Here is a 72,089-nt window from a genome sequence, read left to right as displayed (position 1 = left end):
CATATATATATACATATATATACATATACACGTGTATATATATATATATATATATATATATATATATATATATATATATATATATATATATATATATATATATATAATAACCTACAGAGATCTGACAGCATCTGACAGATGCCTCTAGACCTTCAGATGATTCATCTATTGAAGCCTCATCAGCAATGGTTTCCATGGAAGGTTGACTGTCAGGAAGCGTTTCTTATGGAAGAGAAAACAGGGAAGAATAAAAACTGAGGTTTGCCAAATCAAACAGAACCTGGGCTGAAAATCAGTGGCAACAGGTCTTATTGAGTAAAGAATCCTCCCTGGAGCCTGAAACTCATCATTACTGAAGCAATGTGGGATTCTCTTGACAGAAATTAACAAAAAAAAAACCAAACAAAAAAAAAAAAACATCCTAAGTAGAGATTTGAAGGTTTCTTTAAGGAGCCTGGAAACAAATCCTGAAGACTAAAAGGGACAACAAGAGGAAATTTGTTTATTTTCTGGATTGAAGGGCTTAAAAATTCACTTTATAATGAACCAGAAGTTTAATTTTATCTGGGTTATGGCATGACATCACATGTTTCTCTGTGTTGATCTCTCATCAGCCTAATTTTTAACAGCCGGTCCAGTTTATATACGTTCATCCCCGCCTCGTCTCTCCTCTCGCAGCCAGCAGCTCTCCCTTTCTGTAAAAGGCTTCAGCACACAGGCAATGGAACGCAGTATTTTCAAAGGGGCAGAAAATGGAACAAAACATTCGGTAACACTTTACAACAATGGTACAAATGATATACGTAAATAATGCATAACTCATGATGAACTAATGCATTAATTTATGAAGACTTTATTATGAATTCCTCCTGCTGGCTATTAACTAATCATCTTAATGTTGATTCATGTGACCCCTAATTGATCATCAATTGATGAACGTCAGTTCACTGTTAATTTATCAATATGTCAACAAATTTGCTAGTTTAGATACAAATATATCATTCAATTCCCTGCTACTTTTTTCATTCTTAAATGAAAGTGCAAGACACTCAGAGAAGTTTACTTGGGTGAACATTGATATGTAAAAGTACTTGGAGTGATTATTAGGGTTTTTAAATGACTGTATTAATGCAGTACATTTAACAAAGAATGACACTGGCGTGTATGGAAATGCTTTATATCAAATACATAGCTGCTTTAGAAAAAAATCAGCCCTTATTAATAGTCACTAAAAGCACTTTTATACTTGTTTACACAAATGAACTTCTTTGAGTGTGTCTTGCATAAATAAAAATGAAAAGAAAATCAGTAGCAGGGAATTAAATTATATGTTTCTATTTAAACTGGCAAATGTGTCAACATATTGATGAATTAACAGTAAACTAATGTTCATTAATTGATGATCAATTAAGGATCAACTATTCACATGAATCAACATTGAGATCATCATTAGTTCATGATGAGCAACAGGAATTCATGATAAAGTCTTTATTATTAAATGCATTAGTTCATCATGAGTACTGGCTTGTACCATTTTTTTGAACAACTTTTTATTTATTTTATATTATACACATTAACAAAAACACATATAGACAAAAACACCATAAACAAAAATAAAATAAACATACATACACAGGTCCAGGACACATAATAAAGTGTTAGATCTGCATACTAATGAAACACGATTCAAGTTTTTTAACCTCCTCAAAACTAGCCTCATATTGTTAGACTCCTGAGATCAGCCACTGCTTGATTCCAGACATTTATAGTTTCTTCTTTAGCATTATGTACTTGTGCAGTAGACAACTCTAAGTATGCTACATCTATAAAAGATAACACCCACTGGCGGTAAGATAGAGAATGTGGAGGTTTCCACCTCACAGCAATCATCTTTTTGGCAGCAGTTAAACCGGCCAGGAAGACCCTTTCTTGTGCTTTGCGTAATTTAAGTTGGGACATATCATTCAGCAGTAAAACTATAGGTGAGAAAGGAATATTTGTGTTTAAAAGAGTGGACAGGCAATTCCTAGCTACCTCCCAAAAATAAAAGACAGCTGGGCCCTCCCAGACTAAATGAAAAAATGTCCCAACAGAGTTTGTATGACTAAAGCTTTCATCTTCATGTTGTAGAGTTTACGAGGGGTCATATATGTCCTGTGGATAAAGTTCAGGTGAATTTGCTGATGATATGATATGGCTTGTACCATTATTGTAAAGTGTTACCAAACCTTAAGACAACCAGGATTGAACATTTACCTTTAAAGCGACCGCGATCACTGGTTGAAGAAGTTGGCAGATAAAGTGGCGAGCACTGCGAGAGCCAAATGAGTTACAGTTTCACGTGCTCTTCTTCTCTTCATAACCTTCAAAGTTTATTTCGACCTGTTCCACAAAGCTGTGATATTGTTTCTGCATGTTCGGTTGCAGGCAAGGCATCTGTAATGATTTATCTTTTTGCTCCTTTAAAGAAATAATGAGAAATCTTCTCTGAAAAGGTTCAGCCTTTGTTGAATGAATATGATCACATCAAATTTTGTTACAACTTATAAACTGTTTGCTTTATGTACTGTACTTTCATTTACATTTTCACTTTTCACAAGTTGGCCCTGATTATTTCCTGTTTTCAGTCCATTTCTTCTCTTCGTACAGGTCAGAGTCACATATTTTAAGTCAGATAGTGTTTGATAGGGAGACATATTGTCCACCAGCACAGGGTCTAATATTCTGTTTCCTGCTTGTTGGCGCCCTTGTTAGCCAACTCAAACTCTGCCCTCCTGACCTTCCCAGTGCAAATGTCAAATGTGAAAGTCCCTCAGAGGTGGCAAGCTGTCCACCATCAAAGCTGTGGGCCTAATATGAGGAGACATAAAGAGATGCTTTCTTTAAATGTTGTTTTATTAACCCTTTAAAGACGCATTGTGTAAATTTCTTTAAAACCCGTTGTTCTGGACTTGTTCGATGACACAGTGACATCTATCATGTGTATTTCTGGAGCTGCTTCTACCGAGCAGCGTCCCAAGGTTGAGAAACCGACACTGTACAGCTTTTCCACCCGGGACGCTGCGTGACGACGCAGCAGAGTTTCACTTCACGCTAAAAAACACATTGGCTGTTTTAAACAATGTTGTTGATTTAGCAAAGAAATGCAAGAAGATTAAGGGCTCTTTCACAACAGCCTTTTTTATTTAAGTCCGAGCCCGTTCGCTTGGAAAGTCTGCTTCGTTTGGGGAAATGTGAATCTGCCAAACAAATTCTGATTCGGATCAAAGAAGTGGACTTGATTCGCCTAAAAAAACATGTCTTGGTCCGTTCCAAGTAGACCAAATACAGGAAGCAGACGATAAAAATGAGTCACTTCCTGCATTTGGTGTAGCATTGCATTGTGGGTAGCGATAGCGTTAAGAGTCTTCTGTCTCGTCTGTTGTTGTATTTCTGCAGTTTCTGATAGTTTCATCTCCATGTTTAACTCACAAGTGGATGAAACAGAGTGTTCTTCTTCATGTGGGTCTTGTTCTCTCTTTTGCTAAATACTATGTAGTGGGAATGGGGATATATTATTCTAATGGTTTGGCTGGTTTGACCAAAGTGCAGCGTGAACACGATCTCAGTCCACATTGATACACCCCCCTACAACTGAGCCCTCAATCGGACCAAGTCTAGCGGACTATCCTGATGTAAACACACCCTAAAAGAGAGAAAGTGTCATTGTAAGATCATCTTTTGCAGACTAGAGAGACCTAAGAGGTTGGGTATGATGCCAATTTAGCTGTTGATAGGGGGTGCATGACGTAGAAAATGGCAAAAATTCTGTAGTGTCTTAAAAAGCCAAACATATATTTGATTCACACAGTTTCTAAAACATTTTGCATTTTTACTTTATGGTAAAAACTCAGCTTAAAATCCTGTTGAACACAATCTGATACTTGTTTTCTGCTCCCTAATAGATACCAGGATGCAGAAAGGTAACACTATAATCGTTTGGAAATATCGCATGGTAATGAATCTTTTTTTTTTTTCCTTTTGTTTAAGCGCCCAAAAAAGACCTCAAATTAAAAAACTTTTCTTACCATTTTTTTCATGGATCAGACCTGAAAGGGTTAAAGATTTTCCCTTAGTGAATGAATCCTTTCGTGTTTTTTTTTTTAGTTTAGGATCCATTAATGCGAGAGTTCAGCCGTGATACCGGGCACGATTACAAGAGCAGCGCATAGATTAACATCATGTTTGCAGTCGGTACGGTTGCCTGTGTGAGTGGACTCTGTACTGTTTTGTAAATTCCTCTTAATGATTCATATGAAACCACAGACATGGAGGACATGCCAGTTACACAGGCTGCACTCCCTCCTGACTCGGTGATCTTATGATTATTCTTTTTTCTTTCCAACTCCCATTTCCACAGAGTGTTTCATGTTGCACTGTGGAAGGACCTTTGGTGGAAAGCCCCATGTAAGGAGAAGGACTCGTCATGAATGTTTGAAATACTAAATCTCTTTTTTCCTTCAGTGTCTTTTTTTTACTTCTGCTGATAAATGGGACTTTGCTCATCTCCCCCACATGCATTTCTTGGTCTCCCAGCAACAGATCTATAAGCCAGGGACCTTCATTCATCACTGTTAACAACAAAGCCTCATCTGGACCTCCTTAATGTGCATCTAAAGGGATCCATCTTTCCTCTCACAGACGCACAACTCGTAAAAATGATGTTTGAGTCCCATCTACCTTCACCACCATGCATGCTTCTTATCTGTCCCTGCAGATGTCCAGCAACAATTCACAGTTATCTCATAGCTAAGTTAAGGACACTTGAAAAGGAGCATCTCCTGGACTCTGACGAGCTGCTGTGATGAAGTTGAGGCAGAAAATGAAAGGAAATGGAGGATTTAGAACATCAGGGTTTGGATAGTTCTTCTACCAAGCATCTGGGTGATCTTTCTCCGAGTGTGTGGAGTTCAGCAGCTTTTGTCTGTGTGAGGTAAATCACTCTGTGGGTAGAAATCCTGCTGGGCCGCACCTACAAACCACAGTGGCTGGCTAACGCGCTCAACGTGCCACAGGCTCCTCTTGAGTCCATGTATCTTGGCTTCCTGTGTTTTCTCTCAAACTAAACTTCATTGTTTCTCTCCAACATGAACTTTGGCAAGACCTCCCCTTCCAAAAAAAATGTGAACGCCCAGTCCTGAGAAACGGAGCGAAGGAAGGAAGGAGAGAGCAAGAGGACTAACATGGAGGAAAATCTGAGATGGTGAGAAAACCAGTTGGCCTTCATTTCTGCGACGCCTTGCAATCTCAAACCAAAAACCCACAAAGAATGAGAGCAGAGGAGTACGGGAGGAAGGGATAAAGAGGAAGGGGAAGGGGGGCTTGTGAAAGCAACTGTGGATGAAGGCAGTCTGTAATAAGCAGAGATCTCTGGGTTTCTGCGGTGGCTCGTAATGGCTCCAGTTGTCTAGAAAGAAGACAACAGTTTGTTTACTCACAGCGTGCAGCATCTCTGTTGACAGTAAAAGCTCGCTGGTCAGTTGACTCTTTGCTTTCAGCAGTGATGATCTGAACTGCCTGCAAGACGGTATGGAGGACACAACCGGTTGAAAGAAGCTTGGTGACGACGACTGAACAGTTCACCAAACCTGTAGAAGTGTGTGAGAACGCACATTGAATGTGGACATTTGTTGGGATTTGCACAAAATGTTGCACAGTGTCGTGGAGGTTCGTGCTGTTGCTGCACTGCAAGAAGGGTCTTAGTTTGCACTCAGCTGGGACCTTTCAGTGTAATGTTTGCATTTTATCTGTGGTTACCCACAGCATCATCTACAAACATGCACATAAAGTTAATTTCTACATGCACCCCCGGTTGGCAGCAACAGCTCTAGAAATGTTCATGATAGATATCACTGTTATTGAACAGGTCAGAAAGTTACATACTGCGTCTTTAACCCTTTGGGGGCGCCGGCATTGTCTGCGATGCCAGGGACCATGTTGTTTAATCGAGCATACCTTTCGACCCAGAAAAGATAGAAACTTACTTTTTTCCCTCTTAATCGGGAGACTCTGGGCTTTCAGACAGTAGTTCCGGCATCACTGTAGCCCATTCATAAGTGATACAATGTTGTGTCAAAATAGGTGTTCCAATCAGAGCCTTTGTCTTTTGCGCATAACACGTGTTTTTGTCCAATCAGAGCCGATGACGCCTCAGGAAACGCCTCCAAACAGTATCAATCACCATGCATTGGTGTCATTAGCAGTCGGATAGCTGCCTTCTGTATTTACAGTGCCGATGAATTATGAAAACAACAGCTTTTACGCACGCATACCATGCGTAATTGCTCAAACAAACATTTGCATTACTCAAGTAGTTTATTATAACATAAACGACACGACGGAACAGATGTATAACTTGGTAACAGATACAGTGTGTGCACCTGACAACATTTTCAGAAAGCTGCGGTGCTTCAGTCCTCTTCAGTACCTTTCATCATGGTTCAAAATTATAATACTTTTTAATTATAATCAGCAAAGGAGCTTCATTTACGTAGCAGTTTCTGATATTTCAATTCAAAATAATAAAAAAATAAAAATAAAAAAAATAAAAAAACAATGTATAGGACATCATGGGGCATTGAAAGGTGGTGTTTATTAGCATCTAAACTAAAAAAAAAAAAAGTCATGCAAGGTTTATTTCTCTATATTACCCTTGGTCCCCAGAGGGTTAACATCCCCACTTCTTATTAAATTTGCTCATAACCTATTGTTTTTTTATTGATTTTTAAAAAAAAACAAAAACAAATGATTGAGCCACCTGTGGCTGCAGCCTATAGATAGATAGATAGATAGATAGATAGATAGATAGATAGATCTAGGGGGGAAATTTAGGGTGTTCCAACAGCTCCTGAAAAAAAAAATTGTCACAGACAGGGCCAGATTAAAAGTGCACAGGCCTCTGGGACCAAGAGTGCTACAGGGGCCCCGATCCACACCATAACATTGTAAAAATTGTGAATAATACAGTGTGAAACTACATTTCTAACATCTCTCAGCCAGTGGTACCAGTAGTAATACACTATACACTGTGGTGTAACTATCTGGCTTTTATATACATTTTGTTTCATGTCCAAACTGCTGGTGTTTGGCCTACGTGGGCCCCACATGGGCCCCCAATGGACGTGGGCCCCTGGGCCTGTGCCCAAACAGCCCATTGGATAATCCAGCCTTGGTCACAGAGCATATGAACACAACTTTTCAAAGCCTAGTTCATAGATGTTCCCATGCTTTAAAGGTGGAGTATATAAGATTTTCAATATTTTCCAAATAAATTAACTAATAAAATAACTACAATCATAATTAGAAAGTTTTTTGAACATGTATGTTCCAGTCTGTCCATATTTGATGCGTTATTAAATTACAAGTTTAATTAATGACAAATGACAAAAAGCACATGTTTTTTTTTACTGGTAGGCAAACATTTAAGGGTCTTTGTCATTAATTAAACTTGTAATTTAATAACACATCAAATATGGACAGACTGGAACCTACATGTTTAAAAGAAACTATGTAATTATGATTGTAGTTTTTTTTAGTAATTTTTTTTTTAAATATTGAAAATCTTACATACTCTTTAAGTCACTACAGTGGCAATTTATGTTGCGATTTGTGGAGATGTGTGGAGACCCAATTGCAGGAACCGAGAAGCAAGAGGCAGACCAGATGCAGGACCAAAATTCAGTCCTAAACTAAACTGAATAGAAGACAGGGATGGAGATATCACAGAGGAATCAAACTACAAATTAAAACAGAAAAGAACAAAAGACACGAAAAGTCCAAACCATGACAATTTAACCCTACAAACTTCACAACAATGTTGTCACAGGGCACTTTACAGACACATCATTTCAAGCTAATTCATACAAATCCTATAAGAGAAACCAACTGATCCCCCATCCTGAGCTGCACGAGGCAACAGTGGGAAAAATGTGGCATCACCTTCAGACTGTGCAGTCACTTGTCTGTCAGCTGGCAGGTTATTTATCTGACAGTGATGCTGTGTAGATTTGCATACTAAGACCACTCTGTTCTGGGGACATCGCTACAGTTTCATTCCCTTGTTTGAGGTCAAAGTCGGAGCTCATTAATGGCCAGCATCACTCCCCACACATTCCTCGTCCTCTAAATGTGCTTACATTTGCAGGTGGAGGGAGGAAACAATGTGGGGGAGTAAAAGCTGTGAATGAGGCTTGTTATCACAGCAATCTAGCTTCAGTGTTGCAGTTTACATAAAGCTTTTCTGGGCAGCCAGAGCCTTTGGTTACACTGTGTGTGAGATGTTTAGGTTTTACTTGTGTGAGGAGATAAAAGGTGTTGCGGGACTTTGAGATGGAGGGATGAAAAACCAGAAGATCACAGCGAGTACAGGTTTTTAGGATCCATTTCTTGTTGACATAAACAACACTGAATTGATTTCTTCATGAGTCTGGAAGTCTGTTTTGTTTTTGTTTTTTTTGTTTTACCCTGAGCAAGCAGATGTGAACCACATCAGCATCATTAAGCACATGAGCCACCCCGATGAATGCGTCATTTAAAAATTCCCCAGACGCCAATTACCTTCTGCTCGGGCTATGATGTGGCGAAACACTTATCAGCATTCGAGTTCAGCTCGACAACAATTTAAGGTTTGTTGTCGAGCTGACTGCTTAGGGAGCCGTTAGCTGCAGAGACCAGAACCAGACAAACCAATACCACTGCGAGCACAACAAGAGTTAATGAAACCCAGATGACAAAACTAAGCTTGTCAAACTCAAACTGCTGGAGACAGAAGATTCATTCACACTCACACAATCCCAGAGCCAGTAAATCATAAAAATCATGTTCTCTGTCTTGTGATGACACTCAAGGAGTTACAAAGATGTTAACACTGATTTTTATGTCTTTTATTCCAAGAATTAAAGTAAACCTTTCTAATTTGAAAGTGATTTATTTAGCCAATATTAAAAAACCATTTTAACCCTCACACGCAGTATAGGAGAAATTAGAACACTGGAAGTTAAATTAAATTAAATTAAATTAAATTAAATTAAATTAAAGGAGTCATAACCTGGTCTTTCCATGTGCCCACTGTCCTCTAACAGTTTTTAAATAACTGTTTAAAAACTTATTAAACAAAAAAAAAAAAAATTTAAAGTGCTTTTTCTGACACTTTATTCATAATAAAACTTTTCTCGTGAGAATTCACGCGAGATTTTCACCAACCTGGATATGGATTAAAATAATGTTAATGAGCTGCTCGCTGATTGATTGTTGGAAGTCCGGAGTCGGAAGGGGGGCGAGGCCAGTAGCCTCGATGCTAAAAACATTAGCGGCTAGTGATAGCAGCTAACCCTACAGCAACAGCTTTCTGAATTCAGCATTGATGTCTGAACCGGACTCTGAGCCTGAGAGAGACGATACCGAGATGGTGGAAGGAGCATGTTTACAACAAACTGTCTCTGAATGGTAAAGTCCTCATTTTAATGTCTGCTCGCCTTGCCTGTTCAGATAGCATGTTGACAACGAGGCATGTCGTTCATGTTAATACGTCTCAGTTTTATTCCGTGTTGGACTGTTTTTTAAACAATAAATGTACTTTTTAACACAATCCGAGGTTACAGTTGTAAAAAATGAAACGGATGTTGACTGAACCGGTCGGTACGGTCAGTGTTCAGCTGCAGGTGTTACAGCCGGTCTGCACCCAGATAAGCACACACACATTTTAACCACACGGAGTTTCACGGAGCAGCGCTTTTTAATGAGGTTTTATTTCCCGTTACGTGTTTTTCTAAATTAATTAGCTTATTTAGATTTCCCGTTTTAGTCAGGAATGTGAAAAATGTCGTTATGTCAACGTGACAGATCTCTGGTTGATGCAACCACTGATGTGAGCTGCTGTGTTACTGTACAGATAAATAACATGAAGTCAGATATGTTGTATCATTGATCAGGCTTCCACCTGACTAATGTAGACTCATGTTTTATATATTCTAGCATCACTTATCATCTGTTATGTTGGTCTAATTGTTTCTGTTAAGCTGCACATGCAAACAGAAATAGACAGCAAGATATTATTACTGTGCTTAGAAAATAAAATTTCTCTTTTCATTTCCTTAGGTGGTGAGAAGGATAAAGCAGGTTGAACTCCTCCGTCTGACCCAACACCCTGGCGTGGAACCAGTCTGCTTCAATGCTTTTTCATTACAAAATGCATGAAACATTTATAAGCAGGATTATGTACATTTACCTGTCGGAGGGAATGAGAGGCAAGTTTCTCTTCAATTCTGAAAAATTCAGAAATAAAGCCAATCAAATGGCAAATAACTGTAAAATAACTGCTCATTTGTACGCCGCAGGACGTCAAACCTTCCGGCTCGTCCCGTTAGCATTAGCGTTAGCATGAGCCTTATCTGCGTTAGATTAAGTCATGTCTCATTCACAACAAAGCAGAACTTTACAGCAGTAGTGACACTTACCGGCTGCATGGTGAGCCACTTAAAGCTGCAATTGTCCCTCTTTCCAACCGGGTTAATGCCGTCTTCTCCTAGTATTTTCCCAAATGTTAGCAAAATGTTTGGCACACACAGAGGCCGCAGCCGGCAGAGATGCAGGTGCATTATCAGCAAAAAAATAATGTAATCCATCTATCCCTGGTAGTTTTTCCGCTGATGAAGGGAGAGGAAGAAAAACCTTCTGATGTTGGCTTTGGTAACAGACAACTGAGCAGTGGACATGGTCACTGCTCGCACATCTTCACACAGCTTGTTGCTAATAGCAACTGAGGCAGGTCCAGCAGGTGTATTTAGGCTGGAAAAGGGGCTGGTTAATGCAAATAGCTCCCCGGGTTGTCGACATCCCAGGGAGAAAATAAAAAAAATGCGTTGCGAGACTTCAGCGTTGCAAACAGTTTTGCAGCGAATAAAGCATCCAGACAGAAAAACCCGGCCGTCTTCAACAGAAAGGCTTCCGGGGATGTTACCACTTCCGCCCAACACTAATACGCACGTTTTAACTCGAAAAAGTGCAATTTCCGGGTGATGACTCCTTTAAATACAAGAAAATGGAATGTAAAAAAACTGTGTAAAGGATTGGTTACACATAAAACAAGTTAAACAGCTCAATTAATTTAAATGTGTTAATTTATTAATTATCAATAAATTAGTAAAATACAGAAAATTTGTTGTAGAAAATAACAAGTAAATAATAAAAGAAAATAAATAAATAATAACTGTGACTGTTAAATCAAAAGCTTCTCTTAACAAGTTGATCTTAAGCTTTCCTATAATAATATCAACACACCCAGTTGCCTTCAGGTCCTCTTTTGGTTGTATAGTTTGGTCAGCAAGGGTGAGGGTGAAGCAGTGGCCTCAAAAACTTGGCTGGTCCTCCAGCTGCCATCCAAAGAACAAATGATCAAATTCTAGCAAATTGTATAAATAGACCTTCATTTGAATAATCCAAATGCCCAAATTCACATCATGTATTTCTACATGTGGGTCTACATCAACCATGTTCTAGATCAGCCTTTCTCTAACTGGGCGTCCTTCCCGCCACACAGGTCCCAAAATATTTTAAGAGGGTCACCCAAACATTGAAAAAAAAGAAAAGAAAAAAAAAAGGCAAAATTGATCAAATCAGATTTTTTTTTTTTTTTATCCATGTCAAAATGAAGATGTTAATAAAAAGAGATCACATGAAATTAACACATTCAATTTTTACACATTAAAGCATGAAAAACAAGTATTATTCATATGGAAAAATACAAATTTGGTAATTATTTTGGCGAGAGAAGTTGATTCTGGGCAGGTGTAGTCGATGCTGTTACTAACACTTTTTGGACTTTGCCCTTTCATTAAACAAAGAGCCAAACTTTGTTCCCTATCAACTATTAATCAAAAAATGATCCTGTGGAGGAAAAATAGAATCGGACATGTTCAAACATAACAAAATGAAATGCATGAATGATCATCTTCATCTTAGCTGAACAGCTGGAAACCTGAGTCATGAGAGAAAAGCTTTAAAAGCTTGATTCTGCACAAAGTGCCTAAAGACAGCAGCAATCCTGACAACTTTCCCTTGAGAACACAGCTGTCTGGTTTGGACAGCGTTTACTGGCAGACTAACCTGCAACAGAAGTTTACATGCTGCTTATTAGATGCCAGTTCTCTGTGGATATGCAAATCTTTCCAGCTGGCATGTAAGCAGCAATAATCACCTCAGGATGTGGTTGCAAGTCAAACACACGCAGGATTTATTTATTAATAATAAAACATTGGCAGGAGAATCGAAGTTCATTAGCTTTGTTCTTCAACCAAAAAGGACTGTTTACATCTTTCCACAGTAAATTCAGGTTAATCATAACCTGCAAAGTGCGAACTTTCCCAGCAGTCTCTGATGTATTTCTGCCTGGAAGGCTGAAATGGGCTCAGGACCTCTTTGGCTATCATCTGTCTCTAGTGACAAAAAGCACATCTCTTCCCCATCCAATCCCCTGATGTATTCTGGGAGGCCTTTCTCAGTGTTGTAAGAAACATCTGGACCCAGTCACTCCACCACTGGCTCGTGAGCACAGCTCCTAATGGAACATGTGAGTGTGTTTTCAGATCCGGCTTGAACAGCTGCTTTTAGCTCAGCTACATATTTGGCTGGAGAGCAGCAACGTGCTAACTCTTCACGCATTCTGGTTTAAATGGGCAAATTGATGTTAATGTGGGTTTTAAGATCCAAACCAGAGGGTCACGAAGGGGGAAAAAAAAACAAACTAACAGAAAATTAATGTGGAAAAATAAAGGGGCCGAGTGAATGTGTGGGTGGGGCGCTAAAGGACAAATAAGGCACATGTAAAGAATGAAAACAAGTCGCTGGGGAATGACCGTTGAGCGAAAGCTGAACAGTTCTGCAGCTTGATGTCATTATTCTTTGGCATCGGAGAAGTGCAGCACCACCCACTCCCAACAGCAAGACATGTTTTTTATTTGTTTTTTTTTTAGCAAGACATGTTTTAACATATGCAAATACATAACTCACAACAGAGCCAAAGGTCCCAGCGAACCTCCTCCACACTGCTGTTTCCTGTCGCAACCTGTAAGGTCACAAAGTGTGGTAAAGTGTTTCTTCAAAAGAAGTCATTGTAAATTTGCATCTACAGTTAAACAATGCTTGAATCAGAACCAAAACAAGCAAGTAGTCCTGAATGAATGAATAAATAAACCACCTGGAGATGTAATCTGCTTTCTTAATCACTAAATCATTCTTCTATATCCTGTTGGCAGAACCCCGTGCATTAAAGTTAATTAATATCTTGTTATTTTCGGGGCCATCAGCAGATTTCGGTGTTTGAAATGAAAGACAATATTGTGTTTTAAGCCTAAACAAGTTGTTCAGAATGGGCATAAAACCGCCAGCTGTCTGGAGCATCTAGACCAGAGGTCACCAGGTTCTTCAGAGCTACCATCCTGCAGGTTTAAGTGTTTCCCTGCTGCAACATGCCTGACTCAAATCAATGGCTTATTAACAGGCAGGTGTAGAAATTGCCAACAACCAGGAAAACACTAAAACATACAGGATGGTAGTCCTTGAGGACCGGAGTTGGTGACCCCTAAAGCCAGCACAGCTGGAAGGAGATGTTGTCACCATCTGCATCTTTGCATTTACTGGATATCTTCATCCCCTACATTTCAATATTATTATACAGAATTACTCCTCTTTTCAACCGTATTTCTTTTACATGTCACTTCCTGACTGATATTTAGAGCAAAGGTTGGGCCTGCTAAAGAAAAACTAGTTTGTCTGCTGTGACATCTGACTATGATTAAATGGTAAAGTGTTTGGAGATTTCTTTTCAAGGGCCAAACGAGGTGAAAAGTCTGCGCTCAGAGAGGAGAGGGAAGACAAAGTAATCCAGCGCAGTTGCAAGAATAAAAAGGTTACCATTTTATGTTTCTAAAATCCACAAATATGCTTTATCTCAACATGTCTGTATTTTATTTTTCCAGAAACCATGGATGCCACAGTGTTTCTCTGCAAACATTCTTACAACATGCACAAACAAGCCTGACCGTGGGTGAGGGCTTTGTCAGTAAACAAATGAGACAATGTTTGGTTCTGCGTGATCTGACCATGACTTTTTTTTTTTTTTTCATAAGACATAAGTTATTCCAGCGTTTGCCACGGCTTTTAAGCAGAAAAATCCAGACTGCGCTCTCCGGCTCCCATGGCGTTCACAAGCCAGCCATGAGACGTGATTCCTCCAGCGTGGGAATAATAGTACCAGCAAACTAAAAGGAGGTATTACACCAGCTACAGTCAATACCTTCCCTTTAAATAAAGAAGAAAATACAGCTGTCACCGAAATGAGTCCAAATGGACACAAAAAATATAATTAAAATTAGATGAGTTGTGCCTCAATAGAAACAATCATGTTGACAAAAGCTAATATTTTCAGGCGGTCACTGCAATCAGGTGTTTTCTGTAATGTCAGCACCTGCAGACAGGTATTCTGACCCACACTACTCATCAGCACAGTGCTTTAAACCAGGCTGCTGAACATGGTTTTTCAGCTTCAGGAGAAAAGAAAAGAAAAGTGGACATTTTACAGTAAATCAGTATAAAAGTTTAAGTCACAGAAATTCTTTTCCAGCTGCTTTTGTGTCGTTAAAGACACCAAATTATAATTCAGCACATTTTAAGTTATTGTTATTTTCCAGTTTCTAGTTATTTGAGTTATAAATTTAGCCTTTTAATTTAATTAAAAGTTTGGGATGCGCTTGATCATGAAGTTGGTCAATAAATCTGCCCACCACCACCCCGTTTCTGCACACTGGGACGATAACTGGTGAAACTGAATGACTTAGTCTGGTTATGATCAGAGATTATGTGTCAGCTTTTAACATGAAAACATAATGATTAAAATGACACAAGTTTCAGATTTGAAAACTGATCTAAATTAAATCATTTTGCTCTGCTGACTTGGCTAAGAAATGGCTCTTCTGAAAATCATTTAAAATGATTGAAGCACAGTGGAAAACTTATCCCTCACGCTCCTCCAGCATTCTTGTAATTCTAGAAACGTATAAAAGCTTCCAAATCCCACAAATCCAGAGTCAGAAAAGAGTTTCCAGACACTGTTCAGTGATCCGGCAGCGTCTTTGTGATGTGGGCTGATGCTGTGGATTCTGACATAAGCGCTGCCAAATGAACTGAAAAGAACTGAGGCAAAGAAAAGCAGGAGGAAGAGGAGGGATTTGTGGCAAATGCAAAAAAAAAAAGATAAACTAAAACAAAAGCTAAAGCATTAAGGAGTTGAGAAAGGGGTGAATGAAACAGCGAACCGTACAACCCCTGACGCCTGATAGGGAAATAACCCCCCTGTATGTCCAGCTGAGTTCACACACATGCACTTCATGTAAATATCGACAAAGTCCATTCCCATCCTCCTTCATCCCATCCAGCGTGTCTTTTTTATGATACCAAACAGACTTTTTGTCCGTGCTCGTTCTTCCCACAGTGTGGTAATTAAACCACGCTGCTAAAAGATGCGCTGATGATGCAGAATTTGGGCTCCTTGACCAATCATCCGAAGGCTGCAGGGAAGTTTGTTGACCAAACACAAGCACAAAGATGGAAGTAAAGATGGTGAGAGGTAGTAGACAGTATAAAAACACACAACATGAGAAACTATAGACAATCCTTTAATAGACTAAACAAAATCAAAGATGAGTACTGTGTCCTGCATATTTAGACACATTCATGGCTCTTTTTGATATTTTCACAAAAGTGCTCCTGGCTTATGTTTAAATCTGTCTTCATTTGAGTTTTTTTTCTCATCTTGAAGTAACTTTTTCATCTCTGTCTCTGAGTATCTTTGCTTTTTCCTGCTCTAAAATGCTCCTAACATTCCATGTCTGGGGTTGGCAAAGGTCCCAGATGACAAGTCCCAGAGGGAATGTCATAGGCTCAAAAGGAAACCTGTGAAATCCATCCCCATTGGCTCTCTCTCTCTCTCTCTCTCTTTCCTTTCTTTTTTTTTTTTTTGCATTTTCCCCGTTGCATGTTCACATACCTTTACCTCTATCAATACCTTTCCATGCATTAGCAGACTTTGCAAACACAGACTTGACAGAAAGCCTACAATGTTACAGCAGTAAAAATGAAAAAGAAGATTTACAGAGACTCCAGCCATCCTTCACTAAGCCTCATCGGTTATAGGGTGGCCCTTAAGGTGCCCACTGGGACTCATTTGAGACCAGTATGCTGCTGAGTCTCTCATATAATTGTGCTTCCGTAAACAACAAGCCGTGTCAGTCACTGGGAAAACTAAAATACCCTCTCTCCTGAAAATCCCCCCAACAAAACACCAAAATAAGACATGGAGCTGAAACTCACAGTGACCTGCTGGTCTCTATGGTCCCACGGCGCTGATTGGCAGTAATGCACAATTACATGCACATAGTTGTGTGTGTGTGTGTGTGTGTGTGTGTGTGTGTGTGGGAAGCGGCTTGTTTTGCTTTAAACAAATTCCCCTGACGCAACAAACTGGTTTTTCTATAGAGTTTGATACAATCGCTAAGCGTGCTGTAACTTGTAACTGCACGTCCTAACGTGTCACCAGGTTAGGACAATGAGAGACTCATTAAGATCTATGTTGTCCTCTGCATCTTATCCGGGCAAACACCAGAAATAGACCCTCCGCCATCGATGAGGGGACATGTCTGTGCAGATGTGAATCGGACTATTTTCTTAAGTTAAAAAAAAATCTTGTGCATTTTTTGTCTGTTTGAAGAATAGTTAGAAACTTTAACTGTGGTAAAAAGTGAAGATTACACACATTTATTTTATGAAGGTTGTTGCTGTTTGTGTCTGGCTGTCTGACACGGATGAGGGGGTCAGCGGCAGACGATTTTTGTCAGCTCATCTCAGAGGAACAACAGAAGAAAAATGACATGCTGTCATGATGGAGGAACAACCAAAAAAGGGTAAATTTTGGTGATCAGTTGTCAACCTGACACTAAATTGTCCAAAATGTTTGCAACCATTTTAACGGGGAGTAGCAGGTAACGATTGTTATGGTAGTAAATGCCATAGTAGAGTAAAGGTAAATAACAACAACGCTGTGACCAGAAAACAAAAATCCTTCATTCAGTATCACAAACAGATCACACACACAAGCTAGTAATAACAGAAATATGCCACATACCTGGACTTTTGCCTCTTCAAAAGTTTCATTCTTTAAGTTTTTATAGCCTATTACAATCAAAATTACAATGTATTATTGACAAAAACAGATCCTGCCTGATCATATTTACACTGATAGGGATGCCTAGCTAATATGAAAAGCAGAGTGTCATGGTTTGGACTTTTCGTGTCTTAGTTTTCCTGTTTTATTTTGTAGTTTTCCTGTTTTATTTTGTAGTTTTCCTGTTTTATTTTGTAGTTTTTCCCTTTTAGCTCCCTTTTGTCATCTTCAGCTTTTGTTCCTGTTGATTTAGTTCACCTGGGTTCATTTAGTTCATTTGTTTCACCTGTGTCTTGTTGTGTTTCAGGTCTATGTTGTGGATTCATTGTGTTAGTTACTCCCCTGTATGCCTAGTGGCCTGTGGTCCTGCAGCTCAAGAATAAAGCCAGCCTTGACTCTGTATCTCTGTCTGCGTCCACGCTTCACCTCCACCAGCCGTGATACAGAGTGACTTAAGGATCTCCAGATAACACGCTCGGCTCAGTAACTTCAGACCATCTTCTAACGTAGTAATCCACATGATCATGCTGCTGTCTATGTAAGTTAAAAACAAGCTACTTAGGTCTGGTCACTTTTATAATAGCGGCGCCCCAAGATGGTGCAACACACAAAACAGCTGCTGGATTTGTCCATTTACAAATCCCTGTACTTCAGGGGTTTCCAAAGTCAGTCCTGCAGGTTTTCCATGTATCCCTGTTTCAACACACCTTGCCTCTCTGAAATGAATTCACCAGCCAATGAAGTTCTGCACAATGGCTGATTCTTTTGAGTCAGGTGTTTTGGAGCTAGGATGGATGGACGGAGCCGGACGGAGCCAGACGTAGCTGGACAGAGCTGGACAGAGCGGGACATCGCTCGTTTCTTCATCTGTGAAAACTTTTACACCCTGAGGACAATTTGTCAGATCTCTGGGATTGAGAAAAGCATCCAATCAACCTGCCAAAGAGCCTGCGGGGCTCATCAGCTATCAGTCCAAGTTATCTCTTTTATGTTGAGGCAAGTAAGGCCCCAGGATCACTCCTTGATATGAAAACTATATGAATGAGTCAGCAACTCTGACTGCTGACTCACCAGGAACTTAAAAACAGATTTTTCTGGAAGCAAGCCACAGTAATTCTGGGTTATAATGACATAAAAACTGTTTAATTAGAAGTAAAGACATAGTGGAACTCATTAAAAATACATAAAACTCACTGGTTTTTATCTCAGGAATCTCTTATGAGAAACCTTGTGACTGTGGGGACTTTTCAGCCCCCTCTCACTGTTAGCTGGGTTTGTAATAGATAGTGGTTGCATAAAAACAGGAGGGGTCAAATATGACTTTGGAAGAATTTACCCCAATCCCCTTTGGGTATGCCTTTGTATGCACATGCCTATTTGTGTCATAAAAGTGTGTAGGCCAGTGTATTTATTCTGCTTCTGCGATTGCTCAAGGTGCTGAATTTCACAGTGAGAAAGCATGAAAATTCCCTTTGTACCCCCCTCCTCACCCTAAAATTTTCTTCAACCAAAGACTTATGATCATGGAGGAAAGTAGCAGAAGCAGCCAGCTGCTTTGCATCTGTGTACAGCCTGCCGTTGTGCTTACATTTGCTGGAACCTGTGTCGAACTTGAACTGCAGCACCCTGAAACAGGACCCAGCTGCTGCTGCTGCTTCTGACCTGACATCTAACTGCTCGCAGTGGAACAAGCAGCTTGGGTATGCGGTTTCTGGAGGAGGGGTTGGGGACAGAGAAACCAATGACTGACACGTACGTGTGGAATCTCAGAAACCGAGGAAGACATTAAGTTTCTGCACTTAAATTTTTCAAAACCGCACGTAATTGTTTGCAGGGCTTGAATGACATCAGAGCGGTGACTTTCACCATTGGCATGGCTGAAAGAAAAACCCTGAGAATCACTGGTGTAATGAAGAAGTGAACACAAGAACTTCTTTGATTAAGGAGTTGTTGTTTTTTTTTTATTGCCGTTTATCTCCATCTGTCTCCTTCAGAATAATTTAACATTCCAGGGTTTTCAGGTGTTAAATGCTGCATTTATGTGACAAGAGTGAAATATATGCTTCTCAACACTACAACAACTGAAATCTAAGAAGAAAAATCTTAAATACATTTTTTTTTCAAAGGTAAGATAATTCTTAGTTTTTATGCCAGAGAATTCCTCTTGTTTTAAGAGTATTTTTATTTGTTTTGGGAAGTCTTGACAAGCCAAATTTTATTTTAAGCAACATTGATCTAATTTTTGTGTATTTTTTTTTCTTGTTTTTTAAGGCTGAGTTTTTGCAGTGAATGAACAAAACATCCTTGAAAAACTTGACAAACCTGCTTAAAAGGGAAGGAATCCTAAATAATGCATGCATTTACACCAGTCAGGTGGCAGAAAGCCAAATGCACTAACAACAACAGATGTAGGACACATGTTGAACTTGTATTCTGCTACTTTGATTTAGTGATACTTTAAATGAACATTGGCATGCACAGTTACTGATTTGTGCTTTACGATTTGTGTCAAACGGAAACCTGATCTGCTAACGTGCCTGAACAGATAAATCCATTTATCAATTTCTTACGTTATGACCCAGAAATACAGTATATGCTTTTTCTTTATAGCTTCATAGGAAACTTAAGTAATAGTTTAGTTTCTTGCCAGAAGGCAGATAAGATCATTTAACATTTTGATTTATCTTGCAAGATGTTATCATCTTATCGGTGCGGTAGACGATGTTGAGTAATGACGCCACTATTTGCAGCTGCTTTAAAGCTATAAAGTATATGTGCAACATTTCAGATATATTAGAGTACTATTGAGGTTTTTATGTAAAAGTTTGTTAAATGGTTGGTGGAGAAAATGAGCTTAAAGCAACACCTTTTAACTTCGTCATAATCTGCATTAATGCAGATAAAAACTCACATAATCCTCATATTTAATTAATAATAATCATGTGGTGATTATTACCACATACTCAATGATAATAATAATTGCAATTAATTACAGTAATTACCGTCTTTCTGATTGGGAAATCATAACATATAAAACAAGCAGTAGGGGTGATGGTAAGACAGTCACTGGTTGGTTAAGTTTAGGTACTAAATCCGTAAGGTTCTGCTAAGGAAAAACACTAACTAACTAACTAACTGACTAATTAACTAACTAAATAATTAAATAACTAACTAACTAACATCTTAAAACTTCCCATTCATTTCCATGTTTACTATGTGGAGTCATATATGATCTTATTGGATCTGTTTTCGCATCACATCGTCGTAGTGGTTTCCCCTTTCTGTCTCACAACCAGAAGGTCTCTGGTTTTAAGCATGTTTGGGTTGCACATATTAGCCTAAATGATGACTTATCCCATGTAACTCTCTTTGGATAAAAGCATCCACCAAATGACTGTAGAATAGAGACTAGAAGAGATATTTAAGGGAGCTTAATCAAGTATATTGAACTTAAATTCAATGAGCAAAGACTGTTTGCTTTTGTAGTAAATGTTAATATGTGAGTCATAAGATGTGGAAAATATAATGTGGAGTGAATCGTCCCTCTTTATAAACCATTTAAACTTCTCTGACTGACTCTGATTAACGTGATGGGTTGTCCCCAGTTTTCACTCGCTCTGTTCTCTCTGAGCTACCTCCAGAGAGTGTGTTGTTGCACCAAACTGCAACTATCCTTTTATTTTATATTGATCTGAAACAAATAAGTCTTCAACTCGTAAAATAACAGGATTCACTCAGTAAAATAATCCTGTATTGAGTTTAACCAAATTAATTAATTAATAAAATAAATAAATCTATTAATAATAGAATATTTTGCACTATGAACTTCTTGTCTGGATGCATCCACTAAATGAAACGATACTGCAAACAGGGGACTCTGCGGACTGCTTACATGTCCCCACCACTAAAATTTGGCTTTAATCAGATGCTACCAAGAGACATATTCTGTCCAAAATAGGGAAAGAAATACAACATAAAGCAATTTGCTGCAACTTTTCCTCAGTGACCATCAACGAGGCAGTAAAATCTCTGTTTGAACTTGTAACTTTACTAACCTAATCACATCCCTTCAGCTTCAGAAAATGACATCAACTTTCTAACGTTCCTCTGAAAATGGAGTAAAAAACATCTGACTTTCCCTTTTAAAAGATCCAATCTGTTTAAACTGGAACCAGAACAGCTTTGCTCCAGCCATCTGGATGTGGCCTTCTGTTCATGATCTGCTATCATGAACAAACACAAGACGTTGAATTACTGCAAATAAATAATAAACTAATATAACGAGTCACTCTGAATGCTGTTGTTCCCATTTTACTTTTTCTCTTCACAAAACATTGTCTTAATTTAAAAAAAAAAAAAAAGGTTTCTGATAATAACAGAGCCAAAAAAGTTGAAAAAGAAAGGGAAACAAAAACAGCATAAAGTCTCAGGTCTGAGCTTGTGAGCTTCTCTTTGTTCCCACCTTATCTCCGTCTCTTCTGAGCCTTTTAGCAAATGATTCCGTCACATGGAGAGACCAAACACTCACAAATCTGGGATTCATTTACATTCTTACTATGCTATGCCTCCCCTATTCTCTCTTTCACTCTTTTTTTCCAGAAGTAAAGAGTTTGATGGAATTTCAGTCAACCAAAGGCAAATAAAACAAAAAATCTTTCAACAACAAAAGCTAAACTGGCTGTTCTTTGGAACAGACAGAGAGGGCAGAACTTGTGTGTTATGTTAGCTATAATTATTATCAAGTTAAGATGCAATACAACTGCAACAAAATCTGTTTGGAAAGTACAAATTAAAAGTGTATTTACAGGTTAAATTTGGGAGTTCAATAACTTGTAAAAACACAGCTTCAATGCAATCTGTTAAACAAAACAAATACATCCACGCATTTTAAATGACACAATTTAGCATTTAGACCATGCATACACTGTTCACTAAGCAGTTTAAATATCATTTGGAAGTTGTTGTTTTTTTTTTACAGTTTTGTGTCTTATTCTCAGTTTTTATGATATTATTTATATAAACCTCCGTGCCAAAACTAACTGCAGCCGTGTGGGACGGTTGTGTGTCAGGAGGACTGCTCTCGGATTTCTTTTAAACATCTTTAGGTGCCATTTAAGAAGAGGAAACATATTTTTAGATTGCTCTGATCTTCCGGCACATATTGTCACTTAGCTAATGCAGCAGTTTCATGCAGCTAAATATCTTCAGCAGTCGCTTCAGTTCTGACCTTGTTGAGCTGATAAGCTTTGTTATGTTGTGTTGATATCGAGGCACGATCACTTTCTTTTCTTCTGTTTTCTCCCTATGCTGTAGGTTTTCATTCTGTTTGTAAATCCAGACCTAAAACAAACAAAAATCAGATTTTCCTTTTTTGCCGATGATGGTTTCAGACTTAGATTAGCTTTTTCTTTCCTGTTGCTTTTATTGTCTTATCTATTTAACTATTTAACATCCATTCATGGTAAGAGACAGGACTGAAAGTCAGACGTGTGTGTGTGTGTGTGTGTGTGTGTGTGTGTGTGTGTGTGTGTGTGTATGTGTGTGTGCGCAGTTCCACAATGACTGGAATTTACTAAAGCAGGTCACCATGCAGCTCCATCCTGCAACAAAGTCGCCGTAAGTGAACATAATCCAGAGACGTCATCATATTTAACCCTTTTTAACCATCTGCTTTGTTTGTCTTCTCCTCATGTTTTTAATGGTTTTTATTTTTATATCATTTGTTTTTCTTTTTGTAAGGTGACCTTGGGTATAGAAAGGCCCCAAGAAATAAAATGTATTATTATTATTATTATTATTATTATTATTATTATTATTATTATTATTATTATTATTTTCTTTGGCCCAAAACTCATTTAAAATGGACTGAGCCTTTATGGAAACTGCTTTGTGGTCAGATAAAATCTTGGACACTGCCTAATCAGATTAAACAGGAGATGAAACATCTGGCTTCCTGTCAGCACTCAGTTCAAACACCTGCAGCGTTGATGGAGTGAGGGTGCATTAGCAGCTGTGGAACTTTTAGTACGATCAATACTGAAAGGTCAATTCATACTTTAGATCAGGGGTCTCCAACTCTGGTCCTCATGAGCTACCATCCTGCAGGTTTTAGTGTTTCCCTGCTGCTACACACCTGACCCAAATCAATGGCTCAACAGGCAGGTGTAGAAGATTTGTTGGAGAACCTTTTCACTTGAATCAAGTGTGTTGTAGCAGGGAAACACTAAAACCTGCAGGATGGCAGCTCACAAGGACCGGAGTTGGTGACTCCTGTTTTAGATAATATTCCTTTCTTCTATTACAAGGAAGAAGACGCCACTACTGATGTGCAGCTAAAGGACTTTATCATGTGCATTTATTTAAAATCATGCTTCATAAAGGTAGATGTAACGTAAAGAAACATCTAGACAAGTTTAATTTGCATTCACCCTCTTAATAACCAAAGAAAAGGGGTTGAATATAACGTCCAGCGGTGGTGGATGTTATTTATAGTGTTATGTTACACAGCGGTTACACACAATGCCACAACTTTTGTGAAAAAAAAAGTCCATTTGTAGAGATCAAACTCAAAATGAGCTAATAGTTTAAAATTGTAAAATGATTCACTTTCAACATTAGAACTGTTTTCTGGGGATGAAATATGGGTTTGAGTCATGCATCTGGTCCCTGCAAAACAAAGGATTTTCTTTTTTATGAGTAAAATGGGGAGGGGTCTCTCTTTTTGTGCACTAAAGCCTGCAAATAGTTATTCTGGTATTTGAACTGTAACAATAGCAAAGCCCTCTGACAACCCGAAAGTGCCATCCTGCTGAGCGAAAGAAAAATGAAAGGCTAGGACCGCCTGCTGATCCAAAGCAACACTCGGTGTTAGGTCTGTTCCCACCATGCGAAACCAGAGACTGACCATTAAGTCTGCATTTAAGGGAAGGTGTTTTAACTAATACCTTTTATATATTAAAGTTCTTAGTAGCTGCAGTTTTATGACAGTTTTCCTCTAAATCAAATCAATATTTCTGGTTTCCCTGCTACAACACACCAGACACACATCAGACTTAATTAGCAGACATTCAGACAATTAATTTTAAGTCAAGTGTGTTGCAGCAGGAAAAACTCCAAACACTTGCAGGACTGCAGCTCTCGAGGACAAGAGGCGACCACTCCTGCCATAAGCCCTGATTCTTGTAAAGCCTCATCCAGAGCAGCTGTTTCAGTTGCTGCTGCGCTCATCAGAAGACGAAAGAAATCATCCAGAAGCCACATTTAGGCGAAATGAACTGGTCACATGACCCACTATGTCACTTCCAGTGTTTCTGTTACGTTTTTTTGTGATACGTTTTTATTTATTGACACATCTGAAAAAGCTTTTAGCTTTTAGCGACGTTCAAGAGGAATTTTTAAAATGTTTCCATTACCAGTTTTTATTATGACATTTAGGTTTTGTATAATTCCAGGAACAATGGAAACACAGCTCATGTAAATGACATATGTAACCCTTTTCAGGTGTTTTTTAAGATGCCTCATAATGCTTTCATTGCTTTCAGACATAAAACAAGATAAACATTAGATTCACGTCATTATTTTCACTCTGTTATCGGACCGTTAGCTCATCCATCCTGGGTTGCTATAGAAACGTGATGATTTGACATGGAAAAGACATGCCTTCCTCTAATGTAATTTAAAAACTGATTATTTTCACCTGATTTTAAAGTAAATAGATCCCAAGATTAATCTTCTTTTCCTGCATATACCCATACATTCTTGTGTTTAAACATAATCTGAAGCCTTTACACAGTATAAACATTTCATTTTTAAGACTCTACCATGTTAAATGAGTCAGGTTCCCACATACCACAACACAAGGGACTCCTAAATAAATAAATGCTGAAAGTCTGGCCTCAGATTGAAGGTTAAGCCGCCACTGATTAAGTTAAATATTTCATTAAGGTGTGACGGTTACATCAAATTCCATTATTATCCTTTCTCATAGAGACGTGTGTATTTGTACACGTGTGAACCTGTGAGCGTATACACAAAGTCTAACTGACAAAAGCTGAGATGCACGTACATGTGCCCTCAGGGTGCAGGCCTTGATGGGTGTTGAGAGTTAGTTCTGGCATTGTAGGAATGAACACATCATCTTGATGGTTGAGTGATACGGTTACAGCCCTGTGGAGCCAAGAGGGTTGTCGCTGTCACACTTTGAACCTGAAATGTTCTCAAACCTGGATCTAATTAGAGCCTGTAGTCGGCTAGCCCTGAACACATGCAGACGGCAACCGCACACACCTAAAACACCCATCAGCACTGAGACAAGCCAAGAGAAAAGTACCGGATCACCAACTGAGAGCTCAGTGACCTGAACCACCCCAGCAGATGAAAATGGAAACCATGATGAAAACTGCAGATGGGTTCAAATGTCTGGAAAACAGACGTAAATGCTCAAGAAAACTTGCATGCACGTATGAGCGCACACACACACACACACAAACCCTCACCCGTCTCAGCTTTTATCTGCTCTTATCAGTGTAATTGGAGCAATAGATGGTTATTTCCTGAGCTTAACAGCGATGACTCGGTGCTCTTTACTGCATCGCTGAATCATCCGCCCGTTTGCAGCAGGACCAGATCGCTTGGAACGGTTGCTCACAGCCCACTCCTGTTCGATTTCCCCTCTGAGCTCATTTCTAAACTCATGCCTCCCTCTGAGGCCACTCTGACCCTCAAGCACTTCAAAAGAATGCAGATCTTAATAAATCCCCCTTGCATAGCCCCCAAACTATTGCAAGTTGGCTGGAAAATCCAAATAAACAACACTTTAAGGAGTGAATTAGACTAGGCCATGCAAGAGGTTTAAGTGACTGCATGAGAAGGAAACGTCTCTTAGATTTAAGAAGTCTTTTATGCTTGTTATCCACACTTTGCAATATGGATCTAATAAAGCTGTGATATGATGTTTATTGTAAACTGTATGATGTTGTTACGGCCACGTGCACAGAAAGTTCAAATTCTGTTGTTTCTAAGGTTTTAAATTTCAGAAAATGATTAGTTTCTGCCAAGTTAAGCCGTGGTGAATGAGTCGCAAGTCAAAGGTTTTTATTATAAAACTGATGGACGGCACACACACACACACACAGTTATCAGTAATCACGTCATCAGCTGTCCTTGTGTTGTTTCCGTGCATCATTCAGGTTCTTATGATTATCCTGAGTCAGAGCGAGATGTCTGTACAATGACGACAACAGTCGTATCTAAGTAGAGTAGAAAGTATCTTTCACATCATATCAAAGTGAAACGCCTCATGTCGGTTAAGGATTAGATCAACCTTAACTGCATGGTGAGGAAATCTGCTTAGTGAGCAACAACACTTCATACTACACCAACTAATTACTTTTTTTTTTTTTTTTTAACTAAATCTAAGCCAAAATGTTCAGCTTTTTGGGTCAAACTAAGCCCATCCAATTAATCAGAGCTGTGTAGAACCACCTTTAGCATACATAACTTGAAGTACTTGTGTTCTGTATGACATTATTCAGTCTCTCATATCATTATGAGCGGATTTTTGCCCATTTTTTTTATTATATTCTTCATCTTTTTGCAGATTTCAGGTTATTGTTTAGCTTAAATTTAAATTGTGCAATTGCAAAACCTTAATAAATGTTTTAAAACTATTCTGTTGTAGATTTTCTGGCATGTTTGGGGTTGTTGTCTTGATGTATGAACGGAGCCCAAATGATCACATCTCCCCCCACCCCCCCCCCCCCCCCACCATGCATGGGAATTGCCATGGATTTTTAGCTCATGTGCTGTAATTGTTTTTCATCACACATGCTGAATTATTATAGACAAACATCGTTGCTTTGGTCTTGTGATGAAGAATGTTGTTCCAGAAATCTTGTGCTTTCTTCAGATGCAACTTGTTCCTTTTAGAGAGACGCGTTTTTCTCCCGCTACCCTTCCACAAGCCATCGTTCTTTTTCTAAACATTTACCCTGCAAACAGACGCCTTTCTGAGACACATGTCTTTGTCATTTCCTCTGAGCATTGTAGAGTATGACCTTGAAGTGAGCTTGATGGAACGTCCACTCTTGAGAAGATTGACAGCATGTTGATATTTTCCACTCATAAATAACCTTTCCAGCAGTAGAATGATAAAACTTGAACTTCAGAAATGACCTCAGAATCCCTCAGAGATTAATGGACAGCAAATACAGCTTCTCTCACATAATTATGGATTTCTGTTGTTCCTACATAGTGTTGAACTGTTTAAATATCTGCTTTTATTTAGATGATCAATAACTAGATTAGGGCTGCACGGTGGCGCAGTGGTTAGCACTGTGGCCTCACAGCAAGAAGGTTGCTGGTTCGATCCTTGCTGTTTCGATCCTTGGCTGGTTTGGTCAGTGGCCTTTCTGTGTGGAGTTTGCATGTTCTCCCCGTGTATGCGTGGGTTCTCTCCGGGTACTCCAGCTTCCTCCCACCATCCAAAGACATGCATGATAGGTTAATTGGTCGCTCTAAATTGCTCCTAGGTGTGAGTGTGGTTGTTCGTCTCTCTGTGTGTGGCCCTGCGATGGACTGGCGAGCTGTCCAGGGTGTACCCTGCCTGTCGCCCAAAGCCGGCTGGGATAGGCTCCAGCTTCCCCGCGACCCTGAATTGGAATAAGCGGTTTGGAAAATGAATGAATGAATAACTAGATTAATGAAACAACTGTAAGTAAGATGAAATTGTGATGAGGGGGGGCGGGAATAAATAGGCTTTGCTTCATCCTGCTACTTTTCACACCCTATAATAACTGTTTTTTTTTCTTTACGTGTGAATAACTTGTTATTTTATTTTTGAAATAAAGAAATATCAATTATTCAGTCACACCTACTGAAGATAATTTTATTAGGTGCATTGATTAGGAGCAACCGGCTGATCCACTGTTTTTTTTACTTAGACCATGTACACATTGTAATGGTGACGGGTTGTGTGTGGGTGGTAAGCTAACCTGATAGCTACTAGCAAAAACGTGACGATAAGTAACTCATGAACACACTGGTACTGGACTTCCACAGTGCTTTTCGTTTATTAAACTTATCAACCTTATAAAGCCCAGTTGGACGGCTACTGCCTTATCATACATGAATAACACAGAAGCTACACAACCCGCCCATTACCATGAGATCGGGAACCAAAACGAGCGTTCTTCTGGAGAAAATGTCCATTCATTCTCCACGAGGCGACGTCCCAATCTGCTAGGCGCTGTCCGATGACATCACCAGTAGTGGACAGGCAAAGTGTTCTTAAAGGGTCATTCCACAATTACGACTGTTACAACATGTAGCCTGGTTTGTGTAACACCGGCGGTGAAAAATCATTGTTCTTCTTTCGCCTTCAGTCGTCTACGTGGAGCGGTACTGACGGCAGTGTAAAAACAAACACAAAGCGCCTGGACAACAGGTAACGCCAACACAGTTTTAAGGATGTCCAATCTGTTGAAAACAAATGTCGCTCATGTGACATCGTTGTATTTTTGTCGGTGACATTTCAAACCTAAAACAGTGTTTATATATGACTACATGCAGACGGAGTATTTGCACATCTTCAATTTGCTCAGAGGTTTATTAAAGAATCATTTTCGATTGCATAAATCTGCGCTTTCATGTGGATGACAGACCAAATCCGAGAAAAATACCTTTGTTTTTGGAGGTACCTGCTATGTGCGGACAAGGACTTAGTTTTTCATGCTGCTTGTTCTGCATTAAATACATAATGTCAGTGATGTCAGACCTCAAATAAACAAGAACGCCTCATATTTTATATTATTGCTGTAGACACAACTCAAGGTTTTAATCTTAACAAGAATGCTGCAAGAAAAATTTTTTTTGTTTGTTTGTTTACAATGCTTAGTGTACCACATGTCCAGGACTGTCTTTGATCACATGACCTGTTGCAATGACCATCTTTCTCATTGTGTCTCTTGTATGACCCCTATTTGGAAGTGAAAGTCACAGATATCTCCGCCTCTCTTTCATATTTGCCAGGGGAGCCCAGCTCTGGGCCACAATCCTGCAAGTTTGACATGTATCCCTGCTCTAACACACCTGACTCAAATAATCAGTCGTAGCGCAGAACCTCATTGGCTGTTGGATCCATTTAATGAAAGCCAGGTGTGTTGGAACAGGGATACATTGAAACCCTGCAGAACAGCGACCCTTAAGGACCTACTTTGGGCACCCCTGATATCTGCTGCCTTGGAAAGTCCAGAATCACACAGTGTCTACCTGGCTTTGGAGGAGAGAGACTCTCTTCTGCTGCTCTAAAAGTAATTATGAGAGGAGATGTACTGGAAAGCAGTGAGGAATGTTTTCTTATCATCACAGACGTGGTCTGGCTGGTCTGATTCTGGGGCCTTATCAGTGAAGTAGGATTGAGGACTGACTGGTGACACATTGCAGGGAGGTCAGCGTAGAGATAGCCTCAGAAAGTCTCAAACCTGAAGTGCAGAGAACTTGGCAGACAAAAGCCATTTACATGTTTTTCATTAAGTCCTACATTCATATCTCTGCCTCTGATGATTAAAACCTTAATGGATGTCAGACAAGGAAAAGCTGAATCTGTGAAGTAGCATTTGGGCTTTTTTTTAATCCTACATTGCACAGAGAGGATCTACATGTCAGGCTTATGTGCAGGCCAAACTGAATCTTCAAAAGTGAAATCAATGAAGCGATTTCATAAAGTTTCCGACACTAACTGTAGTATGGCAGGGCATACTCATGACGGCCATATCTCTCCACACAGGCTGTACAGCGACAAGGATGTAAAGATATTAAAACTGTGTCTGGAACGCAGCCGGTGCTGCCAGTTCAGGAAAACTATCTCTACATTAGTAGAAACACATCAGCATGGTGGCTGTGGTTCCCCAAAAATAAACCTTTATGCATCACAAACACAAATTGTCTGACAAGGTCTGTATTACAGCCGCATGCAAGAGGAGCAGGCTCAGCCAAAAGTGGCTTGTATTACAAAAATATGTGTGTGTGTGTGTGTGTGTGTGTGTGTGTGGCCAAAAGCAAACATTAAGAATACCAGAGAGAGAAAGTGAAATATTTATGGTGTTTATGCAGGAAAAAGAGGCTCGTTTGAAAGTCAGAAAGCTGAATTGAGAAAAAAAGAATAAAAAGAAAAAGAGAAAGAGACAGAAACAATAACAAGAAAAGAGACTGACACTTAAACGATCAAAAACAAGAGATGAAAGAGGAAGGCTTTTCCTTCCTGTGCACAGTAGTAAGTCCTGTCCGTCTGGTAGAGTAGTCATCTCAGTGTCAGATCTCTTTTTCTTTGCTCACGACTTTGATGTGAGGCCTCTGCATTCACCTTGACAGGATATTACTCTTTAATGATCTTCTGATAGGAATCCCCACCTACATTCACCATTGCACACAGCAGGGAGTCTGGCTGGAACGTGTAACTTTTACTCAAACACTTACATGAAGTCCTTGAAGACTATCAGGCATGTAGATAAAACCTGTTATGACTGTACAGAGAGGGAACAATTGTAACTGAATGCAAAGAGTTTATGTTACAGCAAATAGGTCGTAGACATTCTGTGTGAGAAGAGTTCACATTTACTTTGAGAATATGACTTAACTTGATGTAATTTCAGCTTTCAAGTAAACTACCTCAGGATGTTAGTTAGTTTGCTAGTATTTATCAGGATGTCGGCAGCCACATTATCAGGCACTTGAAAGCAAACACTTGACCTTGTCAAAATATAAACACAAATTTGGATTAAGAGCATGAAAGGTTTATAGACTGAGAGCCAAAGACAGAGGAGCTGGGATAATTAGGAAAAACAGAAAGTGATGCTTGTGGGTAACAACCTTTCATCAGGTATGTAAAGAAAAGCCAGAGGATCCCTCCACCAAAACAGGAAATGCCACACCAAACAGGTTTTAGAGAAAGAACCTTTATTGCACTGTTTAAACAGTGTAATACAAAACTGCAATGTGTCAGATAAGCATCCGGAATAGGATGAGGATTCCCAACGGTCAAAATACTGTGTTTAAAGTGGAACTATTATGTGCATTTCAGGCTAATTTATTTTTATTTCTGAGACCAGAAGGGCTGGGATTGATGGAGTTATTGTCACAAATGGCTTTATTTACTTCAGACCGACCCTCTCCGTAGGCTGTCAGATCAGCCTGCGGGCAAAACGAGTGGATTGAGACTCTTCTGCATTAAGCCCCGCCTCCCGCCACTGCACTACATCGGGAGCGCGCACCGCAACTGCTTTCGCCGTCATTGTAAAGTCTTATAAACAGAAGGATTAGGCTAATATGAACTCAATAAAAAAAATAAAATACAATGTCAACACACAGCATACAGCCCTACATGTTGGAACCTGAATCAGACCCTGAAAACGAAGTGGAAAACAGCAACCCACAGCAACGAATGCAGCAGGATGTCTCTCTTTGGTAAACTCACCAGCCATCGTTGGAAATAACTTTATCCAACGTTTTCCACCCGCCTGATGTATTTGTACATGCCCTTGTTAACCAGTAGAAGGTAACCAATCACCGAACCTTATCCCCCGGGACGTCACAAGGATTTCCAAGTAGAAAAAAACTCTCTAAAACGACACGTTTTTCATCGCCATGGAAACCGAACGGAGAGCGTGCTGGAACTCAAACTCAACCTTAAACATGCGTTTAGGTGATAAAAAAAAACAGTGCCGTTCACATGTCTCATGAGGATTCAACACTGTAAAACTCAGAAAAATCCAAATACCAAAATAGCACCCCTTTAAGAAAAAGTTCCATCAGTTGCAGCTCAGCAAAATAAAAGAGGTACAAATCAAGCCAAACTCTGGCATTGAAACCTGCAAAAATAATAATAACTAGAAAAGCACTGGGAGAGCGCAAACCTCCACCAAGGCATTTTAACAGTTCCTGGATCCAAACAGTGATCCGGATCAGCACCAAAATTAAGTCAATTCTTCCTTTTCATGTTTTCAACAACTCCTGAAAACTTCATGGAAATCAGTCCAAAGGTTTTTGAGTTATTTTGAACAACAGTTAAACGCCAGGTGAAACATAACCTCCCTGGCCGAGGTAATATTAAGTTTTATTTGGCTTCTGCAGCATGATGATTCCCTTTCTCTCTCTCATGGTTTGTTGGGTGCTGATCAGGCGTGTGCAGGTCCTGCAGGCAAGTCTCACAGGTTGGAAGGACTAGGCGTGTGAAAGCATGCTGCAACCTCGTTGACAGGCTCTCGGAAGTTACATGGCATCGTTTTCATGTGAATTTTGCAAGTCCAATTTCTTTTGTTGACAAAGCAGTCAGCTGTAGTTTTTATGCATGATACATCTATTATATCAGTTCAGATGCAAGTAAACTGAAATGATAAAAGTGCATTTTTCCCTTTGTTGTGGTCACAGTAGGTTTTTTTTACATCTCTAGACCAAAAAGCTTCCTGATCAAGTAGAGTTACAGTCAGAGTCGCGTACTATTACTCACCTGTTAATAAGTGATACAGTTTGACTTGTAAATGTAAATAAGTGCCTACAAGGTTTTTGCAATGAAATTTAGTGGTAGAGAGACATCAAGATGTTTAGAAGCAGTTTTAATCTATGAGTGATGGTTTAAAGAGTGTGAGAGAGGAAGTTGGAGCGAGCGTGGAGAGAGAGAGTTCAGGTTTAGACCAACCCCCTCAACTCTTGCATGTTACAACTACGCTCTTCACTCCCTCTGCTTTGTCAGTTTGACAGTAACTTACTTGCTGCTCTTGGTTGGATTCTCCTGAATGAAAAGCAGATGAAGTGCAGGATAAAGACGTTGCATAAATCTAAAGGTATTTCCTTAATGAGTTTCAAATCTGTATAATGTTATTATGGTTTGTTAAATTATTTATCTTAATGTTTTAACACCTATTTGTATTAAAGAAATGCTTTAATATTGTAACACCAACATCTTCAATGCTGGTGTGTTTCCATGTTTGCAACAGGGACAATAAAACCTGCTGAAACTTAAATTTAAGTCAGTATTTGGATAAGAAAAATGCTAATGCATTTAATTTCTTAAATGTCTTCTGTTTAATGCTTTTAGCTTTTATGTATGATAAACTGTAGATGCTGACAGATTCATGGGAGGACTTGTGACTCAGTTGTCCCTCACAATGTAGACAAGTAAATTTCCCAAATTTCTTTTCCCACATATGGAATAAGTTAAATTGACCAGACCATTCATTTAATGTTACCATATGGCTCAAGAAGAGAGAAAAACAGCCCATGGAGACTTAAAGGAATGCAACACTAATCATCACTGATCGTTAACTTGTTTTAAACTGTGCATCGTATTTATGGCTGAAGTTGGCAAATGCCATAAAACTTTAGACATGCTGTATCAGTCTTCAACATTAAAGGGTCTCAAGTATATTTTCATATATGGGAGGTTGGTCAAACATCTCATATATACTCTGAGAATAAATTGCATGTGTGCCAAATTAATTATACATGCTGGTAGTCGTTCTCGTCTTAAAACCTTCCACTTGCTGACACACACATTAAACACAAAAAAAGCTGTTTTTTTCCTTCTGCTCACATTCTGCTTTCCAAATACAAACAGCAAACGGATGCCGATCTGTTTCTATGAAAAGTTCTTATTCAACTCAGCAGCAATCTTTATTTGACTTTATCTGTGCTTGGCTTTTCTGAGATGTTGTTATTTTGATTCATGGCATTTTTTATTAAATATGAAAAATGATGCTTTTCATACCTAAAATCTCAGAATGTAAATGTTTTCTCTAATGTAAATGCTGTTTAGAAATGGTTCTGCATCCTTTCTCTCTGCTTCTCCTTCATGCTTTCCTCATTGTCTTTCTGCAGCATTTGGGGCCCATAGCCAGGCAGAGCACAAGAGCACCGTCTACTGGCCAAAAAAGAAAACATCTGTGGAAGTTCTGGTGGATTACGCTGCACCAACTTCTTGTAATCCCCCCTGTGCTTTTTGAAGGAACTACAGATTTTTCACTGCTCCCTCTGCAAATAGTCAGAATGACTTTATAGGTGCTGATTGCACACAAAGAAGAAGAAAAACAACATCCAGCATGGAGGCATCAAGTCATGCTTATGCGGGGACTCCCCCTACTTCAGCAATAATCTCCACCTCCCCAACTCCTTCATGTTTCGGCTTCCTGCGAAGTTTTAGGGAGTACTACAACAAAGCTGTCATTAGCGAGCATTACAACTACACTGGCAAGCTGCAGAAAGATCGCTACCGTGATGGGCTGCCACCAGAACGCATTGTGTTCCTGGTGGTGTGCATCCTCATCATCCTGGAGAACGCTGTGGTTCTCATCGCCATATGGAGGAACAAGAAGTTCCACCTACCCATGTATTACCTGCTGGGAAACCTAACTTTGTCAGACCTGTTGGCAGGGATAACCTACATGGCCAATATCTTCATGTCAGGTCGTAATACCTTAAAACTGACACCGTTGCAATGGTTTTTCAGGGAAGGAGGGGTCTTTATCACCCTGGCTGCTTCTGTCATCAGTCTGCTAGCCATTGCAATCGAACGCCATGTCACTATGATGACAATGCGACCGTATCATGGGACAAAGAGGGGGCGAATGATGGCACTCATAGGTGGCAGTTGGGCCCTTGCAGGGCTTTTAGGGATCCTCCCAATTTTGGGCTGGAACTGCATCCACAAACTGGACCAATGTTCGACAGTGCTCCCACTTTATGCCAAAAGCTACATTCTGTTCTGCGTGTCTGTGTTCAGTGCAGTGCTTTTGGCCATCGTGGTCCTTTACGTCCGGGTTTTCCGCATTGTCCGCATCAACACGCAACGCCAGCGGCTGGGTCTGACAGGCAGCATGAGGAAGAGCATGGCAAGAAATTCACAGAAGTACATCGCCCTCCTCAAGACTGTGACCATTGTGCTTGGGGTCTTCATTGCTTGTTGGCTACCCCTTTTCATATTCCTCCTCCTGGACTTTTTCTGCCCTGCCCAAAACTGCCCATTGCTTCACAAGGCTGATTACTTCCTAGTACTAGCGATGATCAACTCGCTTCTCAATCCAATCATCTACACTCTGACCAGCAAGGACATCAGGAGGGCCATTCTGAGGCTGCTGTGTCGCCCGTGTCTGATGACCAGAGATGGACAGGTGAAAAGGATTGGGATGTCATTCCTGGAGTGCAGTTTCAGTAAAAGCGAGGTGGCCTCCCATAAGTTAGAGCCTGGATTTGAGACGACCGTTTCTTCAGGAAACATCATCACTGCTTCATCTCCAAATAAATCTTTTTCCCACAAACTCTTCAAGTGATTAGGACTTGAAAACACTCGTACGTAAAGTTCACAAGCGTGTGAAAGGGTTCCCCACTGAACACAGGATATGTAGCACATTTTCTAAAGACACCAAGGGGTGTGGAGCAAAGCCAGAAAGCGTGAAGAGAATCACATCAACACATTTCTCTGTGACATCTTCACAAAGCCATGAACACTCAAATATAAATGCAAACTATCAAACTTGTTTCTTTAAATATGATACAAGCAATAAGTCTCTGAAACAAATATGCACTGAAAAGAGACTTATGCTCTCATCATTCTCTCCAAGACTTGCTAGATAATGGTGAAAAAGACATAGCTTGCTGTTACTCCTTTTTGCAGTAGTTTAATAAAAACTGTAACTAAAGAGTGTGTGATGTGTGCATCTGAAGACGTCTGACTTTCGCCAGTTCGAAAGCCCACAGTGCACCCGATCTTTTGAGATGAAATCCTCCTCATCATTTCTTGACGTGTGTCTACACAGTGCATTTACAGATTTACAGGAAGGCAGTTCACAGGACTCTGTGAAGAATGCTGTGGTATTGTTGTGGGTGAGATGTTGCAAAATGAATACTGTTTTGAAATGACACCTACCGCACGTGAAGTCCAGGTTTTGAAATGTCAGTCTGGAATCTGCAGTAAAACCGCAACAGCAACGAGACCATCAAAATGTCATAGATGTGACAAATGAGCCGATGTAGCATAAAAACATGTTCCTTTGCATGCTGATTCTTATAACTGACTGAACTTCCAGATTAATGAATACACCAAGAATTTACATTTTATCTTGTGAATATAGTCACAGAACAGCATCAAGAGATTTAAGGACCTTATTTAACCTGCGAGGTACGTCAGATTAACGGTCCAGTATTTCCTATACCACTATACATTAAAGACATATCTACTTCTTGTTTCAGGTGCTGATTTTTAACACGAAATTAAAACAAAAGCTACAAATTTTTGTAGTTCAGTGTTTCTAGACTTAACGGAGGCAGTGTATTGTTTTACTTGGAAATCCATGTAGTGAACTTTGTGTATTTCTGTGGATGTCTTTATATCATCTGTATTGTAAATTATATCTATTTTCTCACAAGCAAAGATGACCATTATCTTTCTTTTCATAAAAGAAATAAAATATTTTCTTAAGCTTTTGCAGAGTTTTTATTTTTTCTTTGTGTGTAACATTAATACAGTAAGTGAGTCTGAGTCTTTCTTTCCTCACATGTGGCTGTAGCTCCACAGGAAATCGGCCCCCTTGTCTCACATCTGGTAATAGCATTGGCCTACATACATCAAGCTCTGCTCATCTCAGACTGGCCAAAGCTCCATACAACACACCTTTTATTAAGAAGCTCTGCTTTTTCCCCTTTGTTTTTTCTTGACCTGTAGCTACGATAGACTATCACTTCACAATGATCTGCTGTTTGCATTTGTCATGCCTGAAACTGAGACAAATCACGTACAGCTGGTCTTAATCTTCTTCTATCTGCAGACAGAAAACACTCCAAGGTTGGTAAATTCCACATCAGAGGCAAGTAAGAATAAGAGAAACCTTTGAACCTCTGTCCATTTATTTAAATTAAATTTACTTGTTCAAACATAAACTAAGTTAGCATGAAGGTATGGAGTCTAGAGAAAAATAATATCAGTAAAAGCAAATGGGAACCATAAAATCTGACCTCTGATAGGACTGTAATAAAATTGCCTTGACATTATAAAATAAACTAAAACATTTTGGGTTTGTTGAGACGAATCATGTCCTGTAAAAAAGAGATATAAGTACTTTTCTTGTGTTTTTTTTTCCTTCACGCTGCAAGCACATGTATTACTGTAGCTCCATGCAAGTACAAATCCAATAGTACGTTATTTACTGTATAGTTTCTTTTTAAGTCTCACAGACCCAAAAACATGTCCGTCCATCATAACTAGTGATTTTATATGATTTGTAGAGGAGCAGATGTTCTTCCAGATGTCGACTGTATCCACTGGCAAAGTGCCTGCTGACAGAGGTCAACCAGTCAGGGCATCCTTCCTTCTGGTGAAATAATACAGCTAAAGGGGCAGGTATGAGTGATGAGTCATCTGTCATGATTGCCTGAACATGTGCAGATTCTCACTGTAGGGTTACTGTACTGTTTAAACCTGACGTAACTGATGGATGAGCAGCAGATGGGTACAGCTTGAACCACAGATCACAAAACAACTTTCAGTCATCAAGCCTCCAGTCTCAAAGTTGTTTTTTGGTGCCCCCTTGTGACCGTTCAAAACAAGACCGCCTGCTTGGCTGGATGATATATTTGCCAGAGGGGTAAAAACTGGTGTGTCAGCACCTGGCTGGAACTGGCAGACTCTTCTCAATCTGCTGCTTTCTTTTGGAGACACTCGAACAGTAAGGTTGGCTTCACTTATGTGCAAGAAGAAAAGCAGGTTATGAAGTAATATCAACACCAGCATTATTTAGTAATAGCACTTCAGTCATTTCTGTATGTCAATGTTTATTACCAAGAAAAGCTTTGTTTTTTTGTTCTTTTCTGAGCTGAGATTTAACATTTTTATATTCTTGGTGTAACAAGTTTATATTCTTGGTGTATTTTTGTTATCTGTAACAGTGATGTGTTGTTTGCAATGAGTCAATTCTTGTTGCGGAAGAGCCAAATTGCCCTGCGATGGACTAGTGACCTGTCCAGGGTGTGCTCTGCCTCTCATCTGCTAATTGCTGGGATAGGCTCCAGCTTCCCCGTGACCCTGACTAAGCCGTTTGGAAAATTAATGCATGTATGAAGAAGAGCCAAATCTCTAGCATGGAGGACCATGTGGCTAATCGCATGCAAGGATCATACCATTTTTGTGAAAGAAGGAAGAAAAGATGCAAATGTAGTGGAATAGGCAACACATAGAGTTCAATTTAAATGCAAGTGCATTGAGTAAAAGTTTTTGTTCTTTTCTCAACTCATAATGTTTTAAAATGAAATTTACTTTTCAAGTTGTCACAGAATGATACAAGAAGGTTTATCTTCTTAATGTATTTTTGTTATCTTTACACTTATCTGCTCAAACACAAGAAATAGACCTTCTACCAGCTATGAGGTGGCATTTCTCTGCATGTTAAAGTAGAAAAGCTGACAATCTGACAATTTTCTTGACAATTTAATTGAAATTTTCGAGAAAACTGACGATTTCAAATGGGAGGATGGGCAAGAGGAGAGGAAAAATTACTGTAAAAATCACAGTGAAATACTTTCACATCTGAGGAAACACTGTATTTTATTCCCAGCAACAAAAACATGGCCAATGTTGGTGATCAGTTGTCAATCTGACATTACATTGTATCCATGGAAAACAGACAAGTTAAAATAATTTCTTCACTAATGTTTGATAATGTATTATTGTGAGATTTGCATGTTATATTCCAATGTGAATAGTCATTTATTAAAATTCCTTCTCTATCAGATGAATCACAGCATACATGAATGGACTTGTGTTGAACTAATATGAAAAAACAGACTAACTGAGGTCTCCACATAAGATACACTAATCACTAGACGTAAACTCTAACAGCCAAGGTCATATATTAGGGTTTCTGTCAACCTTTTCAGGTACAAATGATTATTAGAACTTGACACCTGAGAGGCAAGGTGGCGCAACGCACTAATTACAGATTTGATAGACAGTAAGCCGCAGTTTTTTGGCTTTGCATTTACATTTTGGCTTTGCTTTTCATGCGTTTTGATGTTTCCTTCAGAATTAAAGCCTCGTCCATCGTCACGTCACTAACCTCCATTACACGTCAATGGAGGCGGGTCAAGCAGACTCTTATTTTGAAGGCGAGGGGAGGCCGCTACAATGCCTAGTCACGGTGAGTTACCGCTTCCCTCCCCCCCTCCTTTCCTTCCTATGTGGCTCTCAGCTCGACAGACCGTGATGGAGGATTTGAGCTAGACAACGTGAGTTTCCTTTTATTACACATTTAAGCAATGAGAGACGACTTATACGACTTGGGGTGGGTACGTTTACGGGCAAATGGGAGGCGTCTTCTTGACAAAAACATGTCTCGAAACCAATTTGCTTGCTTGTTTGTGCGCGTATCGGTTCGCAGCCGCTACTCCGTGTGTCTATTATTAGGAGCCAATGTTTCTGTCAGGTTTGTTTCCGAACAGTTCAACTTATTTCTAGCGCCACCCGCTGTTTTTTTATCACGAGTTTACCTCAGTTTATCATTTGCTCGCCGGTTTCTTTGGATTATTTTTTTCAATGAAAACGACTTTCTGAGCCCGGAGATGATGAAGAGGAGGGGGGGTACAAAACGCTTTGTGTGTCAGGTAGGTGGAGATGGCGCGGAAATCTAATGCCATGTCGGCTTATGTAAGGACTACTCCACTTCTGGGTCGTGTTTTGGTACATCCAGTTCCACTGTTTGCACGGTGAGAGTGTCTGTTGCGCAAATGCTCGTCTTCGTTTTGGTGTTTTCCAAAATCAGTGACACATCCTGGACGTATGTCCAGGGCCGGATTGAAAGTGTAGAGTCCGCCGGGCCCAGAGTGTTCCAAGGGGCCCCCTTTCCCCACCACAACATTGTGAAAATTATGAATGATAAACTGTGAAAGGACATTTCTAACATCTTTCAGCCAGTGGTACCAATACACTGGATACTGCGGTGTAGGCTGTGGCGATATGCTTTTGTTCCAATTTTTTTTTTTTTTTTTTGGGGTGCCGATTCGATTTAAATTACAATTCTCAAAATTCCTTGATATTGCTGATTTTTGTAGATTAAAAACAAAATAAATGTATAGAACTTTTTTTTTTTTTTTTTTTTTTGCTCGTAATTTTCTTTTCTTTCAATTAGAAAAAAAAAACAACTCAGTGGCCAGACCATCATTCTGCTGCTATAACGCCCCAGAAGACAAGTAAAAAGATCAATTAAAAATAATAAAAATGGCAGAAATTTTTATAATTGATTAATTTTATTTGTTTAAAAAAAATAGATTTTTTAAAAACAAATCGATTTTAAAATTGTGAAGCAAAAACATCCCGATTTTCGATTCGATTTTCCGATCCCTAGGTGTAACTATCTGGTTTTTATTTACATTTTGTTTTATGTCCAAACTGCTGGTGTTTTCCCTACATGGACCCCAAGTGGGCGTGGGCCCCTGGGCTTTTGCCCATAATGTCCATTGCGTATATCCCCCATTTAACTCGCTCAAATCGCTTCAGCTGTTGTGCAGTTCCTGCAGAACTGCAGCCAAGTGTTGCAGGCCTTGAAGGGCAGCTCCAAAAGTGAGGTGCAGGGTTCCTCGAATGCACCCTGGAAAAGTTCAAAACCATGATTATAACAAGTGTTTGGATCAGTCGTGGGTTTGAGTTGTGCACCATTTTTCTTTAACCTGTGTAAATTGTCATTGTTATTGGTTTGCATGAAATGAAACAGATTATCATCAGTCATATCAATCATAGTTCAAGCCAATATTCTATAATATTTAATCTAGTTATTTACTGCTTTATGTCAAAATATTGCCTATCAGAAAACTAACTTTTTTAAGTAAAAGACTGAAAAAAAAGTTTGTCATTTGTCCTAGAATCAAGAAGCTAAGAGTCTCTCCAGGTACTCTGGCTTCCTCTCACTTTCCAGACTTGCATGCAGAAGTGAATAAAGTAGAAGTAGAAAGTAAAAGTCCTGTCCGGCAGCTCTTTCCCACCAGTCACTAAACCAGGTGAATTTAATCAGCTCAGCTTCACTGCAAGCTAAACAAGCCTGTTGGTGAAAACAGCTGGTAGATCCAAAAACATGGCAGGACTTCTACTTTATTTTTACTTCTGCTTTATACCTCTCTGCTTGCATGTTAGGTTAAGTGGTTATTCTAAATTGTCCCAAGGAGTGAATGTGAGCGGTTGTCAGTCTCTTGTGTTGGCCCCGTGATGGACTGGCGACGTGTCTTGGATGTACCTTGCCTCGGCTCCAGCTTTCCCGCAACCCTGAATTGGTTAAGAAAAATAAAATAGATGGATGGAATACTTAATCAATAAAAGATTTGGAAAAATACACATATTCCCATTCAGTTGACTGGGTTAATGTTTGATTTGCTGTCATGGAATTTTTTTTTTTTTTTTTAGCAAATATCTTCTCCAGCCTGCATGAAAATAATAATAACCTGTGATTTAAAAGCAGATTAGAAGGTTCATAAGCATTAGTCATGACCCAAAACAGGCTTTAAGTCGGCTATTGGTGAAATATTAGCGAAGAGCAGCACATACAGACTGATACTTGATACTTGAGTAGCCTGTTAGTCTGCCTCGGAGAGAGTGGGGTTGAGAAATACGTTGTGTTGTGTTGTGAAACATTATTCAGAATCCCGGAGGGAGAAAATCACTGCAATAAACCTGAATCATAATGTGTTACATGTTGCAGTTTCTTCAGTATGCTGACTATCTTATGACAAGCTTTTGGCCCTCACTATCAGTCTGTGTACTATTTTTTTTATTTATTATTTTTTTTATAATAAAAAAAAAAAGCTCGGTTATGGTAAACTTTTTATTTGCCTCATCTTCAGTTACTTAACAGGGCTTGTAAATTGAGAGAGAACGTAGGGCATATTGGCTCGTCTGTGCCTTATCACTGCTTCAGGTCATCTTTAGCGCGTATATATACATACATATTTATGTGTATGAGTGTGCAAGTCATGGTGCCATTGTTATACAACACTCAGAGCGTCATATTTGCTGAGTTAGTCTGACTCCTTCCTTTTCCAAGATCAGCTGTCAGTCAGCATCGTTCTGTTGTTTGTACTTTGTCTGTCACAAGCGCTTCACATTGTGAAAAGCAGAAGTTTCGGTGCCACTAAAGTGAGGTGTTACGTATGTTTGCATACCTCTGCATCTGTAAAAAGGTTTTTTGTGCTCACATGGTGTCAGTTTCCAAACCAGTCTGCAGAGTTGTCATCTACCTGTTTGTATCATTTCCTGCAAAATTTTGCCACAATTATTATACAATTAACGAATCCAGTTACTTCACCTGGTTGTAGTTGTTTGCATTGATGCTAATTGGTTTTTATTCACTTTTATGAGAACATAATAAAAAGAAGGATGTGCTCCAAGTTAGCTGTTAGGAGGTTACTAGCAGTACCTTATGTGTCATTTTCATAGTCATCTTCATTCGTCTGCATTAAAGCAACAGAATGAAATTAAACGGGCTGTGATGATATGCTTATGTCCGATTTTTTTGGTGCCGGTTTGATTTAAATTGCGATTCTCGTGATTCTTTTTATAGACTAAAGACCAAAAAAATGTACAAAACTTTTTTTGCAACGTATTTTTCTTAATTTCACTTAGAAAAAAACATCACTGTAGCCAGATCATCATTCAGCTGCTATAATGCCCAAGAAGACAAGTAAAAGATAAAAAAATATATATATAAAAATGAAAAATTGATTTTAAAATTGTGAAGCAATAAAATCCACTTTTTTTTTTTTTTTTTTAATCTCCCACCCCTAAAAACTAAAATAATATTTATATTTCTGCATTGTTTTCAACCATTAATGGATAACTGATTGTTTATTTTATAACAACTATCAAATAATAAGGAATGGGTGAAAATATCAAAATAATCCACGTCCAGGGAGTCAAGGTGGTTAAAATAAAAGGCCTTCAATCAAAATTGACAAGGCCCATGATTCTTGATTTATTAAAGGTGTTTTATTCTAAACCACTGTGAGTCCCTGGACTTGGATTATTCTGCCAATTTTTTTTATTTTAATCTTTTCCTCATACTGAAGCACTGCCTTTCATGAGCACCATGGATTTGACGGATACCTGCACCTGTCATCTCTCCTTCTAACTTCTGAACAATGACGTGTAACTATAAAACTCATCTTATTCCTTCTGCAGTTTTTGTCTTTTTGTAGTTATAGTTTTAGTCTGTCATGAGACAACAGGATCAGTGGATGGGAACAGGTTATACAGTTTTTCCTGCATAAAATGCCGGCCCTGACTTTATGCTTTATTACTGATGTCTTATCTTTGCTCGGTTTCCTCTGTTGCAGGCGTTGCATACCAGATCTGGGTCATTATTCTGCTGGTTTTCCCTGTCATTGGATTGTTGCATGTCTCCTGTGGTTGTTGCTTATTGAAGTCCTTGTGAGTTCATCCCGCTGTGGCATCACATATTCTAAAGGTTTTTCACCAAACGTATCTTTCTATTTGTTCCACTGATCTTTTATCAAGCAGTCGAAGCTGTCATGCAGACAGAGATACAAGTAGCTTTTTTCATTCTCCATTTGTTTTGCTTACCTGCTTGTTGCAGTTTCTCTCTTCAGTATCACATACTGGAAGAAACAATCATTCGGTTCTTGCCAACGTTGACAATCTTCTATCAGATCTTTCGTGTTTTCCATCAGGTTTTTCACCCTGTCATGCCCTCTGACCCCATCTCTTACACTCCCAGTGTCAACATGAACATATCAAACATGCTAGTAGAGTAGGGCTACTGCGCTCCTATAAAGGCCAAGATTCTGCAGGTTTTCAATGTCTTCCTGTTCTGCACAATTCCTCATTAATCTGAGTCAGGTGGGTGAAAGCAGGGATACATGGAAAACCTGCAAGACCAAATCCACTTTATTTATATAAACAGTTTCCAAAGTGCTGCACAGAATAAAACAAAAACAATGTTACAATACTAAAATATCAATAAATAGAAAGTGATAAACTTAAAATCAATCCCAATAAACGGGTAAAAAAAAAAAACATTAAATAATTTTATAAAAATGAAATAATAAAAAAAGACAAAATTGAGTACCTCTCTATAAGTCTTGAATGTCTTTGTGGATCTCACTTGTCATTTGTTTGGAGTTTGGGATTATTTATCTGATGCCAAAATAAGACGACTAGTTTCAGTCTCGATTCTCCCAAATGGTTTTGACAAACTGAGGTTTTCCTGCAGCTCTTAAATCTTGTGGACGGTTTTCTGCTGGAGTTTAATTGCAGTTAAGTGGGGGAAAATGCAATAAAAGATTATTGATTAAGTCTTTAACTTAGTTAAGAGAGTACACGTTTGTTTTTTGTTTTTTCCAAATGAATGTTATTCTTTAACCAAACAAAAAAAAACTAGTGCAACCATAAATCTTGAATAAAAGGAACGGGAAGAAGAAAATCTCATATTCTCTCCGGCTTACACAAATAATTAACTTTTTACTTAATGTTTTACACTTTATTTGTTATCTACACATCCCAACTTGGCAAAATAAATTTTTTAAAAAATGTCATTATATTGTCATATAAAAGCTTTAATCGTGTTATTATACAAAATTTCTTCATTGGTTTCTTTATCCAGATTGTTCCATAAGCTGACTCCAAACACAGAAAAACATCCAGCTTGTGTTTTTAATATCTCACATCTTTTTTCAAATCTTTTTTTATTGATTGGATTGGTAGAAATTTCCTGGGTTTCCTGTAAAACACTATATTCAACTAAATCATTCAGTTGTAAAAACAGTAACTTTGTAAATAGGTCAGTAGGTCTCTAGCTGCTATTTTTTAAAGCATGAAATGAAAACTGAATTATGTTTTACATGCTGTTCCCCATGTTTCAGTGAAATAAGTCAGATATATCAGTGCACACATTGGTTTATAGATATGGAATATGTTTATTATTTGATTTAAAAAGCAGAAAAATTAGAAAAACCTCTGCAGCTGCACTGGATTCCTGATAAAACCAGCTTTGATTCTGATTGTGATTTTAATTATCATGCTATAATTTGCTGAAATTGCCAGACATCGGTGCATCTTGTTCTTGAATTGTGTGCTTTGTTGTTCTGCTCCTCTGAAAACTGGATTGCTTTCAGCACACAAGCATCGGATCACATTGGCTTTTCTTTTTCTTTGCATGGTTTTTATCACTAATGGGTTGATTATGGGTCAGTGGGTTAAGTCGTTGCATTGGTTAACACTCAATGTTATGTAAGTCTATAGGGACGTATTTTTGCTGAGTCATTTGTTGCATAAATGCTTTTCTTTGTCCTCAGTGCAAACAGAACATGTTTGAGGCTGATTTCATAAATGTGAACAATATATATACTGACTGTTTCTTCTCTTCTCTTCTCAGCTGTCAGCTGAACCGACCGCTCAGTTGTAAACAAGCAAGAATATCCCAGGATTGAGCAACTTCGAGGAAGCTGTTTCTGGAGTAGACCATCCATCAACCCCCCCCCCCCCCCTTTCCATTCCAAAGGGCTCTAAAAGACAATTTTGGTGCTTGGCCTTCAGGATCAACAAGCTTCGACTGCCTCATCTTCAGTATCTGACTGTGTGAGACCCCGTCCAAACTGTTGACCTGTTATTGAAGCAATAAATCAATCAGATGGGGGAGCGTATGTTGGGGTTTTTTTTTCCACTAAGAACATTTAAGCAATCTGAATAATTTTAGTTGGAGAAAACTTAAAAAGATTATCCAGCAGACAAAAGAGGCACGGTTCTGTTTTTCTCCTGCTGTCAGGAATGATTGCCAAATTCCTGTGGACATGGAGTGGAAAGAAAAACAGTTTTATAGCCAAGACAAACAGAAACAGCTCAACTAGAAGAGTGTACCCTCAGTCTTAGTGTTCACTTTCATGAAACCTTACTGGTCTGTTCTGCAAAGTTAACCATTGGACAAACCCAGAGGAATCCTTAACTCGGCATAGTTTCACCATGTTGGGACTGTGATGTACAACAGCGCCGCCAGCCATGAGTGGCAGCTCGCGTACAAGATCGGAGTCAAGCGCTGAACAGAGCAAGAAAGTCCTCGTGTCATCATAAAAAAAAGACTCACTCAGATAAAAAATCAGGCATATCCAGAAGAGCTGGGAGTTTTTACTTACCTGTCCATCACCTCAGTTTGTTTTATTTTTACCCATGCCTGCATGCGGTGCGAGGATGCCCCATAACACTGCGCCCTGTTCCTGAGAGACTCTGAGGGAGGAGAAAGGGTTAATAGGAAATGACAGAGTGCTTGACAGAATGCAAGGCGCTGGTGACTCCATCCACGCGCAATGGTCACCGTGTCTTCAGCTACACGCTGGAGAGCCACACGTCGGCTGCCTTCGCCATCATGAACGAGCTGCGTCTGGAGCGGCAGCTGTGTGACGTCACGCTGCGGGTGCGCTACAAGGACCTGGAGGCGGTGGATTTCATGGCGCACAAGGTAGTTCTGGCTTCTTCGTCGCCCGTCTTTCGGGCCATGTTCACCAACGGCCTGAAGGAGTGCGGGATGGAGCTGGTTCCCATTGAAGGGATTCACCCCAGGGTAAGTCGGAAAGATGGCTGAGAAGGATCATCATCGCTTGCATTATAACTTTTATTTCTTGTCAGTCATATATATGTATATGTATATATATATATATATATATATATACACACATGTATATATACATATATATATAGTTGTGCTCATATGTCTTCATCCCCTTTCATTAAAGAAAAGGCTGAATTTACAACAGTCACTCAAATAACTGGAGACTTAAAAAAGGAACGATAACTAAAAATTTGCAAAAATACAATTTATTAATATAACACTCTTTTTTTTTTCATTTAATTGAGTTGAAGAAAGGAAAAAAGATAAAAACAAACAAATTGGTCCTGGTCAAATTAGAGCACTTTTCTGTTGAACAGTGGGACAAAATACCTGTCGACAGGTGCAGAAGTCTGACTGAGAGGAACAGAAAACACCTGACTGGAGCGGAAACATTAAAGGATTGTTCAACTAAATATTAGTTTATGACTGACGTAATATGTAATAAATTATCTTATTTGTTTGCTTTTTAAAAAATATTTCTATTGAACCAGAGTTAGAAAATAATGTAATGATTTTCATAAATTTTTATTTATTACTTTAGTCAATTACAGCTTATTTTACAGGCAGCTGTTTTTTTCCTTCTTTAATGAAACGGTATGAATAAATGTGAGCACAACTGTGTGTGTGTGTGTGTGTGTGTGTATATATATATATATATATATATATATATATATATATATATAATATAGAGGAAGCAAAAATCTGTGGAGTTTCTGTTATTTCCTTAACATCTGATAATCTCACTGGTTTGGTGTTACATTGATAATTTAAGACAAATATTTGGGGAAGCTATCGTCTAAAATTGGGATTTCACCATTACATCCTTTCATTAGTAATCACAGTATTTAACTTTATTTCTTTCATTTTAAAATTTAGTTTGTTTTAAGTTTATCAAGTATTTTTTTTTATTTCATTTTGATGATTTCTTTACACAAGTTGGTACCAAGAAAATCCATAATTTATTAGATGTTAACTTCTTGGTTCTCTATATAGTATTTTGCTCATTTTGCTTGTTCTTTAGATTTTTTAGACTCATAGTGGATTTTAGTTATATTTTTATTATTATTATTTACTACCTATTTGCACTATCTACTTTGTTTGCACCTTTCATTACTATTTGCACCCTCCTTGTTGTTTCTGAGAGCCTATGTAACAGTGAATTTCTCCACTGTGAGATAAATAAAGTCTTATTTTATCTTATCAATCTTATCTCTTCTCATAACTTTTTCTTCCTTGATCTGATCTCAGGTTATGGATAGACTGATAGAGTTTGCCTACACGGCCAGCATCTCTGTGGGTGAGAAGTGCGTCATCCACGTGATGAATGGCGCCGTCATGTACCAGATAGACAGCGTGGTCAAGGCGTGCTGCGATTTCCTCGTCCAGCAGCTTGACCCCAGCAACGCCATCGGCATCGCCAGCTTCGCCGAGCAGATTGGTTGCACAGAGCTCCACCAGAAGGCCAGAGAATACATCTATATGAACTTCAGCCAGGTAAGCCTGAAGCAGCGTCGAGAGAGGGTGCACAGATATGCTTCGTCTTTGGTTTTTGTTTTTTTTTGCCTTTAAATGGACAAAATCAGCAGCATGTGAGAGAAAAGTTTCACATGAACACACACTTTGTATATTTGTGATCAATCCCAGTTTGAGAAAAGTACTGCTTTCTCTCCATCTGAGGAGAAATCCACGTTAATTCACAAAGTTCGACAACTTTAGACAGGTTTTAATGATCCGTTATAAATATAAGTACACTAAAACTCAAACCAGATACTTAACTTTACTGTTTCCACCGTGGTTTTGTACCTGAGCACTCAAGTTTTTATTGTTTTAGCTCTTTCACTTCCTCCGTTGTGGGCTTAGTTGTCTTTACTGCCTCAGGCCAGTGTGTGATGAGACTACAAGTCACTGCGAGTCAGTCTGTGTGGTTGAGGCATAACTAGCTGCTAACATGACTGCAGAGTAAATGAAATGAAAGGCCAGTCTCAAACATTTTCTCACACACTCCACAGTTTCATGGTGGTGGACATGCAGATCAATAAGTTGGTTTAACTCCTGTGCAAATACACTGGGCCAAAGAGCGTGGCCCCAATTACATGACCATATCGACTCCAACTCAGCTGTCTTCCAGTATGGAAACGGTGAACCTTTCATGAGAGAAGATTGTATATCAATGTAGACACATTATCTGGAGATTTGCTCAGAAATGACGGTCAGAGCAGAAAGCCAGATTTCTGCTGTATTTTGCCTCCATATTCGTCCAAACAAACCCTGTTATTGTTCTGCCTTTTAGTAATCCTCGTAATCATTTGACGTTTCACACAAAGAGATGACTTCTCTCAAGAAAATTATTTATTTTTACTTTATTTTCACATCATCTCGGCTTATAATGCCGAAGCAAAGTTGAGGTTTTGTTGGACAAGTATGTGATGCTGCCAAGAATTTTCCTCTGAATTTATATCAGCATATATTGGCTTTTATAAACCCAGATGGGGGTTTACGTGTAGTTAGCTGGTCAGCTTTTAGTTTTTGTAGGCTGTTTTTACATTATAGCAAGTGCAGCGCAGCTAACACTCATGTGGGGAATTATTAATTACTTTAGATTATTTTTCTGATTATTTTCTTATGTGAGTAATAGGAGTGGGGAAAAAAATTGAAAATGTGGATTTTTTTTTTTTTGTTTCACAATTTTAAAATGGATATTTTTGTTTAAACTTTTTTTTTTTTTTTTAAGATTAACAAAAAAAATAATACATTATATTAAAAAAGTCTTTTTTATTGTTTTAATTGATCTTTTTACTTGTCTTCTTGGACATAATAGCAGCAGAATGATGGTCTGGTTACTGTGATGTTTTTTCCTATTTGAAATTAAGAAAAATGACGAGAAAAAAAAGTTTAGTACATGTTACAATTTAATCGAATCGGCCCAAATAACTTCAGTTCTTTCTAGCTTATAGAAGAATGAAGTTACTTGGGAAATTAGCACCTTTTGTTACTTAAATGTAATGATTATTAATGGGAAATCTGTTCGTATTGAGACCTGATTCTGAATAATCATCACCCCAAAAGTCTGAATCGAATTGAATCGTGAGTTGTTGTGAGATTCACATCCCAAGTAAGTCAAAGACCTTTTAGGTTTATCAGTACTTTCCAGTTGAAATTAACCAGATTAATTATAATAAAAAGATGCAGCTCTACTTGAAATATTTTTTATTTTATATTTTGTTTGGTTTTACTGACTTGCTTGTCCAAATCTCAGCTCTTGAAGAACAAAAACTTTGGTTAAAAACTTGTTTTATTGCGGTGTTGCAGATCGCAACCCAGGAGGAGTTCTTCAACTTGTCTCACTGCCAGCTGGTCAACCTCATCAGCCGCGACGAGCTCAACGTGCGCTGCGAGTCCGAAGTCTTCCATGCGTGCGTGGCCTGGGTGCGGTACGACCGAGAGAACCGCCGTCCGTATGTCCAAGCCTTACTGCAGGCTGTCCGCTGCCATTCCCTCACCCCCAACTTCCTCCAGGCCCAGCTCCAGTCTCTGGACTGGGATCCACAGTGTAAAGACTACCTGGCCCAGATCTTTCAGGACCTCACCCTCCACAAACCCAACAAAGTCATTTCTTGTAGAACTCCCAAGGTGCCACAGCTCATCTACACGGCTGGGGGTTACTTCCGTCAGTCTCTCAGCTACCTAGAGGCGTACAATCCCTGCACCGGAGCCTGGCTGAGGCTGGCGGACCTCCAGGTGCCCCGCAGTGGTCTGGCAGCGTGCGTGATCAGTGGGCTTTTCTACGCCGTGGGTGGGAGAAACAACGCTCCTGATGGCAACGTGGACGCAAATGCTTTGGACTGCTACAATCCCATGAACAACTGCTGGCTGCCGTGTGCTCCGATGAGCGTTCCCAGGAACCGGATCGGCGTGGGCGTCATCGATGGCATGATCTACGCCGTTGGCGGTTCACATGGCTGCATTCATCATAACAGTGTGGAAAGGTGAGTAAGCATTTAATAGAGGAGGCTGACGTCACGCTTTATTTATTTTAATAATCTTAAATAACAGCAGAATTACTTCCTGGTGTTCAGTCTCCATGGTTACAGCTTGGGAGGTGCGTCAGATTCAGTGTTCCTCATGTATGCTTTTATTTAAGGTCCCGTTGATCTGAAACGATCTGTTGTTGTTTCTGTGGTTTGCTTCTATTAATGGCGCAAACTTTAGTTTGATCCGTTGGCTGTCTGAGGTCAGTATGTACTGCAAGAAAAGGAATCAGGTAGCTTCCTGGAAATTATCTGCCCATGTTCTGCTTCCTGTAATTTATTTTTAGCTTCTGCAAAGCAGTCATGACTGTTTTAAATAAAGTGGGGTTATAAAAATTTAGCGAGAGCTCAGAATAATGTCATGTTTCCAGTGGGGTGTTTATATTTAAATTTTGACCTTTTTTACTTTTTACTGTCTGTCCACCAAACTAGGATGAATTTATATTGTTTCTCTTCACAAACTGCTTGAACTTTAAGTTTTGAGTGACTCAGTTTTCAGTTCTTATGTGTAAAAATAAAGTGTTTTGTGTTGAGTCACTGCTTGACAGTGATATTAAGCAACACGTTGTGTCTGTTTACACGTTCCCTATGAATGTCATTGCAGGTATTTAAGTATGTGAATGACTCATGTGTACCATGGACCACTCAGATTATATATTGTACTGAGAATTTAGGACATAATCTTTATTCAAGGCTAAAAGTTTAACCAAACTCTGCCCTTAGTCTGAAACTGACAATTATTAACAAGCTAAACCACAATGCAAGTGAAAAGCAGAACATGCTAAACCTGTCTGAGCCTGATGTTAGAAAAAACATGTGACCTTCCACTGGAAAACTGCAAACGTGCGAGAGATGACATGCAGACATTTAGTGTCAGAACACGAAACCGAGGACGAAAATGCATTTTTAACTTTTTTTTTTTCTTTTTTTTTTTAATGGTGATCATTTTTATAATAATAATAATGTGGAGAAAATTATTTATTGCTGAGTAAGGAGTCAACATGATGTAATTCAGATTTTGGTTATTATAATTAATTAATTAGATTTATGACAGAAAGCAGTTCTGCATGGCATCCAGGGAATCTTCTTTCTTTAACATCGTTTGTAGCGCAAAGAAACGAAGGTCTCAGCTTAGCCATCAGCATGATGTCATCAGCTGTCTGTGCATCTGTCCCGTAGCCGGCCTGGCTCTGTATTATCTGGAGTACGACTAAATTCATGGGAGCTGATAACATATTATTGCTATCAGTGCTATTATCAATCACCTTAAGAGTACAGAGCAGAGTAGTTATTAGGCTACTGACTCTGTCCTGTAATCTGTTCTTCTTTCTGATACAGACTTTGGGATTTGTGCCATGGTCTTGTATTTAAAGAAATGTAGCCATGCAGGTCTCTTCTTCCAGCAACAGACAGACAGTGGGGCACAATTCAAGAAGCAGCTCCTGGATAGAACCAGTTTTCAGTCTGCATCTGTAATCTTAGTGTATTTCATGCGAACAGAGTAAAAGTAAAACACGGGCTATGAATCAGGGATGAGATCAACCTAATGCTCCTATTTTTGGATCAAAATGTGCAAAACCAAAACCAGCTGCAAGATCAGACTGTCATTAGATACTAGATATGGAGACATGGAAATTTTTGCTTTTAGATTTAATATTTAGAGTATATACCTCAGTGGAAATGGTCATAATGAGGCTCAAACTTCCAACATTTACAAAAAAAAAAAATTGTTTATTGTCGATTAGACATGTCAAACATGCTTTACTAGCTTAACAAAGTGTGCTCCTTTTTGTATTTTTGTACATTTAAATAAGCAGTTTTAGTTTAATGTATATGTACAGCTGGAGGACATGAAAACACCTTTTGGAAATGGACTTTGGTTGGGGGGAAAAATGGATCAAAGTTAAGCATAAGCCTCTGTTTTTAGCTCACCCTGCCCAGCATTGAAGCAAGGAGAGTGATAGCCTGGCTGCTGTGTTTTGCTGTGAAAATGAGCTTTTCCGGAAGGAACTTTATAGGTATAAAGATCCCCTTGATGAGCTGAATTCTTATTTTATTTATTTTGAATGATTGATTGTTACTGAATTTACATAGTTCTGCTGGATAGAAAAGGGACAAAGAAAAAATAAAAGATAGTCAGAGGAGAGTCATGGAAAACAATCCAACCACAGATTCCAGACAAACTGCTACGAAACTTTCTTTCAGAAAGTTTTGTTTGTTCAGATATTTGTTTGTTAGAGAATGTACAAAGTTCTGCTGGACCTGACAGGAACGGGGTAGGAAAAAGGATAGAATGAGATCGGGGAGAAGAGAGGAGACAGAAACTTTCTCTTCTGCTTGTTTCTCAGGTATGATCCAGAGAGGGACCAGTGGCAGCTGGTGGCCCCGATGCTGACGCGGCGTATAGGTGTGGGTGTTGCTGTCATTAACCGGCTGCTTTACGCAGTGGGGGGGTTCGATGGAGCCAGTCGGCTCAGTTCCTGTGAGTGCTACAACCCTGACAGGGATGAGTGGAGGACCATGGCCCCCATGAACACGGTGCGCTCCGGAGCAGGTGAGGAAGAAACAAATCAGCTGTTTGTTGCTGGTTTCCTTCATCTACCTTCAGTAGATGTTAGGGGTGTGACGATATGCTTTTGTCCCGATTCGATTCCAATTTTTTGGGATTTAAATTGCGATTCTCACAATCCTCCGATATTTCTGATTTTTGTAGATTAAAAACGACCAAAAAAAAAATGTATAAAACTTTTTTTTTCTTGTCATTTTTCTTCATTTCAATAAGGAAAAAACAGCGCAATAGCCAGAGCATCATTCTGCTGCTATAATGCCCAAGAAGACAAGTTAAAAGATGAATAAAAAAAACAATGAAAATTTTATAGTGTATTTTTTTTATTTATTTGAAAAAAAAATCTATTTTTTGAACAAAAAAAATCCGTTTTAAAATTGTGAATAAAAAAATCCCAATTTCCGATTTTTTTTTTTATTCAGTTTTCCCACCCCTAGTAGATGTGGTTTGTCTTAACTCATTCAGACTGAAGGTTTGTTTGGACACCTGATGACGCCTGATTCATGCATGTACGTGCACACAGTCATGTAAAAGACAAGCCTTAATCCTCTGAGCTCTTCAGTCTTATCGGCACATGATGAACAAAGATGCTCCTTGTTCACACTTGAAATGCGCTAAAACGTCTCAGCCGGTCAGATGCTAGTTATTTAGTAAAATCTTGTTCCAGTTATTGTATGTTACACGTGTTGCCTCATTTCATTTCATCCTAAACAAAAAGAACATGTAGGGACATTAAGCGATGTCCTGTTTCAATACTACCTCTTAAAACACATTTTGTGCATGTATGGCCCACCGATATGATCGTCAGGTGTCCATTATTACACATATTCATGTCGTCTTGATTCACTGTCGTGTCCTAATGTCTGATGATAGTCCTTGTACCAAGATATCTAATTTTCCTTTCACTCATCTTAGGTGTGTGCGCGCTGGGAAATCACATCTTTGTGATGGGCGGATACGATGGCACCAACCAGCTGAACACAGTGGAGCGCTACGATGTGGAAACAAATACATGGACCTCTGCTGCCTCCATGAGACACAGGCGCAGCGCTCTGGGAGTCACTGCCTTACATGGACGCATCTATGTATTAGGTGAGTGGAAACAAGAATCCTTCCTTTTTATTGATTTAATGGATTCATTTACAGGAACTTGTGGTCATTATACGACCACTACAAGTATTTTCTGATCTGAGAGAGAATAAACTTATTTGTCATCTTCCCTCATACAGTGTGGATAATAAACAAAGCTTTCATTTTATAGATATAACATTGTGAGATTTATTTTAATTAAATGGTGTTCAGGTTATTCAGGTCAAGTCCGCTCTACTAGCTTCTTAGGAACTCCTCAAACTTTTTACGCTTAGTTGGAAAGATGTCTGACATATAAACAGGCTCTAAGTGCCAGGTGTTGGAAGAGCCTACATTAGGTTTCAGTTTGACATTTGAGATCTTCTAGTTCCCACAAGTTAAATCAATGTAAAAATGTCGCAGCACCACATCCTAGAATGACCTTCCTGCCTTAAGAGTCGAGCGAGTGTCGGATAGATCATCAGCAGGTGAGAGCAGCTCTCTGAAAGCAGACATTTCTGGCGGTTTGCTCGTCTGAAGCATTTAGCAGTAATTGCAGTAATCATCTTACATTTCTAATGAAGCTGGGATTGTGTGCAGGACAGCAAGAGAAAGTGAACCAGTAATGATCTTAGGGATTTGCTAGCCTTCAATCTGGGAAGGACTCCGTCGTTCTAGAGCGAGAAAAACAGCCGATCTCCCCAAGAGTGAAAATCCCAGCAAGTTCACTGAAAACTGTATAAAAAAAAAAAGAAAGGAAAAAACACAGACGTTACATCTCAGACTCTCTAGGCCTCCGCTTGTTCATGGCAGTACAACTGGAAACGAGGCTTTTTCATATATTCTGTGTACTTTAATCTCCTCCTCTTTCACCGCAGGGCAAATAATGACTGATCAGTCATCTGCCCCCCCTCCCATCACTGTGTCCTTCCGCACATTAAAGCAGCTTTGTGGAGTCAGCTAAGTATCGACATGACAGCTGGTTTAAACGGGAAGTCCCGTGATGCTGGCTGAAGTTGGGACTCTCAGAAGAGTATCGATGGCAGCGTAACATGATCACATGTTGTTTTTATAGAGAACCATGACATGTACTTTAGTCTTTCATACAGTTCTGATTGTGGGAAGTTTTTCATATAAACAACAAGCTCTAATTACGGAAGCGTAGAGCTGTCATCCTCATAAAAAAAAAATATATAAAAGTTTGGGCCCTATCTAGTTATAACATGATACGTTTCACGTTTTTACAATAAAACTATCAGTTTTATTGTAAAATAAGATAAGTTTATTGTAAAAACGTGAAACGTATCGCGTTATAACGTGATAAGTTTATTGTAAAAACGTAAAACGTATCACGTTATGTGATAAGTTTATTGTAAAAACATATCACGTTATAACGTGATAAGTCTATTGTAAAAACGTAAAACGTATCACGTTATGTGATAAGTTTATTGTAAAAACGTATCACGTTATAACGTAATAAATTTATTGTAAAAAGGTGATACGTATCATGTTATAGCGTAATAAGTTTTTTTGTAAAAAAGTATCTTGATAGTTTATTGAAAAAACGTGAAACGTATCTTATTATAACATGATGAGTTTATTGTAAAAACGTGTAACTATCACTTTATAACGTGATAAGTTTATTGTAAAAACGTAAAAAAATCACGTTATAACGTGATAAGTTTATTGTAAAACTGTAAAACTATCACTTTATAACGTGATAAGTTTATTGTAAAAACATAAAACTATCACTTTATAACGTGATAAGTTTATTGTAAAAACATATCACGTTATAACGTGATAAGTCTATTGTAAAAACGTAAAACGTATCACGTTATGTGATAAGTTTATTGTAAAAACGTATCACGTTATAACGTAATAAGTTTATTGTAAAAAGGTGATACGTATCATGTTATAGCGTAATAAGTTTTTTTGTAAAAAAGTATCTTGTTATAACATGATAGTTTATTGAAAAAACGTGAAACGTATCTTATAACATGATGAGTTTATTGTAAAAACGTGTAACTATCACTTTATAACGTGATAAGTTTATTGTAAAAACGTTTTAAAAAATCACGTTATAACATCATAAGTTTATTGTAAAACTGTAAAACTATCACTTTATAGCGTGATAAGTTTATTGTAAAAACATAAAACTATCACTTTATAACATGATAAGTTTATTGTAAAAATATGAAACGTATCACATTATAACGTGATGAGTTTATTGTAAAAACGTAAAACATATCACGTTATAACATTATAAGTTTATTGTAAAAACATAAAACTATCACTTTATAACGTAATAAGTTTATTGTAAAAACGTGAAACTATTCACGTTATAAAGTTATAGTTTATTGTAAAAAGGTGAAACGTATCACGTTATAACGTGATAAGTTTATTGTAAAAACATAAAACTATCACTTTATAACGTGATAAGTTTATTGTAAAAACATATCACGTTATAACGTGATAAGTTTATTGTAAAAACATATCACGTTATAACGTGATAAGTTTATTGTAAAAACATATCACGTTATAACGTGATAAGTCTATTATAAAAACGTAAAACGTATCACGTTATGTGATAAGTTTATTGTAAAAACGTATCACGTTATAACGTAATAAGTTTATTGTAAAAACGTGAAACTATTCACGTTATAACGTTATAGTTTATTGTAAAAAGGTGAAACGTATCACGTTATAACGTGATGAGTTTATTGTAAAAACGTAAAACGTATCACGTTATAACGTGATGAGTTTATTGTAAAAACGTGAAACTATTCACGTTATAACGTTATAGTTTATTGTAAAAAGGTGAAACGTATCACTTTATAACGTGATGAGTTTATTGTAAAAACGTAAAACGTATCACATATCTGCAAACGTGAACTTGGTCATTTTCCACTTTAGATGAGGAACTTGCGTGCGGGGTGGATAGGAGATCACAAATGGCTCATTTACAGGTCTTGATAGGGTTTTTCTTCATACCCGGGTTGAGACATTGTGAAATTCTTTGGGTGACATTGTAATAAGTATGCGTAGTTTAAGGACAGTTTTGAAAGGCATGGGTCTGTACAGATGGAAGAATGAGTCCGGTCCCCTTGACATGGCATCATTTCTGATTTGAAACTTGAGTGACACAAAAATCGCTATGATTACAAACTACATCATCTTAGCTGCATTCAAGTGCAACCCATCCACCTCTCTTCTACCGCTTACCCGGGGTCGGGTCGCCGGGGGCGGCAGCCTAAGCAGGGAAGCCCAGACTTCCCTCTCCCCAGCCACATTTGCCAACTCTGCGGGGGAGATCCCGAGGCGTTCCCAGGCCAGCCGAGAGATATAATCCCTCCCTTTTACAGTAAAACTTATCACGTTATGACGTGATACGGCTCCAACTTTGTTTTATGAGGATGACAGCTCTACGTTTCCGTATCTAATATTTTACCACGTGGTCAGGATAAGATGTCTTGTTTCCCACAGAGACGATGAAACGTTGCTTTATTCTGGATATTCTCCAGTATGTTCGCCTCATAACCGGTTATTCTTCACATTAAGCTCAGTTTGCACCAACAGGACTTTAATTATAGTTATTCTGTTTCATTTTCAACAAGTCTTAACGGTGAAACATCCTCATGCTTTACAGGAGGTTACGATGGCAACACCTTCCTGGGCAGCGTGGAGTGCTACGATCCAGAGCAGGACACCTGGTCGGAGGTGACGCACATGACGTCGGGGCGTAGCGGCGTGGGCGTGGCTGTTACTATGGAGCCCTGCCAGAAGGAGCTGTCGGAGTGTCAGAAGTCCCTGGTCGCTCAGTCTGCCGGCTCGTTTTTGCACCCCGGTGGATCCTTTGTGTAAGACACGTGACATTTGGCTCCAGAATTTGTCACCTTTGCTCTAAAACTCAGCTCTGAGCCAAGCTGCAACGCCACACCCTGCCTCACTGACTCTCAAAGAAAAAAGATCCAAAAGTATCCAAACACGACCCTCAGTCTGGTTTCTTCTACATGACATCTGATTGGTTTGCTACTGTGACTCCAAGCCCTCAGACCTTCGTCTACCAGAAAAGGGCTGAAAAATAAGTTTTTTTATTGTCTCTTTTGTTTCATTTAGGTTTGATGGGAGAGGAAAATACCAGATTATAGCAACAAAAGTAGCGCTTGTCTGTGTAGGCTGGAGGGTCATAAGTGCCATTACAGTTCCAGTTAGTGTTAATGTGACCAGTATGTTGTTCAGAGGCAGACAGACTTGCTCCATGTGTAGAAACTGGTGAACATGATCCAGATAGAAGAACATTTTGTGATGTTTCTGTCTGAAACCTTCTGATGTCCCTGCAGGTCTTTCAGTGGTACACATGTTCCAGCTCTGATTCACAGGATTATTTCACACACATGCGCTTCAGGTTTTGTTTCTAATATCAATCTTCTGAAGTCTCCTTGGGGATTTTTTTTTTTTTTTTAAATTCCTTGTTTTGCAGATGTGAGTCCCAGAAAAGCTTCCTGCCGTCCAAACACGAGGTAGTCAAAGAAACTTGACACTCAGTTGCTAGTTCGCTAAAATTACCAGTCCTACAATACATTCCAGTTTCTAAAATACTTTGTTTTAGTTCCCATTTACTCTAGACATTACACACTTAGGTGGTTCATAGTCTTGTCTGGTTGTAATTGAAATAAAAGCTTAAATAAGTGGAGGAATATTGATCTAAATCACTCTAAAACTTTTACAGTAATGAGCTCATATTTCAGAAGAGGTTGGGATTGTGTGCAGGACTGGCGACTGAATGCACGTTTCTGAATCAGGAAGGCGTGGACAATATTTAACACCTAATGCTGCAATAAAATTACCAAAAAAATTACAACTACTGGTACATAACAGCCTAAAAGCAGATCTGTTTCAAATTCAAGTGTGGCTACAAGAGATGCAGGGCTTTAACGTAGCTGCATTATAACAGTGGTGTCCTTTCACTGGGAAATAAAGAAAATGTGAAAATTTAGAAAAGATATTAGCAAAATGTTGCCGATTGTCTCCTCAGGCTCTCAGATAAGCTGGTGTGATGGTTGTGCACAGCACGACCTATGATGAAGAAATGATTTTTTGACTACGTTTGAGAGAAAATAGAATATTTGTAGCGTTAGAAAACCTGGACTCAAACATCTCACTGAATGTGTCTTTATATTAAAGAAATCCAGTAACCACTGACAGACTTACGATCACCTCACCTGCAGACTTTTTTCCCTTTTTCTTTTCATATCCGAAAGACCTCCGAAACATCAGTGACCATGTTTGTGCATTAGTGTTCAGATACTGTATACTGATGACAAAACCTTGCTTAAATGAGTGTATTTGTAACAGCAATTTAAGCTACAAACGTTTTTAAGAGATGTTTTGTACATTGATAAGTCTTGTACGGGATTCCAGAGTTCACTTTTTAATTTATTTGTTCAGATCCTTTTCTTGTTCCTTAAAACTGACATCAGCTTTGTACTGAATCTGACTCATGGTGTAGGGTTTCTGGATAACCAGCATGCATTGGAACCAGGTGGAAATGCCTGTTTCTGCTCAGTTTTTGGTGGTTTGTGGAAAAAAAAAAAAAAAAAAAAGCATCACCTTGAAAAGACTTTTTTTCTGCCTCTACAGTCAATAATTGGAATGGAAATTAGATTATTTAAAGTCTGCTTTGTACATTTTTTTTCCAGCGAACAAAAACATAAACATGTTTCTTGTACCTTCTTGTATTCTTGTTTTACTTTATCTGTATTTTGTCCGTGTCGTTTTATTCTTTAACTTTCTACTTTCAACTTTTTTACAGTTCTTAGTTGATGGGAATCTACAATATGCTGTCAAACAAGCTCATAGGACTGCAGCAGTTAAAAGATCCTCCAAACAGAGAGAGAGAGCAGGAATTGGAGTTAAAATACACATCATACAAGACTTGTATATGTTTTATTACAAGATATGAACCATTCAAAAGTAGAGCCTGAGCAGCATTTTCAGGATATGAAACACAACACCTGTAACACACATAGGCGGTGTGATGGCATCAACATGCAAGCAGCGGGTCACCCATGATGTGGCAGAAGAAACCTCATGAGTAAACTGATTAAAAATGGTCAAATGCAGCCATGCTGGTTGGACAACGCCTCACAGTAAATGCTGGAAAAGTCCCAAGAAGCAATCCAGCTGTTTTTTTTTGTTGTTTTTTTAAGGTAAATATGTGGAAAACTCTTCTACCAGTCTGGTCACATGTTGCTGTGGGATGACATTAATTGCCTTTCCTTAACCTGACAGGGACATTACTGAAGATGAACACTCAAACACTGAAGTTTAGGCATCATTTCAAAGAAAACAGGCTTAAATACTTTTGGAAAAATGCAGCATAAGCTGAATCCACCCATCCATTAAACCACTGCAACTTTAATAACTATAAATATCTTTAAGACCCTTTTCTTAAGGAAAAAAAAGTGCCAATTCTGACATCAGCGAGACATTTTGATCCAGAAAATTACCTCTTGTTGGATATTTTCTCTGTTCCAGACCATGTTAACCTGAGAAATCCCTGCAGATCATGCCATGTGGCTCTAAAAAAAACTATCTTCCAAGTCCTCTTGACCATCTGTGTGACTAAATGTTTGAAGTTGCTGCCATGTAATGGCTGTTTTTTATTTGATTTGACACGCAACTGAACGTATTTGCTAATAAAAATGACCATTAAGTGGATTTTCAGACCTAAATCTGTCATATTTACATGTCGGTGTAATAAAGAACAGTGGCCACTAGATGGAGCTAAAACTCCGCGCTGTTTGAAAACCGTCTTCCGTATTAAACTCAAACAAACCAGTTCTCCCAGTTTAATTTACCAGAGAGTAATAAGTGACCAGTGGTCATGAGGCTTTTTCTTCTATGATTATGCTGTCGTGAGTAGGTATGCCGGTAAATAACCACCCACGAATGCTGTGAACACATCTCATTTCCTGGTAGGTGGATCACATGGACCACAATTACGTTACCCAATAGGAAAATACCCCTGTAGCCTGTCCACAGGGCCGGATCAAAAGTGCACAGGCCCCTGGGCCCGGAACGTTCTAGGGGCCCCCTTCCCCACCACAACATTTCGAAAATTGTGAATGAAACACTGTGAAACAACATTTCTAACATCTCTCAGCCAGTTGTACCAATAGCAAGACACTAGGCACTGTGGTAACTTTCTGGCTTTTATGTACATTTAGTTTCATGTTCAAACTGCTGGTGTTTCCCCTACATGTGCCCCAAGTGGGCGTGGGCCCCTGGGCCTGGGCCCATAATGTCCATTGGATAATCCGGCCTTGCCTGTCCATACATGTAATGGAAAAAAACAACGACCCTCAGTACTATGTTTCAAAAACGAACTTAAAATCTTCTTGTTCCTCTCCAATATTACTGGCAGCAAAACATGGAGAAATACAGAAATTTTTTAATAATTAGTCACAACCTTTTTTAAAAAATGAAAAATGAATGAATGAATAAATACATTTAAATGGATGAATTGTCAATGCTCCCAATCTTATTTAACTTATTTCCAAAAACATCTCTTTCACTAGGTTGGAATCAGCAAAAAATGTCTCAAGATTTAAAAAGTGGGCCTGTATAATTATTGTTTCATTTGTGTTTTATTTATCTGTGGATTTTTTGACTAACGTGGCAGTGAACATGCTGGTATTTATGTTTTGGTTTGGATTTTTTTTTTTTTTTTTTTTTTTTTGTGACTTGCCCAAAATATTTATGTTTTTGTAGTAAGCAGAGATTTCTACTTGAATTTGTAATTATTGTTCAATAAAGTTTTTGAAAAAAAATCCTTGTATCCTGTGTATAAATAGTGATAAGACATCATTTTGTAAAATAAATAGACCATCTAAGCTGTCAAATCTACACCAAAGATGAAGAATAATTAGTCTCAAATAAATGATTATACATCCATTTGCACTCATTCTGTCCAGTAAATCTTATCGTGCAATTATGACTTCCTCCTGAGATAAAGGGAAAAATAACAGCTTAATTGGTGATCACATTCCTACTCTTCAACCTCTGTCCCTACTTTGTCAGAGCTATCAGTTCCTGGATAGCTTTATATTTATGTAATTAAACTTGTATTGATCAACATCTTAAATTAGATCCACAACTATCAACCATATCAGCCAAACTTAATGTAAATATAATTTAAAGGGTGTGTTAATTATTAATAAAAGAGCCTTATTAAATAAATTTAGCACAAAAATAAGGAAATCTGTAGTCAGGCAGTTATTAATCTCTTTAATTAACCTTTACAAGCAACACAGAGTCCAGGACCTGCATGTTGGAGCCATACCAGCCACACCAGTTTGATCCAAATAACATCTTTTATCAGTTATTTCAGTTTTGGCCCATAATTTGTCACTTCTGGTGGTTTTATGACATTTTCACTCATAAAAAGTTTGGACAGACACATATTGTCAAAGGCAATAAGCAACATGATGGTGTCTTAATGCTTTATGTACATCCACAACATTACATGCTGCATTCACTTGCAGTTGGACATCTGAGGTTTGCTCAGGTAAATGCAGTCATTGTTGCGTCATAAAAACGCAGGTTTGTCACAGATTTATTCAATAATTGTTCCCTGAGGTTAGTTTATCAATATTCTGCCAAGTTAGCGGTGAGAAGTGCTGAAATGTCTCACAAGGAGCGTTTTTTATTTTTGAATGAATGTTTGTTCCGGAAGTGCCGTGTCATTTCTCGCCGTCTTCACACCTGTGCGCGCGCTCCTCCGGAGGGATGAAAAGTAACTCCCTCAGGATACCATAGGATCCTGTCCAGACACAGGTCTTACCTGTCTGAAGCTAGGTTTTCTTTTACAGAAGCCTGATACTCACGTTGACTTTAAAGTTAACAGACTGCAGGTAAGTTAATCACGAGCGCGCGACTATACCTTATTGTGACGTAATTATAAAGTTCTGTACTTTTTAAAAAAAAAAAATTATTTCTAGTCGAAAAGAAAGTTTAATGTTAAGATGCTGCGAACAAAGAAGTGTTGGAATCAACTAAATGCGCTACAGTTGTTTTTATATTAATTTATTTGTGTGAATCGAGACTTTTAATAAGTGAAGGTATTTTTAAAGGCTTATCGTCACTTGTGATATTGGTTGGAAGAGCTGAGGGTTTGTAAAGAACTAAGACCATCAATATTACGCGTGAAAAATGACACAGTTTGCTTCGTCACCGCGTGCGTGGGAGTTACTTTTATTGTCTGACAAGTATTTCCACTTTAAATCCACACTCAGCCCAGGAGCAGACCTCCATTCATTCTTTCAAAATATTTTAAAAACGATGGTGTTTTCCAGGAAAATGCTTGTTTTTGTGTGTTTCTGAGGGGATGTTCTCCACATTTGCACTAAGCCACCTCTCGTGTCTTCCTTTCAGCGTGGAGCGGCAGCAGCAGTCAGGATGATCCCCGTGGGGGAATTCAGAAACTTTGGCCCCGAACAAAACTCACAGTTTCGGGTCCTCAAACCCTGGTGGGATGTGTTTTCAGAGTACATATGCCTTGCTATGCTCATGATGGGAGTGTTTGGGTGCACCTTGCAGGTAAATCTCAATCTTTACAGACTTAATATAACCTATTAACCTTCCTGATGCCTCTTGTGTTTACCTGCAGCCATGTTTATTTCTGACACACCCACTCTCTGTCTCATGGCAAAGCACAACATGCCCTGCAGTATGTTCCCTCCTGCAGCAGGAAACATAGATAAGATACCACCTTTCTGTCCAGACTCATCGGTCTCACATGGAGATCACTAAACTGTCTTATTCTCTCTCTGTTTCTTTTATAAAAAGCATGGAAGATGAGTGAAAAACAAAGTAACTGATGTCTAATAATTAATTTATAAAGTCTGCTCCTTGTTTCCTGCCCTCATTGACTTTTTCTTTTTTTTTTTCCTTTTACACAGAGAGCTGTGCAAAACACATGTTTACAACCCACATGTGTCAACTGAGGAATATATATATATTAGTATAGTATAGTAAAGCTATTAAAGGTCTTTATTTTAAGGTACCTATTTTAAGGTACAATTACCTTAAAATAAAGACTTTTATCAGCTTTACCATACTGTACTAATATACAGTATATATATTCCTCAGTTGACACATGTGGGTTGTAAACACGTGTTTTGCACAGCTCTCTCTCCCTCTATACTATACTATACTAATTTTTATATATACATATATATATATATACATATATATATATATATATATATATATATATATATATATATATATATATATATATATACACACATATTAGTATAGTATAGTAAAGCTATTAAAAGTCTTTATTTTAAGGTACCTATTTTAAGGTACAACTACCTTAAAATAAAGACTTTTATTAGCTTAACTATACTTATATATATATACATATATATATATATATATATATATATATATATATATATATATATATACATACATATATATATATATATATAAAAATTTGTATGGTATAGTGTATAGTATAGAGTGAGAGAGAGTTGTGCAAAACACGTGTTTACAACCCACATGTGTCAACTGAGAAAAAAAATAAATAAATAAAATATATATATATATATATATATATATATATATATATATATATATATATATGTATATATATATATATATATTTATATGTGTATATATATGTGTGTGTGTATAAATATTAGTATAGTATAGTATAGTAAAGCTATTAATCTACTTAAATTTATATTGTAATAGTAAAATTTCCTCTAAATTTGTTATGTTTTTGTCTCTGTAATAATTTGTGCCCTCCTACTGTCAATAAAGGACAATAAATATGAAGGAAAATACAAATAAGATAATAATAAGGTCTGTCTGAGACATAATCATAAGTATCTTAGTCTCCCCGAGCTGAGACCTTCAGTCTGTCATCTAAAGAAAATACATAACATCACCCAGACAAACTGTTACCTTGGGATTTTTTGTTACAGCCAGCAATAGTTCCTGTTATTTATCCTCTATTCTCTCACTTTGCTGTGCATATTTGTTGCTTAGTTTCATATTCAGTGACATCGGTTTAATTATTCATTTCTAATATTTGTTGTTGCTTTAAAAAATGTTGATGTTAATGATCCTGCCCTGCTAGCGGAAAAATAGCTCTAATACTCACAGGAGAAGGCAGTGTTGTACTGAACCTGAACCACTGAGTTGGCTGTTTGGAGAGAAAAGTGGATTCTGGACAAAAGATTGTCTGAATTGTTCAAAGTAACTAAACAAAACCAAAAGATGATTTGTAAATAGAAACTGTGCCGTTTACCTGAGCTGTGTTAAACAAAATGCAACCCACAAAAATATACTTTTTCCTTCCTGTTCTCACACTAAAGTAAAGGAGAAATAGCACCCGAAGCAGCGTCAGGTGGGTTACAGAATAACTAGCAGCCTCTAAGAGACTTAGCTTTTAAACACAGCAATAAACAAAGCAAATAGCAGGCTGCAGAGAAGCTCTAAGCTCTGATAAAGACACATAAAACATGTTAAAGAGATGTGAGTCCATAACTCCAAATCACTGCTACCCTGTTTGGCTACGCCTTCATAGAAGCAGATGATGACAGGTGGAAAAGACTTAAATCACAGTATTCCAGGTCTTATTGATTTGAGAGGAAGGTGAAATAAGGGAAGAAGTCGTCTTAATGATCCTATGACGAGAGCCCAAAGGAAGGGCCTTGCACACACTTTGCATACAGCTCCTCCTAAAGGAGACAAATGCAACGCTGCATTGGCTTGTTTCAATAAGCAATAAGTCAATTGATTGCATGATTTAAAAAAAAATGCATGCAATAAGTTTGTCAGACGCAGTCATTTTTATTTGTCTTTCTTTTCTCTCTCCAGTGCCACATCTGTTTTAATACAATATTATCTAAACACAGCAACAGAACAAGCTTCTATCTGCACTTAAAACAAAATCATTAACGGCAGTTTTCCCAGCTGGGAAAAAGGATCTTAACAAACAGGCTAGCTCCATCTTCCTGACCGTCCACGATCACCGGCCGCCAGATTAAATACAATCAGGACAGTGCAACATCGTGTACACTCAGACAGTGGGGTTGGTGAAGCAATACTGCCCTTTAATGTTGTTAAAAATGCATTTTGCAAATTTTGCAAAATTTTGCAAACATTTTCAGCCAGTAAAACTTGCCTGGATGAACAAACATGCTACAAACGACTATTCCACAACTTTACAATGACATGAAATATGACATACTTTAAGGCGAATAAAGACATTCAAATTTACCAGTCCACCTCTGGTCAAGTCCAAACATGTCCTATTATATGAGCTTGACCATCCATCCATCCATCCATCCATCTTCTGCCGCTTATCCGGGGTCGGGTCGCAGGGGCAGCAGCCTAAGCAGGGAAGCCCAGACTTCCCTCTCCCCAGCCACATTTGCCAACTCTGCGGGGGGGATCCCGAGGCGTTCCCAGGCCAGCCGAGCGGCTCTACTCTGAGCCCCTCCCGGATGACCGAGCTCCTCACCCTATTTCTAAGGGAGAGCCCGGCCACCCTGCGGAGGAAACTCATTTCAGCCGCCTGTATACGAGATCTCGTTCTGTCGGTCACGACCCACAGCTCATGACCATAGGTGAGGGTAGGAACGTAGATCGACAAATCGAGAGCTTCGCCTTCTGGCTCAGCTCCTTCTTCACCACGACAGACCGGCGCAGAGCCCGCATTACTGCAGACGCCGCACCGATCCGTCTGTCAATCTCACGCTCCATCCTTCCCTCACTCGTGAACAAGACCCTGAGATATTTAAACTCCTCCACTTGAGGCAGGACCTGACTCCCGACCCGGAGAGGGCAATCCACCCTATTCCGGCTGAGGACCATGGTCTCAGATTTGGAGGTGCTGATTCTCATCCCAGCCGCTTCACACTCGGCCGCGAATTGCTCAAGCGAGAGCTGGAGATCACGACCAGATGAAGCCAACAGGACCACGTCATCCGCAAAAAGCAGGGACCCAATCCTGAGGCCACCAAGTCGGATCCCCTCAACCCCTCGGCTGCGCCTAGAAATTCTGTCCATAAAAGTTATGAACAGAATTGGTGATAAAGGGCAGCCTTGGCGGAGTCCAACCCTCACCGGAAACGAATCCGACTTACTACCGGCAATGCGGACCAAGCTCTGACACCTGTCGTACAGGGACCGGACAGCTCGTACAAGGGGGTCCGGTACCCCATACTCCCGGAGTACCCCCCACAGGAGCCCCCGGGGGACACGGTCGAATGCCTTCTCCAGGTCCACAAAGCACATGTAGACTGGTTGGGTAAACTCCCATGCCCCCTCCAGGACCCCAGAGAGGGTATAGAGCTGGTCCACTGTTCCGCGACCAGGACGAAAACCACACTGCTCCTCCTCAATCCGGGATTCGACTATCTGGCGGACCCTCCTCTCCAGGACCCCTGAATAGACCTTACCAGGGAGGCTGAGGAGTGTGATTCCCCTGTAATTGGAACACACCCTCCGGTCCCCCTTCTTAAAAAGGGGGACCACCACCCCAGTCTGCCAATCCAGCGGTACTGCCCCCGATGTCCACGCGATGCTGCAGAGGCGTGTCAGCCAGGACAGCCCCATAGCATCCAGAGCCTTAAGGAACTCCGGGCGGATCTCATCCACCCCCGGGGCCTTGCCGCCAAGGAGCTTTTTGACCACCTCAGCGACTTCAGCCCCAGAGATAGGAGAGTCCACCCCTGAGTCCACCAGCTCTGCTCCCTCATGGGAAGCCGTGTTGGTAGGATTGAGGAGGTCTTTGAAGTATTCCCTCCACCGACCCACAACGTCCCGAGTTGAGGTCAGCAGCTCCCCATCTCCACTGTACACAGTATTGATGGACCACATGCTTCCCCCCCCTGAGCCGCCGGATGGTGGACCAGAATCTCCTCGAAGCCGTCCGGAAGTCTTTCTCCATGGCCTCGCCGAACTCCTCCCATGCCCGAGTTTTTGCCTCGGCAACGGCCGAAGCCGCATGCCGCTTAGCCCGTCGGTACCCATCAGCTGCCTCCAGAGTCCCACAGGCCAAGAAGGCCCGATAGGACTCCTTCTTCAGCTTGACAGCATCCCTCACTGCTGGTGTCCACCAACGAGTCCTGGGATTACCGCCACGACAGGCACCAACGACCTTGCAGCCACAGCTCCGGCTGGCCGCCTCAGCAATAGAGGCACGGAACACAGCCCATTCAGACTCAATGTCCCCCGCCTCACCCGGGACATGTTCGAAGCTCTGCTGAAGGGGGGAGTTGAAGCTCGCTCTGACAGGGGACTCAGCCAGACGTTCCCAGCAGACCCTCACAACACGTTTGGGCCTGCCAGCTCTGACCGGCTTCCTCCCCCACCATCTGAGCCAACTCACCACCAGGTGGTGATCAGTTGACAGCTCCGCCCCCCTCTTTACCCGAGTGTCCAAGGCATGTGGCCGCAGGTCCGACGATACGACTACAAAGTCGATCATTGAACTGCGGCCCAGGGGATCCTGATGCCAGGTGTATATATGGACACTCTTATGCTGGAACATGGTGTTCGTTATAGACAATCCATGACGAGCACAGAAGTCCAATAACAAAACACCATTTGGGTTCAGAGGGGGGGGACCATGCCTCCCAATCACTCCCCTCCAGGTCTCACTGTCATTGCCCACGTGAGCATTGAAGTCCCCCAGCAGAACAATGGAGTCCCCAGAAGGAGCACCCTCCAGCACTCCCTCCAAGGACCCCAGAAAGGGTGGGTACTCTGAACTGCTGTTCGGCGCATAAGCACAGACAACAGTCAGGACCCATCCCCCCACCCGGAGGCGGAGGGAAACTACCCTTTCATCCACCGGGGTAAACCCCAACGTGCAGGCACCAAGCTGGGGGCTGATGAGAATGCCCACACCTGCTCGGCGCCTCTCACCATGAGCAACTCCAGAGTGGAAGAAGGTCCAGCCCCTCTCGAGGGTACTGGTTCCAGAGCCCAAGCCATGCGTCGAGGTGAGTCCAACTATATCTAGTCGGAACCGCTCAACCTCGCGCACAAGCTCAGGCTCCTTCCCCACCAGAGAGGTGACGTTCCACGTCCCTAGAGCCAGCTTCTGCAGCCGGGGATCGGACCGCCAGGGTCCCCGCCCCTTGCTGCCGCCCAGCTCACATTGCACCCGACCCCTACGGCTCCTCCCGCAGATGGTGAGCCCACGGGAGGTGGGGCCCATGTAACCCTTTCGGGCTGAGCCCGACCGGGCCCCATGGGCGAAGGCCCGGCCACCAGACGCTCGCTCTCGTACCCCGCCTCCAGGCCTGGCTCCAGAAGGGGGTCCCGGTAACCCGCGTCCGGGCAAGGGAACATTTATGCCCAGGTTTGTCATCGTCATAGGGGTCTATGAGCTTGACCATAGACTATGTAAGTGTGTTACATGGTGTTTAGAGACCATATGTTCCAGATAAACACATTGCCAAAACCCCAGGAGAAATCTCAATCTGTTTTAGCAGACTGGGGACTGGATGAGCACAAACTAGTCTGCACATCGAGCTAAACTTTAGAAATCTTTAGAAATTAAAGTATGTTGATCTTTGAAAGAGTGTACTTGTTTTATTATGGCATTATTGTTATTTTAGTTGAAAATGGTCTCAAAATGACAACAATAATCGCTAGCGCAATATTATCGTGTATCGCAATAATTTCTGAGACAATTAATCGCACGGCAAAATTTGTTACCATGACAGGCCTAGCGCTACATTTCTCTTTTATGCTACGAAATGCAACAGGCTGGTTTGGGATTTTATTTTTTAACAAAAAAAAGGACAATTTTTGTTACTAATTTTCTTATTATTTCTCTCCTTTTCTTTTTTTTAAAAATAATTTTATTTTTTATTGGGACTGAAGTGCACATATATGTATATATTCACATACAATATATGTAAATCCCCCTTTTTTTTTTACATTTGTAATTTGAAAAAAAAAAAAAAGAAAACAAAACAGACAGCAGTGATGGAAAAAACAAAAAAGTAGACAAGAAAAGAGAAAAAACAAAATAGCACCACCACAGATATTGTACATTTGTACATTTATTCAGCCAATGTGGAGTTTGTCTTATTAATAACTGGTAGCCAAATGTCCAAGAACTCCTCGAGGTTATCTTGTATGCTATACGTGAGTCTTTCCAGTTGAAGTATCTTCAAAACCTCTGCATACCAGTCTTCAATTTTAGGGCAGTCCTCAGAAATCCAAAACTTCAAGATAGTCTTTCTCGCCACATAAAGAAGAATTTCCACCAGTTTAGCATTATGTTTGTTCCCTGCGTTTTCCACTTTTGCAGCGAGAATACACAGAAAAGTTGAAAGCTCTAGGTTATATTCTAATATCGCACCCACTTCATTTTTAACATCCGTCCAATATTTCTGTATTTTCACACTATTATTTCTCTTTCTTATTTCATTTATTTTCTCCAGCTCACCCAAGAAAAGATTGCGTGTCTGCCCAGCCACTTCACCAGCTCGACACCCGAGAAAATCAACTGCAGCCACATCCGCAACTACAGGTGGAACGAGAACGAGATGTCCCAGAGCACTTTGGCCCAACCTGCGAGCCCCATCGTTCAGGAGGTGTTTGGCCGCAAGAACAACCTGGACATTCATCAGTACATATTTGTCAACAACTACTGCTATGAGAAAGATGTACACTGGTTTGCAAAGTACTTCCCGTACCTGGCCGTGATCCACACGATGATCTTCATGGTCGCAAGCAGCTTCTGGTTCAAATTCCCAGGAACATCTTCAAAAATTGACCTTTTTGTCAACATTCTGGGGAAGTGCTTTGACTCACCCTGGACCACGAGGGCCCTGAGTGAGGTTTCGGAGGAGAGAGGGGAGGAGAAGCTGGTCAGCTTGAGGAGGAACACCATGTCTAAGGATTCTGCAGAAGGACATGCAGACGAGGAGTCGTCTGTGGGCCTTCTGGTTCGCTCCACCTCTGTCAAGTCCAACCCAGAAAAGAAAAGCCCAGACTCTCAGTCTGCTCCCTCTGTGTTGGACAAGAAGGAAGGAGAGCAGGCCAAAGCGCTTTTTGAAAAGGTGAAGAAGTTTCGAACACACGTGGAGGAGGCAGACATCTTGTATCACATGTACGTGCTGCAAACGTCGCTGAAAGTCTTCAAGTTCCTCGTTATTATTACATACACTGCTGTGCTGGTGCCAAACATAGAGATAGTCCTGCGCTGCTTGGTTCCTCCTGAGCTGACTGGTTTTGACATCTACTGCTGCAACCACAACAAAGCTCATCTTTTCTCCAAGCTCGCCTACTGCTACATCTGCTTTGTGAGCGTGTATGGACTGATGTGCATCTACACCCTCTACTGGCTGTTCCATCGACCTCTAAAGAAGTATTCGTTTGAGCAGGTCAGGTTTGAGACGGGTATCACCGACATACCGGATGTGAAGAACGATTTTGCGTTCCTCCTCCACCTTGTGGACCAGTATGATGCTCTTTACTCCAAACGGTTCGCCGTC

At 39.5% G+C, this 72,089-nt stretch overlaps 3 protein-coding genes across 5 annotated transcripts in view; all 3 read left to right on the top strand.

Moving 5' to 3' along the window:
• Positions 1–14,274: 14,274 nt before the first annotated feature.
• s1pr5b (sphingosine-1-phosphate receptor 5b) lies at positions 14,275–36,655 on the top strand. Its single transcript, XM_079265099.1, has 3 exons — positions 14,275–14,304; positions 32,997–33,087; positions 34,121–36,655. The coding sequence occupies exon 3, from the start codon at positions 34,342–34,344 to the stop codon at positions 35,566–35,568; it is 1,227 nt and encodes a 408-aa protein (XP_079121225.1). The 5' UTR covers positions 14,275–14,304; positions 32,997–33,087; positions 34,121–34,341; the 3' UTR covers positions 35,569–36,655.
• A 1,257-nt stretch (positions 36,656–37,912) lies between these two features.
• On the top strand, positions 37,913–60,242 carry keap1b (kelch-like ECH-associated protein 1b). Of its 3 annotated transcripts, XM_079261690.1 has the most exons (8): positions 37,913–37,959; positions 39,313–39,426; positions 45,661–46,839; positions 48,136–48,381; positions 50,197–50,873; positions 53,264–53,469; positions 54,397–54,573; positions 58,196–60,242. In XM_079261690.1, exons 3-8 carry the CDS (start codon positions 46,534–46,536, stop codon positions 58,408–58,410), a joined length of 1,827 nt encoding a protein of 608 aa, XP_079117816.1. In that variant the 5' UTR covers positions 37,913–37,959; positions 39,313–39,426; positions 45,661–46,533; the 3' UTR covers positions 58,411–60,242. The 3 variants fall into 3 exon arrangements, with proteins under 3 accessions (XP_079117816.1, XP_079117815.1, XP_079117817.1); XM_079261689.1 differs by lacking the exon at positions 37,913–37,959 and having other exon boundaries at positions 39,396–39,514; XM_079261691.1 differs by lacking the exons at positions 37,913–37,959; positions 39,313–39,426 and adding an exon at positions 39,812–39,889.
• Positions 60,243–64,008: 3,766 nt separating this feature from the next.
• Positions 64,009–72,089, top strand: part of LOC306774058 (volume-regulated anion channel subunit LRRC8C) — a gene marked incomplete at both ends in the record, with an annotated part of 9,323 nt that continues 1,242 nt past the window's right edge. Inside the window, 2 exons of the mRNA XM_079264040.1 lie at positions 64,009–64,149; positions 71,034–72,089. The exon at positions 71,034–72,089 is cut by the window's right edge and continues 1,242 nt beyond it. Of these exons, the coding sequence (XP_079120166.1) occupies positions 64,009–64,149; positions 71,034–72,089 (1,197 nt within the window). The remainder of the gene's footprint in view (positions 64,150–71,033) is intronic.

The sequence above is a fragment of the Telmatherina bonti genome (assembly GCF_933228915.1).
Source record: "Telmatherina bonti genome assembly, chromosome: 3".
Taxonomy (NCBI): Eukaryota; Metazoa; Chordata; class Actinopteri; order Atheriniformes; family Telmatherinidae; genus Telmatherina; species Telmatherina bonti.
The sequence above is the reverse complement of the archived record's forward strand: the minus strand, read 5'-3'. Positions and strand labels throughout refer to the sequence as shown.

Bases quoted from the DNA above. Each gene is read 5' to 3' on its own strand.
- keap1b (XM_079261690.1), top strand. From the start codon at position 46,534: ATGACAGAGTGCTTGACAGAATGCAAGGCGCTGGTGACTCCATCCACG. The intron at 48,382-50,196 runs GTAAGCCTGAAG...GCGGTGTTGCAG, and splicing joins TCTATATGAACTTCAGCCAG to ATCGCAACCCAGGAGGAGTT. The intron at 50,874-53,263 runs GTGAGTAAGCAT...CTTGTTTCTCAG, and splicing joins CATCATAACAGTGTGGAAAG to GTATGATCCAGAGAGGGACC.
- s1pr5b (XM_079265099.1), top strand. From the start codon at position 34,342: ATGGAGGCATCAAGTCATGCTTATGCGGGGACTCCCCCTACTTCAGCA.